General features: G+C 65.6%; 5 protein-coding genes across 17 annotated transcripts; 2 read left to right on the top strand and 3 right to left on the bottom strand.

Moving 5' to 3' along the window:
- Positions 1-774: 774 nt before the first annotated feature.
- Oaz1 (ornithine decarboxylase antizyme 1) lies at positions 775-5,005 on the top strand. Its single transcript, XM_027952441.2, is given in 6 exon segments — positions 775-1,002; positions 3,160-3,217; positions 3,219-3,305; positions 3,721-3,893; positions 4,177-4,262; positions 4,447-5,005. Coding segments are annotated over 6 exon segments (684 nt in total). The 5' UTR covers positions 775-856; the 3' UTR covers positions 4,581-5,005.
- A 962-nt stretch (positions 5,006-5,967) lies between these two features.
- Peak3 (PEAK family member 3) lies at positions 5,968-10,221 on the bottom strand. Of its 4 annotated transcripts, none has more exons than XM_027952440.2 (4): positions 10,003-10,221; positions 9,184-9,269; positions 8,153-8,658; positions 5,968-6,972 (listed from the first exon to the last, which is right to left on the bottom strand). In XM_027952440.2, the coding sequence occupies exons 2-4, from the start codon at positions 9,263-9,265 to the stop codon at positions 6,196-6,198; spliced, it is 1,365 nt and encodes a 454-aa protein (XP_027808241.2). In that variant the 5' UTR covers positions 9,266-9,269; positions 10,003-10,221; the 3' UTR covers positions 5,968-6,195. The 4 variants fall into 4 exon arrangements, with proteins under 4 accessions (XP_027808241.2, XP_027808237.2, XP_027808239.2 ...); XM_027952436.3 differs by lacking the exon at positions 10,003-10,221 and adding an exon at positions 9,465-9,601 and having other exon boundaries at positions 9,184-9,364; XM_027952438.3 differs by lacking the exon at positions 10,003-10,221 and adding an exon at positions 9,465-9,601 and having other exon boundaries at positions 9,184-9,361.
- Positions 10,222-13,117: 2,896 nt separating this feature from the next.
- Positions 13,118-16,570, bottom strand: Lingo3 (leucine rich repeat and Ig domain containing 3). Its single transcript, XM_027952435.2, has one exon. The coding sequence runs from the start codon at positions 16,568-16,570 to the stop codon at positions 14,792-14,794; it is 1,779 nt and encodes a 592-aa protein (XP_027808236.2). The 3' UTR covers positions 13,118-14,791.
- A 15,918-nt stretch (positions 16,571-32,488) lies between these two features.
- Lsm7 (LSM7 homolog, U6 small nuclear RNA and mRNA degradation associated) lies at positions 32,489-37,014 on the bottom strand. The gene is made up of 4 exons (XM_071604226.1): positions 36,922-37,014; positions 36,082-36,172; positions 33,647-33,718; positions 32,489-32,712 (listed from the first exon to the last, which is right to left on the bottom strand). Exons 1-4 carry the CDS (start codon positions 36,925-36,927, stop codon positions 32,570-32,572), a joined length of 312 nt encoding a protein of 103 aa, XP_071460327.1. The 5' UTR covers positions 36,928-37,014; the 3' UTR covers positions 32,489-32,569.
- On the top strand, positions 36,997-50,880 carry Sppl2b (signal peptide peptidase like 2B). 10 transcript variants are annotated; one of them, XM_027952426.2, is made up of 16 exons: positions 36,997-37,112; positions 41,725-41,844; positions 42,949-43,131; positions 43,606-43,695; positions 43,906-44,045; positions 44,541-44,680; positions 44,754-44,850; positions 45,058-45,132; positions 45,556-45,672; positions 46,852-46,933; positions 47,222-47,296; positions 47,369-47,431; positions 47,518-47,617; positions 47,970-48,047; positions 48,466-48,626; positions 49,385-50,880. In XM_027952426.2, the coding sequence occupies exons 1-16, from the start codon at positions 37,056-37,058 to the stop codon at positions 49,625-49,627; spliced, it is 1,821 nt and encodes a 606-aa protein (XP_027808227.2). In that variant the 5' UTR covers positions 36,997-37,055; the 3' UTR covers positions 49,628-50,880. The 10 variants fall into 10 exon arrangements, with proteins under 10 accessions (XP_027808227.2, XP_027808226.2, XP_027808232.2 ...); XM_027952425.2 differs by having other exon boundaries at positions 44,538-44,680; XM_027952431.3 differs by having other exon boundaries at positions 44,538-44,680; positions 48,466-48,636; positions 49,385-49,599.
- The last annotated feature ends 259 nt before the right edge of the window (positions 50,881-51,139 follow it).

The following is a 51,139-nucleotide window of genomic DNA, read 5'->3' as shown; positions in this document are numbered from 1 at the left end:
TTCACCAAACTTAACTGCAAAAGGATGAACAAATCCAAATTTTGGTTCATACATACTCTGAATTGTAATTTTGCTTGGGGCACATTGTGGTCCACACACCCTAAATCCTTCTGAATTTATCTGTGCCAAGTACGATTTTGCCAGCGTCCAAATTTTACACGAAAACTTCACCAGCTTAGAGTACCTTTAACAGTTCGTCTCTAAATTGTGAGCTGTTTCCAAACAAGAGGAATCAGGGGCACAATGATGGCAGATTATCACAAGGTCACTGCTGAAAGTAATTCCCTGCTATGGGGGATGGGAGTCCTGAGACCCCCCAAGACCTCGGGGCCTGTGTCACGCAGAGCCACCGAGGCGGGGGTGATCCCGATGGGTGACGGGACCCCAGAGGAGACGATGGGGGACCAGAGTGACACGCAGCCACCGAGAGTGCCCCAGAAAACGGGCGACGCGCGCCCCCGCCCCAAGGCCAGGCTGTGGTGACGGCGTGGGGGCGGGGCGTACAGCGCGCACCCGATGCCACGGTGGCTCCGCCCCTCTCACGCCCGTAGAGTGACGCTAGCCGCAGGGGGAGGGACCCGAAACGAATTGACCAATTCTTGTCGCGGACTTGCCAGCGGCCCTCGCCCTCTACCAATCAGACGCCGAGGAGGGCGGGAGTACCTGGTTCTCCCAGCGGCCCCGCGGCTCCGCCCCCTCGTGCGGCAGCGTTTGCGGCGGCGTGGGGGGCGTGGCCTAGATGCGACGCCTATAAAGGTGGGAGGCGGCAGCGGCGCCATTTTGCGAACGGCGAGCAGCGGCGGCGGCGCGGAGAGGCGCAGCGGAGGTTTTCCTGGTTTCGGACCCCAGCGGCCGGATGGTGAAATCCTCCCTGCAGCGGATCCTCAACAGCCACTGCTTCGCCAGAGAGAAGGAAGGGGATAAACCTAGCGCCACCGTCCACGCCAGCCGCACCATGCCGCTACTTAGTCTGCACAGCCGCGGCGGCCGCAGCAGCGAGAAGTGAGCGCCCCGCCCCCGCCCGAACCTTCCAGAAGCGCTGGCCGCGCAGGCCCGGGGGGCCCGGTCTCTGGGAGCCAGATAGGTCCTGGGAGCGCGAGATCCGCCCCTTTGTCCAGGCCACAATCGCGCCGGGGGCGGGTTCTCGGCGGCGGGGGCGGGGCCGGTCCCGGGCGCCCCCGGCCTGAGCGCGCTGGGGGGGCCGGGGGCGGGGCGTGGGGTCGGGCGCCCGGTTTTGCGGGTGGCAGGATGAAGAAAGATTTAGGGCGGGGTGTGGGTCGAGTGCGAGCCTGGGTCGCAGGATGGGAGTCCGATCGGGGAGAGGGGTTCTCTTCGGGGTTAGTTTAGGGGTCGCGGCTTGGGGGAGGGGAGTGGAGTAGGGGACCGAGATGAAGAGGTGGGCTCCAGGGGTGGTGGGGTTTGGAGGTCTCTACTTGCGGTTTCCGCTTTGGGGTGCGATTGGGGTCTGATTCGAGTGCATGGAACGGAGAGTCGCATTGCGGGGAGTGGCCTGAAGTTGGGAATCAGGTGTGGAGGGGGACGGGGGGAAGGGGAGTGAGCCTGGGAAGAGGTTTGGGGCGCTCAGGACAGGGAGTCCGGGTGGGGTCGAGGGCCGGACCTGTGTCGGTTGGGCTAGATGGCTTGGGGCCTCGGTGGAGGAGTCTGTTTCGGGCCCTGGTGTGGGTCGGGTCGAATCCGGGGGTGGGTGGGGGCTGGGCTGCCCGGAGGCCGACTGGGGCCGGCAGTCGCATGAATCTGCACTTTTCGGTCGCATGAATCTGCACTTTTCGGCCGCGGCCGCCCCTGACTGCCTGCAGGGACCGTGGGCGCTCCGTGGCTGGACTCACTCTCGTAAGCTGGTCCCCTGTTAAGGCCGCTCTCGTGGGCTCCGCTTCGAGCTCCGGAGGGAGTTGGTCTGGATGGCCCAGGCCCTGGACGTGCTCCGGGCGAGGCCGCCCACGTAGACGGTGCTCCGGGCTTTTTTCTGCTGTGACTGCCGCGGCGGGACAGTACCCCGGAGCGCACGGCGGCGATGGCCGCCGCCTGCTGGGAAGAGCGATCCAGGCCGCTTCCGTGCGCGCGGTGCCGGAGGCGGAGGTGGTTTGCGGCTGGCGGGGTACTGGCTCTGCCTCTGCTGGGGTGGCGTCCGAGGCAGACTTCCCAGGTGGGCGTTGATTGCTCCCGCGGCTGGGAAACTGACCTCTGTGTTGGTGGGGCTGCGGTCTGGTGCCCCCCCCCCCCCCCCCCCGCCTCGAGGCTTTGCAAAATGGAGGCGATTTGGGGGCTGTTTACACTGCGCAGCAAATGGCTGCTTGAGCTGCCGGGTGCGCAATTGTGAAAAACTCCCCCTGGGGCGTGAGGCGAGTCAGCGATATGACGCAACTCGGGGCCTGAGCCCTGGGTGCCAGAGGGGCGGAGCCAGGCCGTCTGTCAAGGGTTGGGATCAAAACAGGCTGTGAGCACTGGTGGCTTCTGCCTACGACCAAAGGTCTGCGCCCTAGAGGGAAGTTCCATTAGAGACCGGAGGCCCGGCTCTGAGAAGAGCTAGACTTTCAGATTCTTGCGGGAGTGTGGAGTTGGAAAGGGGAAGCTGAAGTGTTGAGGTTAGAAACGGGAAGGAAACTTCAGTGCGGCGGGCTTGGATTGAGCATTTCTTGCAGTCACTCCACAAAATTGTTTTGCAGTATCTGGTATAGAATCTGACAGAAATTAGCGCAAATTTGGCTTCAATAAAACAAGATTTAAAGAATCTTCTCCCCAAAGCAACTTCAATTAGAAACACCATATCCACACACACAGTCAGCAGTTACTGAGAGAAGAGAGACCTAGGAAGAAATAGTTGAGTGACCTTACGATGATGCTCACAAAAATGACAATCACGAAACGGGAAGCAAAACTTCAGTGTGGCGGGCTTCGGTTGGGCAAGACTGCCCATCCCTAGATGGTCAGAGCAGAGAATTGTGGGCATCAATATCTTCTCCCCAGGAGTCAGATTCCCGTCCACTGTTTCTCTTGTCCAGGTTGAAGGCTTTGGGCAAACCCTGGATAGCCCAGAGGCATGACTAGGGAAGGCACAGTGCAGTAGGGAGTGGGCTCTGGAAAGCAGATAAAGGCGAAGTTGATGGGGCTGCCCCCTTAACCAGCCTCTCTCTCTCCCAGTTCTAGGGTCTCCCTCAGTTGCTGTAGTAACCTGGGTCCAGGGCCTCGGTGGTGCTCCTGATGTCCCTCACCCACCCCTGAAGATCCCAGGTGGGCGAGGGAATAGTCAGAGGGATCACAATCTTTCAGCTAACTTATTTTACTCTGTAAGTATTTGGGCTCCCTGGGCTGGTCAGTGTCTGGGTGGGGATAGAGCAAGAGTGTGGTTCCCAAATGACGGTCTGGTGGGCCTGAGCAGAAGTCACCTGCTGCTCCATGCCTGTGGAATTTGAACTTCATCAAACCGGGTGCACAGAAGGCCCCAAGCAGCAAGTAATCTTGCTGGCTCCCATTGGAGCCTCAAACTGGGCCCCTGTCCTGGACTTCAGCAACCTCCCTGAGAGGCTTTGAGGCCCAGGTGTTGGCACTGCTGGGTGACCCTGCCGTGGTGTTTCCTGGGTTTTCCAGATTCGCCAGCAAGCAGCCATCAGGTGTTGCTTTTGCTTGAGGGGTGATGGGTCATGTATGGTCATATAGTGGTATATTTTCCAAAATAGCAGACTGGGCTCTCTCCTGTGACAGGATAATCGGCTGAATGTAACAGAGGAACTAACGTCTAATAACAAGACGAGAATTCTTAACGTCCAGTCCAGGCTCACAGATGCCAAACACATTAACTGGAGAGCAGTGTGGAGCAGCAACAGCCTCTACATCGAGATCCCAGCTGGCGCTCTGCCTGAGGGGAGCAAAGACAGGTGGGGCCAGCCCGGGGGGAAGTGTTTTAAATGGGGCACCAGCAGGTCTCACAGAATTTGCTCCCAGGGGACAGTGGCAGTGTCTGGAGACCTTTCTTGGTTGTCCTGATGGGGTAGGAGGGGCATGCCATGCCCAGAGAACAAATGGCGTAGTCCACAATGCCCTGTGGGGACCCAGGGACACAGCCAGGTGTCCACTTTGAATGAGGCTTGGGAGACATGGACGGGGCCAGGGCTAGAACCAGAGGGTGCACAGGGGTGCTGACGTCTGTGCTTGCTTCAGTTTTGCAGTTCTTCTTGAGTTTGCTGAAGAGCAACTTCATGCTGACCATGTCTTTATTTGCTTCCATAAGAACCGCGAGGACAGAGGTAGGTGACTCCACCTGCTACCCGGGTTCTGCAGGGTGGGGGGAGCGCAGGTGCCTCCCACATGATGCCTCCACCCGCCTGCACCTGGTGGGAGTTCTTGGTCTGCTTGCCCGCCCCCTCTCACTGCTGGGAGCCCCTCTGCTGTCCAGGGTCCTGCAGGCTGACAGTGTTTCCCCCCCCGCAGCCGCTTTGCTCCGGACCTTCAGCTTTTTGGGCTTTGAGATTGTGAGACCAGGGCATCCCCTTGTCCCCAAGAGACCCGACGCTTGCTTCATGGCCTACACGTTCGAGAAAGAGTCTTCAGGAGAGGAGGAGTAGTGGCCACGCAGCTCCTCAGGGCCCACCGGGCTGGAGACGGAGGCCCTGGAAGGCAGGCCCACCAGTGTTGTGTGTTTGGGGTGGGGGCCTGGCAGCTGTGCTGGGGTGCGAACATCCTGCTCCTCCGTCTCTCCTGGGTTTGTCCGCATGTCGTAATTGTGCAAATAAACGCTCACTCCAAATTAGTGGTATATTTCTTGAAGTTTAATATTGTGTTTGTGATACTGAAGTATTTGCTTTAATTCTAAATAAAAATTTATATTTTACTTTTTTATTGCTGGTTTAAGATGATTCAGATTATCTGTACCTGAGGAATTTCTTCTTTGGAGTCTTTGGAAACAGTCTTGGTCTCTTCACCTGGAGAGACAGGTGTTAACCTACCCCTTTATTGCTCTTAAAAATCCCAATAAAAGTGGTCACACCTCTGTTGGCTCCATGGTGTTAACTTGGGAGTGGGCCCCGGGGAGGGACGTTCTGGGCTGGGGGGTCTTGGGCCACCTGTCACACAGTAGCCAGGGGTCTGAGCCTACCCTGCTGCCCCACACTCAAAAGCTGGTATCAGGCTGGTGTTGACTGTTCTGGAACAGTCTCTGGCCCCCTCAATAGCTTGGTGGGGGGCTGTGGGACTTGAACCCAAGTCACAGCCCTTTCCCAGATTCCAAGTGAACCGCTGCAACTTACTGCATTCCCCAGGGACTGGGTGTTCTCATCTGACTTGTCCCTTAGTCTTCCTGGCAGGTCAGGTGGCTCAGGGGCTCAGGTTGCCCACCAGCCCTCAGGGGGCAGTCCTGGTGGACTAAGGGCGCGTGGGAGTGGGCCATGGGCCTCAGTCTCCAGTTCTGTGTCTGCCACAGCCTCACTCTGCAGCACCCAGGGAGTGGCATTCTTGGTTCTGGGCCTGAGCAAAAGTGGACAGGCCCAGGCGAGTGTCTACCCTGTCTGATGGGCTGGGTAAGTTGAGGGTCAAGGCCAAAGATGGGGGCAGGAGGGAGAGGAGACCCTGGATGGATACGTGGGTGACTATTGGCCTTCCATGCAGCTGTAGCGCCCCCTGCTGGTCACGCCGTGGAATACGGCTGGGAGATTTCCTATCTTTGATGGGAAACGGGCTGGAGAGCGGTGCTGAGGAATTAACCCAGAGGTCCTTTTTTTTTTTTTTTTAATGGAGTCTAAGTTGCTTAGCGCCTTGCTAGATTGCTGAGGCTGGCCTCAAAGTTGGTATCTTCCTGCCTCAGCCTCCTGAGCCACTGGGATCCCAGGTGGCTTCAGTGTCAGTCGCTCCAGTATCATGCTATTGGGCACCTGCTGTGTGCCTAGGGAGCTCAGCCTATGGGCAGGGTAGTTGGTAAGAGAGACGGTGAGCCGCAAGTAGGCAGAAAGCAGGAGAGACGCTAGCAAGGGCCCGGAGGCGCTTTATTTGCTTAGAGATGTGGGTTGGGACTTTTCTGCGGGGGCCTTTGGGGCGGTGAGTTCAGCCCAGGTGGGAGCAACACCCTGTGCTGGTTGCTGGCCTCCTGCACTCTGATGGCGATGCTGGCCCTGTCCCAGTCCTGGGAAGGGGGTGCTGCTTCTCCAGCAGGCCTGGAGACAGGTAGGTGTGCACTCTTCCTTGGGGTCAGTCCCACAGCAGCTCCAGGGCGCGGCCCAGCGAGGCCTCGGTGGCCTCGGCCAGGTATTCACAGCACAGCCAGTCCTCCAGGCCCGGCGCCTCCCCGCCTGCAGCGCGCTCCGCCAGGTGCACCACCAGCAGCGCGCGGCGAACCCGCAGCCAGGGCCCCAGCGGTGCCCCGCGGCCACGCAGCTCAAGCCCCGGCCCCCAGAGCAGTGTCTGCAGCGCACCCCGCGTCTGAGCCGCCGAGGGCCGCCTTCGGGGCAGCTGGGCTACCAGGCGCTCCAGGCCCACGGCCACCGGTGTGGCCGAGGGCGTGGCCGGGCCCAGCAGTGTGCGGAGCAGGCGACCCATCTGCAGCGCATGGGCGCCCAGGGATCCCTGGGGCCGCTGGCAGACGCAGCCAAAGTCGGCAAGCAGCAGGCGCGGGGGTCCTGGCCCACAGCCCCGCGGCGCCGCCAGCAGCAGGTTCTCTGGCCGCAGTTCCAGCAGGGTCGCGCCCTGCGCCTCCAGGCGCTCCAGGGCGGCGCTCAGCTGCAGGAACAAGAGGGCCACCTCCCACGCAGACTCAGCCGGCCGCTGTGCGCCGACTTCTGCCAGCCACTGCGCCACTGTACGCTCTGGCACCTCCGCGGCCAGCACCGCGGGACCTCTCCAGGGCGCCAGCGGCAGTGCGCCCTCGGGCACCAAGCCACACAGCCCCTGCAGGTTGAAGTGTGGAGGCAGCGAGGCCTGCAGCTCCACGCCCCATGGGTGGGGCACGGTCGCTCCCGGCTTGGGCACCTGTGGGTCAGAGGGGGCCATCAGACCCCGACCACTGCGTCCCCCAACCAGCACAGCCCGCAGGGGGCCCTACCTTTCTAGAAGCCTTCCCTGCCTGCCTCAGCCCCGCCCCCTCCCACCAGGCTTAGAGCCACGGCGGCCCCAGCGCCTCCAGGAACAGACGATCATGATCATCCGTGTTCCTTTGGATGTTAGTGGCTAACGATGGCCTCAGGGAAATGGAGCCCGAGAGGAGGGTGGTCAGGGGTGCAAGTCCCTGTTTACCAAAGAGTGGTTCTCACCGAGGGAGAAGGTGTCCGCCAGGACCCAGGCCAGGAAGTCCCATAGAAATACTGGCCCGCCTGTGTATTTAAGCTGGCCACTAGCCACACTGGAGGCCGTGACAGGCAGCCGGTGAAGGTGATTTTCATAATGTATCTATGGACCCCAGTATTTAAAATAAGAGGCCATCGAGTAAAGAGTCTCTTTGGGTGTTCACGTGGTGAGGGATGTCATCTAGACTAGTGTCACTGAGGTTTGGTGTGCCCTTGACCCAGCACACCCCCAGGGGACCAGCCACACCCGGGGTGCTCAGGAGTCTGGGTGACTGACAGACTCAGCCGTGAGCATTCTGGGAGATGAGAGCCCGGGCCTGGAGGAGGCTCCAGAGTCAGCTGGGCTGGGGCTCCGGGCGGGTTTTCAGAAAGACGCTCTCCTGCGGGCTAGACCCGGGTTGGGGCCATCTCATGCCTTAGTATTATTATTTGGTGCCAGGAATTGACACGGGGAGTTTGCTCCTGAGCCACCTGGCCCTTTTAGTGTTCTGTTTTGAGAACAGAGATACTCTTGCTAAGTAGCTGAGGCTGGCCTCCAACTGGTGATCCTGCCTCAGCCTCCAGAGCCGCTGGGATTGTGGCATGAGCCGCAGTGCCCAGCTTGGACCCAGGGGCCTTTGAACTCAGGTGTGTAGCCGGGTTGGCCCGGGCAGGAGGTAAAGCGGACCCCTGGCCTCTGAGAGGTGTGGGAGGGATTTCTACAACCCCAGGTGCCGGCCCCACATTCAGACAGGCGGTTCCAGGCGTCTCTTCATGACTTGGCTGCAAAGTGGACACGTGGACTGGGCTGGGCGACACCAGCACACCCTGGGTCCTGCCCAGGAGGGAGGGCACCCGGGTGTGCTGGGTGCCAGGGGCAGGCTCACCTTGGCAGCCAGGACGTGCCAGGCCACCCCGTCCACGCGCACCACGCGGTAGTAGAGGGCCTCCCCGCTCTCCACGCAGGGCAAGCTGTCCAGCAGGCGGAAGCTGTGGCCCGGGAGGCAGGGGCCCGGGCCGCCACCCATGAGCCGGGCTCGGAGCCTCGCATGGATGTCACGGAGGGCGTCCAGCTGCCGGGCGGCCAGTGCGGCCTGCACGGCCTCGGGGCTGTTCAGGGGGTGGGCGGAGAGGCCCAGCGCGGCACGGGGTCCGTCCAAGGTCAGCGCCGTGGCCCGGCTCACGTCCTCACTGGGGGACCTCTGGAGGGGCCGCCAAGGCTGCCCTGCTCGGGCCGAGCTGGGGCCGGGGGCCCTGCGGGTGGGCAGGGACTGGGTTCGGGCGAGGGTCTTCTTGGGCAGGGGCGGGGGTGGGGGCTGGGGGTCAGAGGAGAGGGACCTGGGAGTCCGGGGGCGGCAGGCCTTGGAGGGCAGCAGGTGGGCACGCACCTCTCCTGTCGGGAGAGAGGGGCCGGTTGAGGACAGGCGGGATGTGGGCCCTGGCACCCCCCGCGTCTCCCTGTCTCTGAAGTGAAACGTGGGTTGGTTGGTTTGCCTTTTGAGGGTCAGGAGCAGAGCGCCCTCCAAGAGCCGCACCCCAGCCCTTTTATTTTATCTTGAGACAAGATCTTGCTAAGTAGCTGAGGCTGGCCTCGAACTCTGGCCCTCCTGCCTCAGCCTCCAGAGCTGCTGGGATGACAGCTGTGGCGGCCGCCTGGTTAAAATGGAAACACCAGCCACCTCTTGTCCTGTAGGACGGGCTGCCACCCCCAGTCTGCAGGAGAGAAGCCCGGGCTCAGAGGAGGGGGGTCAGTCTTAGAGACTCCAACACCGGGGACCCCCATTTTCCCACATGGCTCTGAGCTGGTGGCCATCTTTACAGTCTGCTGCCCTGTTGTCCCCTGTCTCCGTCACACCCCTGAGTCTAGCACTTGCCCCTGCTCTCCCCCAGGACAGGGCCCCTGAGCTGGGCTGCTCACCGAGGTTGCTGTAGATGGGCTGAGCTGACCAGGGCAGGTGGTCGGACTCCGGGCTCTCGGCACCTGGCTCAGGGCCGCTCATGGTGCTGCGGGAAGGTGGGTGGGCACTTGCAGGGGACCACACACGTGGGGGAGGGCTCTGAGCAGAGCTGCTCTCTCCGGCTCCCTCCAGCCTTGACTGCTGTGTGACACTCAGTGAGTTCCTTGCCCTTTCTGGCCACCCCTACCTACCCCCAACCTTGAAAAGTTGCTGCTTCCTCCCGCCCCTCGAGGACCCCTACCTTCAGGACTGGCGTGACCTCGGGGACCACCCTGGGGCCAGGATCCCAGCGGCTGGGGCCCTCGGCCTCCCGGGAGGGTTCAGGAAGCACTGGGCAGCGGTTAGACCGCAGGCTGGCCGGGGGTGGGGCCGGGACTCGGGGCATCACTTCCCCAGCCGCGGCCTCCTCCCCTGGCCTGCGGGGGCGGTGCGGGGGAAGCAGCCTGGGCAAGATGGGAGGTGGGCCCGGTACCAGGCCCGGGCTGCCCGCGGAGCGGGGGAGGAGGAAGGACGGGCTGGGTGGCAGTGGGGACCCCTGTGAGACGGGGACCCGGGCACATCCAGCTGCCCCACCTTGGGCGAGAGGAGGCCCAGCAACTTCCATCCTGGGAGAAGGGGGGGTCCCCTCGGCAGGCCCCGGAGACGCCCCGGGGCACCCCCACCGGGTCCCGGACCGCGGCCTCCAGCAAGGACCCTGCGGGCTCTGTTCTGCCGGCTGTGTGACCATGTCACACCGCCGTCCCTCTCTGTGCTGCAGCAACCAAAGAGCTGGCTCCCACCTTCTGCTCCAGATGTGGATTCTTAGCAGATTTCCTCGTCCCACTTCCTGTCCCTGCGTCCATCTCTGGAAGACGTGGACATGCAGGAGCCACCAACGGGAAGCTGTGGTCAGAACGAGGGGCCAGCAGCCAGGGATCCGCTCCAGCACACGCCAAGCCTCACCCCTGGCCAGACCCCGGGTCCTGCCCGGCGGCGTCCCCACAGGGCAGGGACGTGCTTGCTGTGCAGCCTGAGGGCGGTGCCCGTCCCCTGGGGAAGGTCGGGGCTGGCCCCCGTCACCTGAGCCCCACCCCCCCCCCCCCCCCCCCCCGCCTGTGGAGGCACTTCTAGCTGGAGGCCACCTCCCCAGACTCGGCCTGCCTCATCCTCCCGGCTCAGGGTCCAGCTCCACTGTCCCCGGCACCCGGGAGGCGTGGACCAGAGCTGCCGGCGCACCGCGGCCTGCAGGCTGCGCGAGGCTGGGGTCCTACGGTCCCGCTGTCCCAGGTGGAGAGGGCAGGGGACAAGACCGCCCGCTGTGCCCCCTCCAGAGCCTGGGGCAGGTGTCCCGGCCAGTGTCCCCGCCTGGCTGGGATCTGGGCGAGGGCCAGGCCCAGAGGTGCTCCCCTGGGGCTGGGGGCCAAGGCCAGGGCATCGTCCCCTGAGGGCCAGGCCTGGCCAGCGGGCCCAGGGTCGCTCAGAGGCCGAAGGCGCTTTCCACTTTCTATTTTGAGGTAGGACCTTGCTGAGTTGCCCAGGCTGGCCGTGAACTTGCCATCCTCCTGCCTCAGCCTCCCGAGCGGCGGGGACAGCAGCGTGGCCTCTGCCTGACGCGTGACATCGTGATGAGATGTTCCATGGGGCCTGACTGCTGGGGTCCGAGGGGCACGCGGTGGCTGGTCGGCAGCTTGTGACTAAAGCTTTGCTGGGAGCAGGGCAGAGGCTGAGGGTGGCCAGAGCAGGGTCGCAGTGTCTAGTCAGGGATGTCCACCCCAGTGGCCCCGGTCCCAGGGCTGTCCTTGGGTTCCAGGCTTCCACCGAGCTCCGGGCGCCGGGGCCACCCACCTCGCCTGCGCGGGGCAGGGGGCATGGATGTCCATGTGGTGGGCAGAAGAGTGGCCCCAAAGATGTCTGTGACCGTCCCCAGGGCCGGCGATTGTGGCACGGGCTCAGCCAGGGGAGCCAAGTTGGTGAAATGAGGCTGCTAACAGCTGGCTTTGAGGTGAGGTCACCCTGGTCATCGGGGCCCAGTGTCACCACAGGGTCCACATGAGGGGGGCAGGAGGGCCAGAGAGAGGCTGAGGACGCTGTGCCGCTGGCTCCGGAGCTGTGGAGGCAGGTGAGGACTCTCCGGGCCTCGGGGGGACAGCCCTGGCCTCCCGTTTTAGACTCTGAGCTCCTGAAACCCGGGGAAGGCTTCTGTGCTTTTTTGTTTGTTGACACCACGGATTGAACTCGGGACGGACACTGAGCTGTCCCCAGCCCTGTTTTGCATTTTACTTAGAGACAGGGTCTCACTGAGCTGCTCAGGGCCTCGCTGTTGCTGAGGCTCGCTTTGGACTCATGATCCTCCTGCCTCAACCTCCCAAGAGGCTCGCAATCCTCCTGCCTCGGCCTCCTGAGCTGCTGGGATGACAGGTGTGCGCCACCCACTGGCATCATCCCCTTCTGTCTTTTTTCAGTATTTATTTTTCAGTTTTAGGTGGACACAATGTCTTTATCTTTATGTGGAGCTGAGAATCGAACCCAGGGCCTCACACGTGCCAGGCGAGCGCTCTGCCTCTGAGCCCCAGCCCAGCCCCCATTTGCTGGGTCTTAAGGCGCGGACCCTAAGGTGGTGACAGGGGAGGGAGCCCGATGGCTTCATCCTGCATATCCAGGAAAACAGGGATACTAGGCCTGAGCACCAAGGCACAGAGAGGGCAGCAGCTCGCCCTGGGGTACACAGCAGCAGCCTCCCCTGGAACCTCAAGCAAACCCCTCAGGGGACCAACACGAACAACGGGAGGAAGAACCTGAAGAGACCGAGGGACCGTCCTGCGCACGGGGAGGGGAGGAGGGGCAGAGTGGGGGCCGAGGGAGGGAGGGCAGCCCCGGGTGTCCATGTGTGATGGGGTCGGAGGTGCGTGGCCTTGGGCTGCCTGGGGCTCCCCGTGGTTGGCCCACAGACTCCGAGGGCTGCCTCTGGCTTTCCAGCTCCCATGGAGGCGGCCTCCCCTTCGGCCGGGCCTCATCCTGTGGAGGAGGCCTCTGTAGCGGGGCCTCTCCTTCTGTCCCCTCCACGGGTGACATAGGGAAGCTTGGGCATCGTTCCTGGTTTGAATCGGGGACTCAGAGGCCTTGGACAGGACTGGGCGGCCCTCCAGGGGCCCTGAGGCACATTTCCCTGCTTCTGCCAAAGGACAGAGGGGAAAGCAAGCCACCATGTCCAGCCAGCCGCCCGCCTTCGGGCTGTCCCTTGACCTCCACCCCCCAGAGGGCAGGGAGAGACAGGAGCCTCCTTCCCCTGTCAGTCGGGGAAGCTGAGGCCAGGCAACCAACACTGGACAGCCAGGGAGGCTGTTCTGGGCCGTGGCCCCTGGGGTCCACCCTGACCCCATCCTCCTCCTCCCAGAGCGAGGACAGGTGTCTCCTGCCGCCTCGGGGACAGGTGGGGTCTGAGCCCTGACACCAGGTGTGTCATTCTCTGTGCCCCGGTGTCCCCTCGGCCAGGGGTCAGGTGTGAGCACTCACCAGTGCTGCTGCAGGGCTCGGCCTTGCCAAGGCGGGGGACAGGCCCCCAGGGGAGGTGACTCCCCCAGGGCCCTGTGGAGACCTGCTTTCTCATTGCCCCTGCCTGAGCTCGGGTCCCCAGTTACCCCGATGGCCTGCCGGCCCATCAGCCCTCCCTCCCTCCCTCCCTCCCTCCGTCGTGTGGCCTCCGGTCCCACCCCTTCTACCCTCCAGCCTCCCTCGGTCCATCTGGAAATCAGGATCAGAGGGCACCAGCTCACAGGCCGTCCTCAGGGTGGCCCCCCAGTGCCTGGAACAGAACAGTGGGTGCCCTGAGGGGCCTCTGGTGACAGCCTCTCTGGGTCCCCGGGAGCCTCCTCACCGCAGCCTCCCGCCCTGCCCCTCCCAGGGAACAACGTGAACTTGTGATTAAACCCGTCTCCGTTTTATTGGGTCCAGTCACATACAGCAGGGGGGACGGTGGCACCTGCTGGAACGGGGAGAGGGGCGGAGACCGTGCCCTGCCGCCCTGTGGCCCGGGCTGGCGCCCTCCTGTCTCGAGGAGGCTGAAGGCACTTGGATGTCGTCGTCTTGAGGGCCTCCGTGTTGTCATGGCGACCCAGGTCAGGAGGAGGCTGGGGGACAGAGCGGACCTGGCCACCGTCCAGGGCAGCGCTCACCTTCTGGTCCACCACGGGCAGGGCCAGGCTCCCACATGCCCAGTCCCAGCCCCGGGAGATTGGGCCGCGTCCCCCAGGCTCGCCTGACCCCTGTGCGCGCGGCCAGCTTGCTTTCTCCCTGCGAGATTCCTGACCCCAGATCCCGGATCCAAGTGGAGCCACCAAGCCCTTCCGCAGGCCCGGACGGGGGTGCCCAGACCCACTCACGGAGGACACCGGGGGCCTGGGCGGTCCTCAGTCCAGCTGAGAGCTCCCACTGACGCGGCCTCTGGAACCTCCGAGGACACTGTCCCAGCCCGGCTCAGGCCAGCCTGCGGGCTCCCGTGCCCTTCCTCAGTGTCCCAACTGTCCGCTGGTGGAGGCGGAGGGCGGTCGGAGCTGGGTGGGTCAGGTCATGGGCAGGTCCTGTCTGGGGTCTGGACCCTTCCGAGGAGTCTCCCACGGCTGACCCCGGGACGGGAGCCCACCCCTCGCAGAACAGGGGACGCTGGTCTGGGCTTTCTTTACCAGACCACCGTCTGCCTGGGACCCCCCACCTGGCCCTCGGCCCCCTGCACCTCTGTCCCCTGCTCCCCCTGGTGAGCGGGGCCGGCCTCCTCGCTGCCCTGGGGTGCAGCCCTGACCCTGCTCCAGCCCCCAGAGCAGGGGTCAGCAGGGGCCAGGTGCTGGGGGACATTTGGGGCTGGTCTGAGCTGGCTCAGGGGTCCCAGGCTCTCAGGGTGGATGACCCGTGCAGCTTGCCTGTCTAGAGGGCCCCTGGGCCAGGCCAGGGAGGCCGGGCCAGCGTGAGGGCCGTGGAGGAAGCTGGGGACATGGCTTCTCCTGGGGGCAGCCCGCGGGTCCTGGTGGGGGCTGGGAGCGGGCTGCTGCACAGCTGTGTGGGGCGTGAGGTGTCCCACTTCCAAGCAGCGTGACGGCCCCAGGTGTGAGTGTGTGTCTCTGGGTGTGCGCAGCACTGACTTTCTGGGGACGGGTTCCTGGGGCTGTCCCTTCTGTGGGGCGTCTGTGTAGACTGTCTCCCCAGATGTGGGAGCTGTGTGGGCAGGGACGGGGAGGGCAGAATCATGGGCCTCCTGGTTGTGAACTGCAGGCCACAGGGACCCTGGGGGCCTCTGAGCCGCCCAGCCATCCGTCCCTCCACCCACTCCTACCCCCAACCCAGGGACCATAGCTGGGGCAGGAAGATAGGTTGCAACCTTTAGAAAACACTTGAGAAACTACAAAAGATGCTTTCTGATGAAAAACAGTCTGTGGTTGGGTGTCTACAAAAAAGGGGAAGTTCTGCCAGTTAGCCGACTTGCAGTTTCCCCTTCCCCCTTGGAAAATGCATAGGTGGAAATCAGTCTGGTCATCTGACCAGGATCAGGCTTCCCCAACTGGGCCCAGGGCTTCCAGCCCCGCGAGGCCCCAGCGCCCCTCAAATCATCTTCATGTTGAACTTGCGGGCTCCGCCCTGGCCCGCGGCCGCGGCTGGCCCGTCCGCCTTTCGGAAGGAGTACTCCACCGAGAAGTGGTTCTTGTGCTGCCCGCGGCCGCGGCTCCACACGAAGAGCAACAGGAAGCAGAAGAGCACCACGCCCAGGAAGGTGATGCACCCCATGGCGGTGGACACCAGGATGGCCGTGAGGTCCAGCGGGAAGCGCGCGGCCAGCTGCGTCTCGTTGCGGCCCTCGCCCAGGGTCCGGTTGGCGGCCGGCGCGGGCTGCACCGTCAGCGTGGCGAAGTAGGTGTCGTTGCCGCCGGCGTTGCTGGCCACGCACGTGTAGGTGCCGCTGTCCTGCGGCCGCGTGTCCAGGATCTCCAGCGTGCCCCCGGGCAGCACGCGCGCCCGGCCGGCGCTGGTGGCCGTCACGGCGCGGTGCTGCGGCGTCACCCAGGCCACGGTGGGCGCCGGCTCGCCCTCTGCGCGGCAGAGGAAGCGGACGTCGTCGCCCGCGGTGGCGGAGACGTGCTGCAGCCGGCGCTCGCGAATCTTGGGCTGGCGGCAGACGAAGTACTCGAAGAGCACCGAGTCGGGCAGGTTGCGCAGCGCGTCGCCGCGCACCTCGGCGGGGGTGGCGCAGGCCGGCAGGCGCCCGTCGAAGTTGAGGGTCTTGCGGCGCTGCACGATCCAGAGCAGGCGACAGTCACAGGCCAGCGGGTTCCCGTCCACGCGCAGCGTCTCCAGCGTGTTGACCGAGTGGAAGGTGCTCTCCTCCAGCGTGGACAGCAGGTTGTTGGAGAGGTTCAGCAGGCGGATCTGCCGCAGGCCCAGGAAGGCCTGCGGCTCCACCACGGCCAGCAGCGCCCCGGCCAGGTGCAGCTCCCGCAGGCGGACCAGGTCCCGAAAGGACCCGCGCGGCACGGTGCTGATGGGGTTGTGGGACAGGTTGAGGCAGGTCAGGTGCGCCTGGTGTCGCAGCGCGGCGGCCGGCACCGCGGTGATGTTGGTGTGGGTGACGGACAGCGAGGTCAGGTTGAGGCCCTGCAGGCTGCCCGCGGCCACCTCCTCCAGCAGCGGCCAGTTGTCGATCTCCAGGTGCAGCAGCCCCGGAAGCTTCCGGAAGTTCTGGTCCTCCAGGGCGGCGATGGCCAGGTGTCGCAGCCGCAGGGCGCCCAGGCCCCGCAGATGGCCCAGCGACTCTCCGGACAGGGCCGTGAGGTTGCAGCGCTCCAGGGTCAGCTCCTCCAGGGCCAGCAGCCCCGCGAAGGCCCGGCGCGAGATGAACACCAGGTCGTTGTCGCCCACCTCCAGCCTTCGGAGGCTGTGCAGGTCCTGGAAGGTGTAGTCCAGCAGGATGACCAGCCTGTTCTCGCTCAGGTCCAGCAGCGTGAGGTGGTCCAGGCGCGTGAAGACCCCGGGCGGGATGAGCTTCAGCTGGTTGCCGCGCAGGCGCAGGACGCGCAGGCGCGGCAGGTGGGCGAAGGCGCCGGGCTCCACGTGCGCGATGACGTTCTGGCTCAGGTCCAGCTCCTCCAGCTCGGGCAGCGCGGCCAGGTCCCCGGGGTTCAGGCAGCGGATGCGGTTGCGGCTGAGCTCCAGCAGGCGCGTCTCGGCCGGGATGCCGTCGGGCACGGCGGTCAGGCGGCGGCGCGCGCAGGCCACGGCGCGCGTCTGGGCGGCGCACTCGCAGCGGGCCGGGCAGCCCCGGGCGGGGGGCGGCGCCGCGGGCAGCAGCAGCAGGTGCAGGCTCAGCACGCGCAGCCAGCCGGTCATGGTGCGGAGCCTGGGCCTAGGGCCGCGCCAGCATCCTCAAGCGCACCTGCGGGCGGGCGGGGGCAGCGTCAGCACCTTGCGGGCGCCCACCCCTGGTGGCCCCCGGAAGCGGCTGCCCACCCCAGGTGGCCCCGGGAGCGGCTGCCCCACCGTGTGGGCGGCACTCCACTCCTGGGGATCTGCACCCAGGAGGAGGGCACGTGTCCCGAGACCCGAGCACAAATTTCACTGACACAGCATTGCTAATAGGTGGGGACAGTCAGGTGTCCACGGGTGCAGGAATGGGCACACAGCGAGCGTGGCCCTGCACAGGCTGGAGCACGATTCTGCCTGGAGCAGCAGCGAGGCCCGACACACCCCGCAGCGTGGATGGCCCTCAAGGACCTCGTGCTCAGCGACAAGGACCCACACAACAGAGGACCCCCTCCCAAAGGAGTGTGTGACCCTATTGGCTGGAAACGTCCCAAACAGGCTGGGCCAGAGACAGGGTGTGGATTCCTGGGGGCTGGGGCTGGGGAGGGACTGGCGGCTCCTGGCGGGCCCGAGCTTCCTTCTGGGGTGGTGCAGTGTCCAGAACCGCACTGGGGAACTTTCGTGCTATGTGACGGTCACCGCAGTAGGAACACTGCAGGAAAGGCCCTCTGACCTGGAGGGGAGTCGTACACAGGCCAGTACTTTTGTTTAAAAAGACATTCATCGGGGCTGGGGTGTCGCTCAGTGGTAGGGCGCTTGCCTGGGTTGGATTCCCAGCACTGCAAATACACAGAACGAGGCAGACATTTACGGAGTGCCTGTGGTATACAGGCTCGAGTACAGTGGTGCATAAGCCAGACGTGGCTCCTGCATCCTGGGGTGCACATCCACGGGAGAGGGGCACGGGACCCTTCCACTTGTGTTAATGCCGGCCCACTGTGTCCTCCAGGCCCCCCTCCGCCCTCCCCAAGCCTGGGCCTGAGCTGGACACACCCTGCAGGACAAGCAGCCGTGCTTCATGGGAAGCAAGGGCCGGGCCTCCACGAGTCGGGAGTCAGCCGACGGATGACCAGGATTGTAAGGGGGGGTGACTCCAGGCCAGGAAAGGGGACACTTGAGCTGGACTCTGTCGGGGGCTGCTGTGATCCCCAAGGAGACTCAAAGTTGGAGTCTTGCTCTGGGTGTCTTGGGGGGCCTTGCTCAGAGGTGGGGACTCTGGGTATGAAGGGTTGGGGAGGCCACACGGGGCAGGCAGGCCTCTGTCCAGTGACTGTGTCCTTCAACGAGAGGGGAACATGGACACAGATAACACAGAGGGGAGAACGCCACGAGAAGATGGGGACAGGCGACACCTGGAACCCCCGGAAGCTGGGAGAGGCAGGGATCTTCCTGGGGCTTGGAGGGGCCAGCCCCACCCTGGCTGGCCTGGCTCAGGCCTCAGGCAGTGGGCGCACAGGGCAGGTGCCTTCAGCAGACAGCCCCAGGACCCTCAAGGTCGAGGCAGCCGGGAGGGTGCTGCAGCTGGAGGACGTCTGGGCAGAGGCCGGGTGGAGCGGAGGCCGGCAGAGCGCAGGTGCAGGCCGGGCGTGAAGGTGGAAATGAGTGGGGGTCTCGGGGCCGGATGGCGCGGAATGTGGTGGCCAGGAGGCCCAGGCCCCGGCAGGCCCCGGAGGGGGCGCCTTCCTGGTCGTCTGGGCAGCCTGCTGGCCCCTGCTGCTCGCTGACCGCCGGCTGCCCACCCTTCCCAGGGGTTGAGATGGGGTCGGGTGGCAGGAACAGCCAAGTGGCAGCCGCCCGCACCACCCGCCTCTTCTGCCCGGCTGCTTGCCCAGCTGCCAGGTGGCCGTGTTTGGCCTCTGAGCCGCTGAAGCCCCAGGCATCCCCCACTTCCCCTCGTCCTGTCCCTTCAGACCTGGCTCTGGGACAGGCCAGAGCCTGACCTGCTGGACATGACGGCAGTGGCTTCCTGGCTTCTTTGATGCTGAGCTGGGAACCACACGTGGTGGGGAGGGCCGCATTGGCAGGGGCCGCCGGGAGGCAGGCAGGCTGGACCAGGGCCCCGAGCTGGCGGCTGGCAGGTGCAAGAGTCCCTGCCACCTGTTCTCCTGGCGAGTGGGGAGCCGAGGCAGGCGGGGTGCACCTGAGCAAGACCCCTTGACACAGAGATCCCAGGGCCAGGGCGCAGCTCCGGCAGGGCCAGTGCCGCTGGCTTCAAGGTCTGCTACTAAAAAAAAAAAAATGCGAATACGGAGACAGCCATGTGACAGTGACAAGGACACAGACTGAGTGATGCATCTACAAGCCAAGGGACACCAAGGGCCTCTTGAGAGGGGATAAGTCTCTGTTGTCTTAAAGGCACCCAGTTCCTGGTAATCGGTTATGGTCACCCTAGAAGACCACCACAGGGCTTCAACCACACCCGTGCACCCTGCAGAAAGGTCAGCCCAGCACAGCGGCGCAGACAGGAGGGCTTTCTGCCGTGTTCTTAAAACAGTGAAGGAGTGGAACCAACCTAAGTGTCCCTCAATAGGGGATTGTGAAAATAAATCCTAGTCTGTGTCAGGATATGCAGGAAGGTTGGCAGGTACTGACAGACAAAAATGGATGAGCTGATCTAGGTGTCCATCAACACTGGATCAGTCCAGGACGTGGAGTGGAGAGATTTATCTGTACCAACAGCGGAAGTCAGCTGAGACCTCGTTAACGGGGTGGTGGGGAGGGAAGGATCTACCTTAAAAGCCCATCATTTGGGGATCAATCAAGCAATCAGTGGTTAGATCTAGTTGTCAGTGTGGAACCCTGGGGGCTGCGTGCCTGGGGAGGGCACGGCAGAGCTCTGGGAGGAAGACAACCCGGTTGCCATCAGTTACGACAGGGCACTGCTCCTGGGGACAAAGTGCAACGAAATGTCCAACTGAAGCTGTATTTGGGCAGCTGGATGAGCACCTGAGCAGACACCCCTGGGGAATGAGCAAGGCCGGGCGCAGGCAGGCACGGCCGTGGGGAGGGCCCGGGCTCCAGGAGCGGGGCTCAAGGCAGTGGGCGCGGGAGGGAGGAGGGGGCGCCGCCCGCCACCCGCTGAAGGGCCCTGGCCCGGGGGTGGGGGGAGTGAGGTCCTTCCCCTCCCACCCCCTCTGGGGCGGTTTTCCTGGGTCACTCTCCTTCGTTGGTGCTGTGGCGGTGTGTGCAGGGGCCTCTCCCTATCTCGTGCCTCGGGCGGTTTCTATCCAGGCCTGTGCTGGGCTCCGCGGCCGCAGCCACGCGCTGTCTCCTGCCTGGCTGCAGAGACAGAGCCTGCGCAGGCTGCTCTGCAGGAGCTGGGCTCCCTGGCTCTGCCCCAAGGGGAAGCATCTGGTCCTGTAGGTACGGTCGCTGTTTGTCCTCTGCTGGAGAGAGCGTCACGCCTTAGAATAAAATCTAAAGCCTCCTGAACCACCTGCCCCTTCCCTCCCTGCCTCCCCTTCCCTCTGCTCCAGCCACATGGCCCCTCACTGAGCCTCCAACTCACCAGGCTCAGTCCTGCCACAGGGCCTCTGCACCTTCCCTGCATGTCTCTCTTTGACTTCATTTTGGTCTCACCTGAAATGTCACTGCCCTGGTTACTTTCTGCCCAAGTCCCCACCCCAGTCTCCCTGGAATGCCAATTAAAGCCTTCCTTAATGCTGGTGTCTGATCGCACCATGAAGATGAGGGAAGAGGACAATGAAGAGGGAGGAGGAGGAAATGGTGGTGGTGATGGTGGTGATGATGCTGGTGGTAGTGATGATGATGATGGTGGTGGTGATGGTGATGGTGGTGATGATGATGATGGTGGTGGTGGTGATGATGATGATGATGGTGGTGATGGTGGTGGTGGTGATGATGGTGATGGTGATGGTGATGGTGGTGGTAGTGATGATGATGATGGTGGTGGTGATGGTGATGGTAGTGATGATGATGATGGTGGTGGTGGTGATGGTGGTGATGGTGATGGTGGTGGTGGTGATGATGGTGGTAGTGAAGGTTGTGGTGGTGGTGATGATGGTGGTGGTGGTAGTGATGGTGGTGATGGTGGTGGTAGTGAAGGTGGTAGTGGTGGTGGTGGTGATGATGGTGCTGATGGTGGTGATGATGGTGATAGCGGTGGTGGTGGTGATGGTGGTGGTCATGGTGGTGATGATGGTGATGATGGTGGTAGTGAAGGTTGTGGTGGTGGTGGTGGCGGTGGCGATGGTAATGGTGGTGATGATGGTGGTGGTAGTGATGGTGGTGATGGTGGTGGTAGTGATGGTGGTGATGGTGGTGGTAGTGATGGTGGTGGTAGTGAAGGTGGTAGTGGTGGTGATGGTGATGGTGGTGATGGTGGTGGTGAAGGTTGTGGTGGTGGTGGTCATGGTGGTGGTGGTCATGGTGGTGATGGTGGTGATGATGGTTATGGTAGTGATGGTGGTAGTGAAGGTGGTGGTGATGATGGTGATTGTGGTGGTGGTGATGGTGGTGGTGGTGGTCATGGTGGCGGTGGCAATGGTGGTGGTGATGGTGGTGGTGGTAGTGATGGTGGTGATGGTGGTGGCAGTGATGATGGTGGTGGTGGTAGCAGTGATGATGATGGTGGTGGTGGTGGTGGCAGTGATGATGGTGGTGGTGGTGATGGTGGTGGTGGTGGTAGTGATGGTGGTGGTGGTGGTAGTGATGGTGGTGGTAGTGAAGGTGGTAGAGGTGGTGGTGGTGATGATGGTGCTGATGGTGGTGATGATGATGGTGGTGGTGATGGTGGTGATGGTGGTGGTGGTGGTGGTGATGTCAGTGACAGTGGTAACGGTGTTGCCTGTACAGACGGCTCTGTGCCAGCCCTGGCCGCATCTTGGTTGTCTGTTATTCCCACAGACTCCACAGGGGGGGTCCCACGGCCACCCCACTTTACAGATGGGAAGGCTGAGACCCGAGGAGGCCTCCGTCACCCAGGTCCACAAAGCACAGGGATCCATCAGCTGGTTCACCTAAGAGATGCTCGGGCGGGCGAGCCCGGGCACACGCCCACCCCCAGCACTCGGAGGGGGAGGCAGGAGGACGGCCATCGCGGGCCAGCCTGGGCGGCCTCCTGAGACAGTCAAATAAAAACTACGAAGGGCTGGGCACAGCTCAGTGGCATGCCCCTGGGTGCCCTTCCCAGTACAGAAAAGGAGAAGAGAGAAAAAGAGGAAAGAGAAAGACAGGGAGAAGGAAGGGTTCCGGGGTAGCGGGCAGCACAGGAGCAGGGCAGACCACTTTTCCTTCCGGGTTTGGCAGGAAAGACAGAGAAGGCGGTTTGGCTCCTGCCCAGGCAGGGGTGGAAGGCTCTGGGGTGCGGGGCAGGCGTCGCGGGGCGCAGCGCTGGAGGGTCGGTGGCAGGGAGAGCACAGGCCAGGTCCCCCCAGAGCAGATGCTGCCCCGAGTCCCTGCAAGGCCCAGGCCGCCCTGCCTGCTGCTAGGGGCTGCTCAGGTGGAACCGAGCTGCGGGGGGACAGGGCTCCTGGGACCGTGCTCTCTGGCCCTGGGAAGGCCACCCTCGCTGTCCCCATGGCAGAGAAGCTGTCCCCTCCTGTCCCGCCAGCAAGGAGCGGCGTCCTGGGCCTGGGGCCCCTGCAGAGGCCGCCCCCCAGCCCGGCCCCGCCCTCGCCGCCTGTTCCCTGCTGCCCAGGACCTTACTTGCCCTCCCCCTTCCTTGGCAAAGGCCAGCAAAACTTCACGCCGTCCCAGAATGCCGACCCCCTCCGGGAGATGGCCACTCACTGTCCTCCGTGAGCGGGCAGGGCTGGGCGGAGCTGGGCAGCGCCTATACCCTACCTTTTGCTAACCTCTCTGTGCCCTTCTTTGCTGCAGGGGTGGTGCCCGGGGCCTTTCAGGCCGGGCAGTGCCCGGCCACTGACTGCGCCCAGCCTCCTGAGCAGCTGGGGTGGCGGGGTGGCCGCCGTGCCCGGCTCCAGTTCTCTGAGTAGCTCCTACAGACCGTGAATAAGGACAAAGCCACCACCATCACCAGACTGAGGGCCAGAGCCACCAAGCTGCCAGCAGGTGGCCTCAGCTGCACGGCGCTGTGTGACCTCCCAGGGAAGCTGCACCCTCTCTGGACCTGGCCTGTCCAGTGCAGGCCCAGGGCCTTCTGGGCGTCCTCTGAGCTCACTGTATAATTACTCCTGGCCGATGCCACTGCCCTGCCCAGCAGGGGCCACTCAAGCTGTGACCTGGTTTGTCCACTCAAACCTGTCCCCACAGGACTGCCTGTCATTTCCCCTGTGGGGTGCTGGGGACGTACTGCTGGACTGAGGCTTCAGGGTCAGCTCTGGCCCCAGCTGGGCAGCAGAGGCCGGGGCTGTCCACCCACAGCCTCTCAGGACAGTGCGGTGCTGGTGTCTGGGGGCAGCGGCAGTGTCCTGGGTGGGGGCCAGTACCCCCAGGTCCCACCCCTCTCAGAGGAGGAAGGGCCGGGCCCTGGAGTGGGCAGCAGCTTCTCCGGGCCAGTCCCTCCCCGGAGTCTGGGCCTCACACTGGGCAGAAGGCCAGGCGGACACGTCCAGTGTGTGGTGGGGACTTGCGCGGAGGCCCTAGAGCCCCCGGGAGAGGCCAGGAGGTGGACGGGGCTGTGGGGCATCTGCTTCACTATCTGTCCCTTCCTGCGTCCCCAGCCCTGGCCTTGAGCAGGGTCAGCCTCGTCCCCGCCAGGCACTTCTTCCTGCCCTCGCAGGATGCAAATGCCATCTGCTCACTGTCTCAGCTGTCCTGGACGTGCCCCGGTCCCAGCCGTCCCAGCCTCTCTTTGGAGGCACCGAGCTGCCCAGCTGCCCTCTGAACCCTGAGGCGCTGTCCTCGTGCCCCCCGCCCCCTGCGCTGTCAGTTTGGCCTCCAAATACACCCAGACCCGCCCTCTTGGCTCCCCTGCCACCGCCAGGCCACCGTCACCACCCGATCCCCGCTCCTCCCCAGGCCACAGACCCTGCTGCAGCCAGTGCAGGGACCTGCCTGGGGACTCCTGAGCTGTCCCCACGGTGGGCTCCTCCCTAGCCCCCACTGTCCGGGGACTCACTTGTAGCTGACCCTTAACCCAAGGAGAGGTGGGCACCCCAGGGTCCAGGGTCAGCCCCCTGCCCTCGGCAACCCCAGCCCCTCCGGCCCACCTCCTCTTCTGAGCAGAGCTCCGTCCCCTGAACCCCGAGATTACTGGGGACACGTCCTACCGCCTGTCCTTCCCAGGCCAGGGAACACTGAAGCCGTCCTGGGAAAGGCTGTACTGGGTGGGGACAGCTCGGGGGCCAGCAGCTGCCCTCTGTCCCCAGGCTCCTGGCAGCCTGTGGCCTGGAAACACCCACAGACGTGGGAGCTGGGCCCCGCCCAATGCTCTGCCCTCCCAGGTCCTCTTTTGGGGACACACTACTGGCCCCCAGGACTGGTGCAGCCTCTGTCCTAGATCTGGGCCCTCCCGGGGTTCTCAGGCGTGACAACTCATTAAGCCCTAATTAGTCTCCATCTGCTAGGACTTGCTGTCAACCCTCGGGGGCTGGGGGCCTCCCGACCCACTTTCCTGGCCAGCCTGTGGGAGGCTGTGCACCGCCCTCTGCAGAGGAGGCCCCTAGACCTGGGTGCACTCACAGTGACTGATCCATGCTGTGGCCCTCCTGCTCTAGCTGAGGCTGAGGGATTAGGAGCTTATTGTGGAGAAAAGGAGACAGAGGTTCAGAGTGGGCCCAGCTCCCTCAGTGTCCCTTGGCTGGAGAGAGTGAGCCTTGGAACCCAGTCTGATGTCAGCGACTTTCTACAGAACCCCAGTTCCTTACCCTCCTGAGGCCCAGATTGACACGTGGGTGGTGGGCGGCTTGCTGGGCTCAGAGTTCTCCAGAGGCCCTCTACCTGGTGACTAGGTGGTGAGTCAGGGGTGCTGGAGTGACGGCTCGTGGGAAGCGGCATCAAACCTCGGAGTGGGATCGGCTTTACCTCCTGCTCAGCAGGGCACCTTCAGGTGCCGAGCAGGCCTGGGTGGACGGCAGGACCCCATTCCACAGCAGTGAACAGAAGGCCCGGCGGGTGTGGGGCAGGGCTGGCCTCCGTCCACCATGGGCATCCGGACCACCCTCCAGCAGGACCCAGCTGGGTGTGAGACCCAGGGGGTCACGCTTAATCCTGTGGGAGGTGAATCCTCAGACAGGGGAAGCTGCCACTCAGAGATGTCACTTGCTGGAAGCCACAGGCTGGGCGAGGGACAGGAGAGCAGGTGGGAGGCCGCCCGAGGCCGCAGGCTGGCCGCGCCCCCAGGCAGGCTGAGCAGCTGGCTGCACAGGGGCTCACAGGGTCTCCTGGCTGGGCTGCTCGGGGGGATGAGGTGGGGGTTTGCACGAGCCCATCCTGGCCTATCTGTCCCCTACTCCTGGACCTGTTTCCAGCCCTGTCTCCTGTCCCTCACACACCGCACCCTTCCCATTCCCAGCACCTCTTCCAGGGAGCCCTCTTGGGTTGCTCCAGGTCTTCAAGCTCTGCTGTCCTGAAGTGTGACCCCATCCCAATCCCCAGATTGTCCTCCTGCTGCCCCCTACTCCACCCGAGGCCCCGTCCCAACGCCGGCGAGGCAGGGGGTTCTCAGGCCTGGCTGTGCACACGTGGGTCGGGATGGTGTTCCACTGCGGGTCCAGGGCCATGCCCAGAAGTCGCACTGCTCCCACAGCCCGGGCCGGCGCATCTTCAGGGCCCGCAGGCGCCGAGAGCCCAGTGAAAAGGCGGTCTGCAGGGGCCACCAGGTCTGCCCCGCGCCCAGAGGAAGCACGAGGTGCCCCCCCACCCCCAACTTGTTGCATGGCGCTCAGGGGCCTCGGCGGCCGCGACCCGAGGCCCAGGGAGCCCAGGCCCGGCTTCCGGGCGCAGAGCCCCCGCCGCCGCGCTGCCCCCGCAGGCCAGGCCGGGCAGGGGCTGGGCCGCGCCCCCTCCCGCCCCCGCGGAGCCTGCCCAGGCCGGGCGCGGGCTCGGCGGACCCCAGCGCCGCGTGCCTGCTGCCGGGCGCGGGTGCGGGACAGCGAGGCCCCCGGTGCCCGCGCCCCCGGCCCGCGGCTGCTCCCGCGCCCACGCCGGGCGCGTCCCCCGGTGTCCCCGCCGCCAGCTGCCCCCGCCCGCGCCGCCCGGCGCCGCAGACTGGGCGGGGGTCCGCGGCGAGGGGCGCCGGCCCCCAAAGTTTCGGGGCAGCGGGGGCCTGAGAGCGCGGCGGGCGGCGGAGGGCAGTGCTGCCCGCGGGACCCGCGCGGCGCAGGGCGGGGCGGGCGCCGACCCCGGGCTGCGGGCCCCGGCCCCGCGCGCGGCCACTCACCTGGGCGGCTCCGCCGCGGACACGGCGCGGGCTGCGGCGCGAGGGCCGCCCGGAGCCGACACGAGCCGCCGCCGCCGCCGCCGCCGCCGCCTCGGCTCGCCGTGCGCGCCCCCGCCGCGCGCGCCCGCCTCGGCCTCCCCTGCTCCTGGCGGGCGCGCGGGCGCGGGGCGCGCGGCCGGCGCAGGTGTGCGGCGCAGGTGGGGGCGCAGCCCGCGGTGTCCAGGCCCCTCGCCCTGAGGCTGGGGGGGCCGCCGCCCCGCGGGAAATTCAGGGGCTCCCCAAGTGCAGCAGGTTGTCCGTCCAGAACCTTCTGCCACCTGCCACCTCCCGTAGCCCGCAGTCCAGGCCTCCAGCTGCACCTGGACGTTGTCCCCAGCCCTCCTGGTCCATTCCGCAGGTGGTCCCCGGAGGAAACCTAACACTGGCCGCTGGGGCAGAACCTGCGGCGGCTCCCTGGGGCCCTCGGGCTCTGCCCACTGGGCGCCCGCCCTGGTCCTCGCCTCATTCCCAGGGCGCCCCCCCAGCCCCCCCCAACGGGCTGCTCCTCCAGCCTCAGGGCCTTGGAAGGCGCTGCCCTCTGTCGACTGGCTGGGCTGTCACCAAGGCACCCTCAGCCTGGCAGCGGCTGCAGCACAGAGCGCTCAGCTCCTGTGGAAAGCAGAGTCCCACAAGCAGCCAGGGCCTGGGGGCTGCCGCGCCCTCCCCTGGAGCCTCGCGGGAGGGGCCCCAGCGGGCCCAGGCCATCACAGCCGGGTTGGGCTCTGTCCCCTCCCTGAGGGGAGGCTCCCTGGTGGGAACAAGCCCTGGGATCAGAGCGTGGAGTCCGGGCCCCAGGACAGCTGCGCCGAGGAAGAGGGTGGTGGTGGTGCCCTGGAGGACCAGCGCTGGACGGCACCTCTGAGGCTCCTTCAAGCAGGCCTTGCTCCTGCCTCGTCCTCCCTGCCTCGACCCGGCCTGTTATGTCCCCATGTCACAGATGGGCTGACAGACTCTGAGGTGCCATCTGTCCCGGGGAGGGGAGGGGAGCTGGCCTGGCCCCTGGGAACCGGCGTCCACTGCCGACCCCTGACCCATCCTCCACCCTCTGTGTCCTGAGCAGCCTCAGGAGTGGCTCCGCACCAGCAGAGCCACCTGTGACTCGACCGCTGTGTTCCCAGACTGTCGCGTTGGCCAGAGGCCCAGAACTGCATCCCGGGAGGCCGCAGGCCAGGCCCCCGCGGGACCGGCAGGAGGTGGGTGGCCTCAGGGAGGTCTGGAAGAAGGACATGACCTCTCTCCCTGCCCCCCCCCCAAAGGCTGGGTGCCGCCGGGTGGCCTCAGGCTGGCCACGCCCCCCTGAGCCTCTGAGGCTGATACCTGCATCTCGGGGCTCCCGGGGGCAGGGAGTCCTGAGGCCTTGGTCCACCATGCCAGGCAACAGGGAGGGAGCTGCAGCAGGGCCCAGGACCCGGGACAGGTGGTGGGAGGCCACATTGATGGCTGGTGCCTGACCCGGGCTGAGGTCAGGGCAGCGTCCTCAGGGAGGGCCAGGGACATTAGCTGGCCACCTGATGCGAGTCCGGTCCTGCCATGTCCTGGTTGGGAGGCGGCAGGGCTCCACCCAACCTCAACGTGCCACCCGTGACCGGGGAGCGGCCTCGGGCCCGGAGGGGCTCCCTGCCCGTTGCTTGGCCACAGTCGGCCCTCAGTGAAGACCTTCTCCCAAGAGCCCCGAGATGCAGGCGTCAGAGAGGGGAAGTGACCAGCCTGAGGTCACATAGCACCTAGATGCTGGCTTGGTGGCTCTGTCCTGCTGGGGGTCGTGGCTCTGGACACGTGGCAGGGCGAGCCCTGGGGGCCGGGCCCGCCTAGGCCTGGTGTGCGGCGCAGGTGGGGGCGCAGCTGTCCTTGTCCCCCGACGCGGCCCCCACTTCCCCTTGACTCACCGCCGCCCTGGCTGCCTCTGTCCCTCCTCCCCAGCTCCTTGGCAACTTACTCTGTCGGTGCCCTGCCCCCTGCTGGGCTGCAGCCGGCACCCGGTTCACCCGACAGGTACGGGCACAGCGAGGAGGGCTTAGTAGGTCTCCGCGGAGGAACAGCTCATGTTTGTGGCTTGTAGCTGGATGAGGGCGGGTGAAGTCCCAGGGCCAGCCACTCATTGCTGGTGACCTTGGGGTGTCCCTTGTCCTCTCTGGGCCCAGCATCCCAGTGGGTCCTCCATGGGTGCTGCCTTGGCGGGGGCAAGGGCTGCGTGGGAGGGGCTGCCAGGTCACAACCTCCCAGACAGTGGGGGTGGTACCTGGTTGCCAAGGTTACGGCCACCTGTGCCGGGGACGTTGCCCTGGAGACGGACCACCGGGGAGGAAAGGGCAGCTCTGGATGGGGAAGCCGCGGGAGGGGCTGGGGACAGGAAGGGCACTGCCCACTCTCAGCCCCGCATGCTATTGTGGGGAGGGTGTGAGGTTGGCTGGGGGCTGGTGGGGGGCTCCCTGGCAGGATTCTTCCTGTGCCTCCTGATAAAATGACAGCCCCTCCCTCTCCTGTCTCCCCAGAGCAATGGTGGTAACAGGTCAGCAGTAGAGGTCAGTGTGGCCCCAAGTGGCTTCCCCTCTGTAATGAAGGCAGGAGTCCTCAGTTGCTAAGAGGAAAAACGTGAGGAGTAACTGGGACCTTGGGTCTGAGGCCAGGCTCCAGCTTGCCTGGATACTTGCTGTGTGACCTCAGGCTAGGCGTGAGCCTCTCTGAGCCCCAATAGCCTCATCTGTAAAGTGGGCATCATGAGTCCTGTGGCTTTGGGGAGGGGTGAACGGGCATATAATATTTACCACCTGCCTGAGCCGGGCCAACAATCAGGTATGTTCAGAGTTGCCTGGAGTGAGCAAGAGGCACTCAGGTCGTCTTAAGGGAAGTTAAGAGCCATAGAGGGTTCTAGACAAGGGTTGGCTTGGGTGGCCATGTGGGACGATTCTAGGTACAGAGGCGGGAACTCCAAGAACCGTCTCCTAAGTAAGTAACCGCCCCCACCCGAGCTCAGAAGGAAGCTCACTCATCCACCATCGAAAGATCCCTCCTCTGAGGCACACAGAAGTGGAGAGTGCACTCGCCTCGTGCGCAGGGTCCTGGGTCCAACTCCCAGCAGCAGAGGGGAGCGAGGAGCGGGAAGCCGGCCCGACTCTGGGGCCTGTGGTAGGGAAGTCGGGCCCACGCTGAGCGTGAGCGTGAGTTGCCCAGGTGGGCCTTGGATCTGCCATCCTCCTGCCTCAGCCTCCCGAGCGGCTGGGACGACAGGCGGGCACACTCCTGTACACGCCACCCTCTTCACAGACAGCTGGACTTGCTGATTTCTGGCCAAGGCTGTTGCCTCTCTGGTCACAAGGGACACTGGCCTGTGGATTTTCTCCTTTGGGTGGGGTTATGCTGGTCTCAAAAATGACCTGGGAATGTCCCCTTCTCCCTGGCTTCGGGTGGGTGCCCCAGCATGACCCCACCTCATTGCACTTTGTGGTGCTGGGATTGGAGCCAGGGCCTCGCGAGTTGAGGAGTGCTCACCACTGAGCTGCCCGGCCCTCGGCGTCCACTCTGAAGGTCAGGTGTCAGCCCCTCCCATTCGGCCAAAGGCGATGAGAGGCCAAGGTGAACCCACGGTCATGGGTGCCTGGCAGGGCTGGCTCCTGAGATGGGGAGACGGGCAGGGGCTGGGAGGCCACAGGCAGGGGAGGAACTCAGAGGCCTGTTCAGCAGCAGGGGTGCGACCCAGGCCACCCGTCAGGAGACCCCGGGCCTTTCCTGGCCTCTGCAGGCTCTGCTGGCCTCCCCCTCCCCTCCCCCCTCCCTACCTCCTCTTCTTTTGGGGACCCGGGATTGGACCCAGGACACTGAGCCACATCTGTGGTCCCTTTTATATTTTAGAGACAGGGTCTCACGGAGTTGCTTGGGGCCTCACTGAGGTGCCGGGGCTGGCTTTGAGCGCGCCATCCTCCTGCCTCAGCCTCCCGGGCCGCCGGGTGACAGCTGGCCACCGCAGACCTGGTGCTGTGGCATCTTCGTTCCTGGGGAATCCTGACCCCTGGGGGCAGGGGGCCGGAAGTGCAGGCCTGGTCCGACCAGGCCCTGAGTGGAGGCAGGACGTTGAAGAGAAACTCAGGGCAGGCACTGTCCCTCGGGGCGTCCCTGCCTGGGGCGGGAGCCAGCCGGACTCACTCCTGCAGGTGCCAGGTGGAGGGGGACACGGGTGGTGATGACGTCAGGCCTGTGGTCCCCGTGGGAACCAGGACCCCTGGGCCCTGCGAGCCTCCCCCGTCCCCTCCCTGCCCTGGTCTGTGTCCAGTCTCCCTCTGCAGTCTCACTGCAGGACAGCAGTGGCCCAGCCCAGGTGTGCAGGGCGTCTGTGGCCGAGTCCCGCGGACACAGCTCGTCTGGGTCCTCCAAGGGTGGCGTGGGGCTGGGACCACCGGCTGGCTGAGTGGGGGCGGGCCCGGGGAGCGAGCCGCCCGGCTCTCCAGCGTCCCCCTCGGCCCCTCCCAGTTACCCTGGGCCTCACTTTCTGCACCGAGACGGCCGGTCGCCGAGTCCCGGGTGGGTCTGGAGCCGGGAGAGTCCGCTGTGGCTGGCCCCCTGAGCCAGCCTCTCTGAGCCACCTCCTCGCCTCTGGGACCCGCTGCAGGGTGTGGGGGGGCTACTCGGAGACGCAGCAGCTGGGGTGGGGAGAGGCAGAGCTGACCGCCAGAGCCTCAGGGTCTTTTCCACCATCAGAAGCTTCTGGAACCTGCTGTGAGGCCAAGTCCCAGGGGCCGAGGCGGAACCTGCTCCTCTGCCTGCAGGGACCTCCATCTGTCCCCAAGAGCGGAGCCTCTCGGCAGGACCTGGAAGCCGAGGGCTGTGGTCACCCAGGGCCCGTGCAGCAGGCCTGGCCCCTGGTCGATGGGCGCAGCCCCCCACTGAGCCTGAGGCCTGTGCTGACCAGGAGCAGGGAGTGGAAGGGTGGCCCTGCTGGGGTCGGGGGACGGCCCGGCGCCACGGTGGCTGCGGTGCTGGGACTGACGGGTCCGGGGATCAGTGTCACAGGACCAGTGTCCTCGTCCCTCCCTGGCCCCTCTCCGGGTCTCCAAGTCCCTCTGTCTCGGCCCTTCCCTGACGCCTTGTAGAACGTGAACTTCTCAATGTAATGTTAAAGGGACGACATTAAGTATTGGATTTCTCCTCTGAAAATATTTAAGTGCTCAGAGCTGGGTGACACTCCTCGGCAGCTGTCCTTAGGACCAGGTGGGCACGTGCCCTTCAGGAGCTTCTTAGCCACTGACTGACTGATTTCCCACTGAGGGCCGAGCCCTTCTACTTTTCATTTAGAGACAGTGCTGGCTAAGGTGCTGAGGCTGGCCTTGAACTTGTGGTCCTCCTGCCCCAGCCTCCTGAGCTTCTAGGATCAGATGCGGGCGAGTGCCCCCGGGCCCCCATCTCTGACAAGCTTGAATGCGCAGAGCAGAAGGTCTTAACCACCCCGTCCTGCGTGGTCTGCCACCGCGCGCGGACTCTGCATGTTGCCACAGGCTGCCGTCAGCAGGTCTCTATGAACTTTCGCTGTGACAAGCGTCTGTGAAGCCCAGTGGCACAGAACAGCTTCTTCACCTCCTGGTTGGTTCGTTTTTGCAGGGCTGCGGGGGGGCCCCGGCCACTCTTCCACGGAGCTGCATCTGCAGCCCTTTTTGAGACGGGCCTGGCCAAGTTGCCGAGGCTGGAACTTGTGGTCCTCCTGCCTCGGCTTCCCGAGGAGCTGGGAGGGCAGGTGTGGCCACCACGCCCGGCCACGCTGACCTCTGAACAAGGCAGGAGGCCAGTGCGGGGTGCGGAGGCAGAACCCCGTCTTCCTGAGCGCAGCAGATCTGTGCTGTGCTTGACCCACTGCAGACCACCTGCTGCCCACAGGGCTCCCAGAGGCCTGCCACCCAGCGAGGGCCCTGGCCCAGGGGCTCGAGTGCTCAGCTTGTCCTGGCCCCATTGTCACCTGGGGGGGCCTACCCCCTGGCAGGGGTGTGGCGCAGCACTTGGGGAGCAGGGCACGCCCTCTTCCCTGGGGCGATCGATGCCCGAGGCTGAGCCGGCAGAACCCCTCCTGGCCCAGGGAGGAGACCTCTGATGGGGAGCTGCGGGGCGGGACTGGCCAGGTGGCTGGGTGCGGCAGGCCCTCAGGGCCCAGACCCTGTGGTAGCCTGTGCCAGCTGGGCGGTCATCAGAGGCCAGCCTGCAGCTTCCCCTCCCACCCAGGCTCCTGTCTGTCCAGCTGCGGGGCCCCTGGTTCTAGCCCCCGCCACGCTGTTGGCCTCCAGGTGATCACACTCAGTGGGGTCAGTGTCCAGGGTGGTCCCAACAAGGACGCTGGGGAGATGGGCCAGGAAGGCCCACAGGCTGGGCTGCGCCTGCTGAGAGGCTGGAGAGGCCCTGCCTGGCCTGCAGCCCCACTTCTGAGTGGGGTGGTGAGCTGCAGGGAGCTGTCCAGGGTGCTGTCCACTGCGACTCGGGAGCGGGGCGGAGTGGGGGTGGGTGGCCGCAGGCAGCTCTGCAGGGTCCTCACAGAACCAGGCCCCAGCTCGCTGGCCCGTGCCCGCAGGGCTGTGCATGCCCAGTCACAGCGGGACCCCGCCTGGCAGACCCGAGTGCTCGCGTCCTGAGCTTGACATTTTATTAAGAAAACACACGTCTGCCCCCACTGGGGCGGCTGAGTCCACGAGGCGGCCACGAGGCGGCCACTAGGCGTCCTGCTGCTGGATGAAGGGGTTGGGGATGGCCTCCATGCCGTCCTGCGGGCAGATGAGCACCACGGAGGTGCCGCGGCAGACCACCAGGCCCAGCTGCCGCGTGTCCTCCGTCAGCTTGTACTGGTCATCGGGATCTGCGGGAGGACAGACAGCACCCCGCGTGTCAGCAAGACCCCGTCTAAGGGCCGGGCGGCGGCTCCACCCTCACCCCATGGGCGGACGCTGCGAGTGACCAGGACCTCACGGGCAGCCTCTCTTGGTGTGTGACCACGGGGCCACAGCTGCGGGCAACCGTGTGCAGCTTCCAGGTCCGAGGCCCAGGGAACTCAGGTGCCCTGACCCTGGGGCTACGTGGGGTCCCAGGCGCCCAAGGTGACATGCGGGTGGCATGCGGGTGGCGCGGGGCCTTCTCTACTGCTGAAGGCACGTGCAGAGAGTTTACTTTGGGTCGGTGCCAGGGTCAGACCCAGGCCTTGCCCACGTGAGGCGGGGCTTCAGCCCAGCCCCCATGGTTTTCAGGTACGGGTCGGGACCAGGGGTGCGCACCCACCGAGCCACCCCAGAGCCCCTTCAGACCTTGTTTTGACAGAGGACCTGGCGCAGCTGCTGAGGCTGGGAGCCCTTGACCCTCCTGCCTCTTCCTCCCACGACGGGGGATGACCATAAGGGGACAAGAGCAGATCCTGTCTAACCTCGGGGACAGGCCCAAGGGCCAGACCTCCTCCTTCCCGAGGTCCTTGCGTCCCCTGGTGCCTTGCTGAGCTGGGGACCTGGGCTGACGGGCAGGGCAGGGCTGGCACTCTGGGCCGCCGGGGCAGGTGCTCCCCCAGGAGGAGACACAGGGGATGCGGTCCCTCTGGGTGGGGGACGGGCCAGGAGGGGAGGACGGCTAGGAGCAGCTCTCCGCGAGCTCCCCTCCCTGTGGCCCCGCCCGCTCCAGCACCGCAGGCTGCCGGACCCCAGGGACAACCCCAGGGACAACCGGACCCCAGGGACAACCGGCAGGGCATGCATCTCCCACGCCCCCAAGGCGACGGACAGCCTTCCGGCCCCTCCCGCTGGACTCACCCCGCATGTACTCGATGGTGCCATCCAGCACGAGGTTGAGCAGCGGGTCGAAGCCTTTCAGGATTCCACTGGCTGACAGAGGTCACCGGGAGAAGGCAAAGCCAAGGTCAGCGGCAGATGTCGGAAAGGGGCCTGGGGTGGCCAGCGGATGTCCCCTCCTGCCAGGGGATGCCCAGTGCAGGTATGGGGACCCAGGGGGGCTCCAGGAGGGCGAGGTGACAGCTACCACCACCTCTGGTCAGAACCCCTGGGCCAGCAGGCGGCAGCGGGCAGTGCCTGGAGAGCGCCACCTGGTGTCGGTCACCACTGTGGGAAGGCAGGGCAGCGCTGGGAGTGCACAGCACCCAGGAAGGAGGCTGTCCAGGGTGCTGAGGGGCCAATGCGCGTGGGTTTCCAACGTCATGAAACCCCTTTCTCTTGGCCCGTCCTCCCAGAAAAGATGAAAAGAAAAGGTGACTTGTCTCGCCTCCTCACACGTCCTCAAGGGACAGGGCTCCTAGGGCGCATCCTGCCAGGTCACTCCTGAGGTCACTGCCTTGCTCTGCCCCCTGCTTCCAGCCTCTGGCCTCTTCCTCCAGGACCCCCATGCACCTGGTGCCGCCTGTCCAGGTTCCCTCGCCCCCGTGACCCTGTACCCCTCCGCCCCCCGCCCCCCTCTGCACTCTGTTTGCAGCTGCAAAGGCGGAGCTGTCCGCACCCTGCTGGGCCTTCATGCCTGGCCCTGATGCCCGAGAGGCCCCTGGCTCTGGGGGGGCCGTCTCTGAGCAAGAGCGCCTGCCTGGTGGGCTGCAGGGAGGGGGTGCAGTTGCAGACCCAGGGGCACCTGTGATTCCGTCTTGATCACGGGCTGAGAGCTGCGGCTGCCAGGCAGGTCTACAAATGGACCCCCCCTGACCTGGGTGAATGCTCGACTGTGGGTTTGGCCCTGGGCTCTCACAGGGTGTCTCTCTTAAGATTAGGTCATGTGACAATGAGGAAAGGCCTTTGAGTTGACCTAAGGAAGATGACTGTGGTGGGCCTGGTCTAATCAGGTGGGAACTTCAAGACCCAGGCACTTTCTCAAAGACCTTCTCCAGCCGGCGCTCAATGTGAACACGTCTGCCCAACCCACGCCACGGGAGCAAGCTGCCATGTGCAGAGAGGCCCGGGCAGGAATGGGGTCCACAGACACCAACATCACAAGCCCAGGGCCCAGCCCACAACTACAAGGAACTGACTTCTGCCCACATCCAGCACGCTGGGAAGGGGGTGGGGTCTGTGTGGACAGGCCCAAAGAGACCCGTCTCGTGACGTCTGAGACCCTGTGCCCTAGGCGCTGGGCTCTCGGCCTGTGAACCTGGGAGGTACTGAACCCGCTGGCCATCTGCTACCCACATTAGGAAACAAAGACAGCCCCTGGAAAGCAAGAGCCGCGTCCACTCCGACACCCTGCATGCCCGGGCCCAGCTCGGAGCTGACCTGGGGGCTGCACCTGGACTTTCAGGTGTGTGCTTTCCAGGCTCTGATACCAACTGTCCACCTCATGGTGGCGCCTGAGTCCCCATCTGAGGAGGGAGGAGCCGCCTCGGCCTCCGCCAAGAGCCTTGGAGTCACACAGCCCCCTGGGGAGCAGGTGGAGGCAGCCCCCGTATGCCACGAGGACACTGAGACTCAGAGAGGGCAGCTGCCTGGGACCAGAGTCCAGGGCCCACTGCTGCTCTCACCCGTGGACCACAGGGCCGCGGCACCCGGCTGGCTCCTGCGCTGTGAGAGCCTTGCTCTTGCTAGGTCCTGCACAGGCCAGACGCAGGGCTCGCCCCGAGACGGCGAGCACAGAGCGAGCGGCAGTGAGTGCTGGGCCCTCACCTGCTGGAGGAGGGCAGGCTTGACCCGGAGCGGGGAGCCCTGTAGGGTCCGAGCAGGCGCGAGGGAACCCACCCTGACAGGTTCCTTTGGCCACCATGTGCAGGTTGGTCACAGAGTTGTGGTTCCCCACCAGTGGAAACTGCTACAGGGGACACTGGCCCTATCTAGGGCCACTCTGGTGGTCACCACCCGCCGTGCTCCTGGCCTGGAAAGGGGGTGGGGGGAGGCCGGGCCTGCTGCTTCATCTGCTGCAGTGCTGGGGATGGCCAGCCAGAGACCCCCCGGCCCCACAGGTGCAGAGGCCGAGGGAAGGCCCTGGTGTCTGGGGAGCAGGAACAGAAGCCAAGACACCAGGAAGCTGGGGCGGGGGGGGGGGGGGGGGCGGGCTGCAGACACGGGACCACGTGGGAGGCCAGGTCCTGAGTCCGACCCAGCTGTGCCACTGGGTTGTGTTGTGCCCCCACCCGAGCCTCAGCGTCCCCACTCCCTTCCAGCTGGGTCAGTCTGACTGTGCAAAGTGGCTCGGTCAAGCGCGCAGACCCCTCTTCACGGCCGTTTGCACCGCCAAGCCAGCGTGCCCTGGGCCTCACCTTCACGGCCCCCCTGGAACTTCACCCGGATGGTCTTGTCGATGTACTTGGACAGGTCCAAGATGCTCTCCTTCTTCTTCTTCTCTTTGTCCTGAGGGGGGCACAGCACGTGTGGCTGCCATCCGCAGCCCTCAACCCCCATGGCCTCCCCACCCGCAGCTCCCGTCCCTAACCCAGGGGGAGCACCCGCTATAGGAGCGGACCTGGAGCCCCTCTCCCCCTCTGTACCCCATCCCATCCCCGTTCCCCGCAGCCCGTCCCCCTCTGCACCCTGTCCCCATTCCTCGTGGCCCTGTCCCCCTCTGCACCCCTTCCCGTTCCCCATGGCACTATCCACTCTGCATCCCGTCCCCCTCTGCACCCCATCCCCATTCCTCGTGGTCCTGTCCCCCTCTGCACCCGTCTCCCTCTGCACCCCGTCCTCCTGTGCACCCCGTCCCCGTCCCCCTCTGCGCTCCGTCCCCATTCCTCGTGGCTGTCCCCCTCTGCACACGGACCCCATTCCTCGTGGACCCGTCCTGTCCCCCTCTGCACCCGTCCCCCTCTGCACCCCGCCCCCATTCCTCGTGGCCCTGTCCCCCTCTGCACCGTCTCCCTCTGCACCCCGACCTCCTCTGCACCCCGACCTCCCGTGCACCCCATCCCCGTCCCCCTCTGCGTTCCGTCCCCATTCCTCGTGAACCTGTCCCCCTTTACACTCTGTCCTCGTCCCCTTCTCCACCCCGTCCCCCTCTCCACCGCGTCCCCGTCCTCTTCTGCACCCCGACCCCCTCTGCACCCCGGCCCCGGCCCCCGCGGCCCCGCGCCCACGGCCTCCACCCCCTCCGCCGGCCCGCGCACCGCCATCTTGCCTCCGGCCGATCTGCGCAGGCGCCGCGCCCTTTGACCCGGCGCGCAAAACAGCGCATGCGCGGTGCGGAGCCCGGGGCGTCGCTGGGAAACTGGTGCCTTCGGCTGCGGCGGGACCCGCGGACATGGCGGCTGCGGTGCTGGCGCGGCTTGTCACCGCTTTTCTGTTCCTCGCAGCCGAGGTGAGGGCTCCGCGGCCCCGCGGCCCCGCGGCTGCCGCCCTCGGCCCGACCCCCGCGCGCCCCGAGCCGGCTGTGACCTTGCGGCCGCGGCCCCTCTCCCCCGGGCCGCGTCGCGGGGTCTCCGGCCGCTCCCGGGCCCTGGGGCCTCGGCGGTGCCTGCCGCCCTCCCAGCCGCGGCGTCCCGCCCGCGCGGTGGGCACGACGCTGCGCGCCCCGCCAGGTGCCGGGAGGCCCGGCGTCCGGCGGCCAGCGCGGCCTCCCCAGCCCGGCAGCTCGAGGCCGAGTGGAGAGCCCGCCCTGGAGGGGGCGAGCCCCTGCCCCGTCTTTTACCCTTGACCTTGGAGGAGATCCCCGCCTTGAGCCGAGGCTGCGGGTCCGCCAAGGGGGCGTCTGGGGTGCGGGCCAGGAGCGGCCGCGCCGCTGACGGTCGGGTCCCAGCGGGGACAGTCCCCGAGCTAGCCGGCGCACGCCGTCAGAGTGATGTCCCGTCTCCGGGCCTGCCCCCCTCCTGGCTGCCGCCGGGACCTTCCGCCCGGGTTCTGGCCCTCGGCCTCTGCCGCCGCTCGCCGCGGCCCAGCGCTGTCCCTGAGGAGCCCCAGCAGCTGGCCCTTTCTCCCCGTGGCTGCTTTTGCCCCCCGCCCACCTCCCGGGCGTTCTCCCCCAGGCAGGACTGCGGCTCACCCCGTCAGGTCTAGTCGTGTCCAGGTGCCAGCCGTCCAGCGGCCCCCATCCCTTACCACGCCCTGTGGCCCTGTCAGCTAGCTGTTCTGAACGGAGGTGGCTCACCGACGGCCGGCGGCCCTGTGCTTCTGTCTTTCCTGTCGCCCTGCAATGCCCCCCATCCTTTCAGCCTTTGTCCCACCTCCCGGCTGCTTCCCCAGCCCCTGGCTGTGCCCCGCGGCGTCCCATCTTAGGAAGGGGCTTTGCACTCTCCAGTTATTTTGAATGAGGAGAAGGCAAGAGAGGTGGCTGCAGGATTGTGGGGACACCACAGAGGGCAGGAGTGTTTGCTTGGAATTGTCCAGGTGAGGGTGCCAGAGCAGGAGTGTGAGCTGTGATCTGCATGGAGATGGGAGCTGCAGGCCTGGCATGTAGGCTGCTTCAGTGCTCCAGGGAGAAGTGTCCCCTCACACACCAGAAAGATGTCTCTACAAAGGAGGTGTTTCAGATGGACCTTGGAGGGAGGCCAGGGCATCTCCCTCAGAACCGGAGGAGGGGAGGCTGGGAGTGGCCCCAGGCAGAGGGTAAGGGCAGGACAGAGCCTGTGGCCCTCAGGCCAGGTGATGGGAGGCTTGGTGCTGGGCTGAGGGCTGAGCACTTCATGCTGTGCATGGCTAAGGACAGCAGCTGCCACCCCTGGTGTGTCCAGGTCCTGCTCCCAGACAGGTCACTTCTAGGACATTGGAATCCAGGTGCACAAAAATGAGACCAGCTCTCCCCAGGTGGAGAAGCTGGGTGACAATCCTGAACTTTTTGGTGTTTTCTGACCCTGGGCAGGTGGAACATTCATAGTACGTCCCTCTTTCCAGTTAGGACAAGTGGGTGCAGGGTAAGGTCACAAGTGGGGTCTGCTGCTTAGTGGCCTGTGGCCCACCTTCCCTGCGGTGTCAGGTACTTCTGGTGCCTCTGCAGCGGCTCCGCGGGATTTCCAGGCCTTCTCGTGACTGTGAGGCGTGCAGGTGGCTGTGACGTGGGGTCTGCCCTGGGGAGGCCGTGGTCTGCTGAGGTCTGCCCTGGGGAGGCCGTGCTCAGGCTTACCTGGAACACAGGGTGCCTTTGCAGCTGGGTCCTCTGGGGGTCTCCTCCCAGGCCCTTTAGTGCAGCAGGTGGGAAACTTCCCAGGGGGCCCCTGTTTCCTGGTGGCTGAGGGGAGCACAGGCTTTTCGACGGAAACTCAGTCTCACAGGCTGTGAGGAGGGAAACTCATGAATGCACGTGTGTGTGTGTGTGTGTAAGTTGTTGGTGGAGGACCGTATTCTATTCATTTATGTATATGCACTGCTGAGAATCGAACTCAGTGAGGCAAGAGCTTTACCACTGAGCCACGGCCCCAGCCCCATTTTTGTGTTCTTTTTTTTTTTTTTTTTAATATTTATTTATTTTATTTTTAGTTCTTGGCGGACACAACATCTTTGTTTGTATGTGGTGCTGAGGATCGAGCCCGGGCCGCACACATTCCAGGCGAGCGCGCTACCGCTTGAGCCACATCCCCAGCCCCACTTTTGTGTTCTTAAATGACCTTTTTGAAGCGAAGCAGTTTTAGTTGTCAATTCTGTTTTGCACAAAAGACACTTTTCACTAAAAGCCACGGTCCCCCAGAGTGGTATGGCGCTGTCTCCTGGGAAGGGCCCCTGGGTTTGGCTCTGTGGGGCACGTGGTCCCGTGGCAGCTGCTCGGCTTTGCGCGTGTGGTGGGGGAGCCTTGGACCTGTGCTCAGGGACGTGCTTGTTCCAGGCAGACTACAGACAGAAGGCAGACTGGCTGGGCTGTACACTCTGGGCCCCTCCGCGGCCCACAGACCCTTCCTGGGACAGATGCCAGGGGCTGTGGGAGCTTGTTGGGAGGGCCCAGGGCTTCCAGGACACCAGGGGCCATACTGACAGTGTCCTCAGTGGGAACCTTGGCAGGGGGAGCTGACCAGAGGTTGTGGTTGGGTGGGTGTGGGACCAGGCGCGGGGAATGAAACTGCTGTCCTCAGGCCACCCCTCCCCTTCTCCTGAGAGTGCTGGTGATCAGCCACACTGTCCAGCTTCAGCTCGGTGCCCCGGGACACACCCAGCAGCCTGTGCGGCAGACAGGGTCCTTATCTCACTGATGGTTGGCGCCAGGGGCCCAGCACCCACCTGAGACAACAAAACCAGCAAAGCTCCAGAGCTGGCCTTGTGGCCCCGTGGCCAGCAGTTTGGGATGTGGGGCTTGGGGCCTCATGTTGGCCCAGGCCATGGGGTGGGCCCTGTGGGCTTTTACCACCCTGCCCCTGGAGGGGCCCAGGTCCTCACAAGAAGCCATCAGGGCCCTGGCCAGGCCAGAGCTTCCCTTCCCCCCACCCTTGTCTCTGCAGAGCCCTGGGGGCCTGTGGGGCCTGGTGGTGTGGTGGACCTTGCCGTGCCAGTCTCCATGGCTGGGGCAGGTTGGCACCCGTCCATGCATCGCCAGTGCCTGCTGCCTGCTTGTTTCTGTGGCTCGTCCCCAGGAGACACTAAGTGTGTCTGCCGCGGCAGGAGGGAGCTGCAGGAGCGTGGCGCAGGAGCCCCAAGTGTGTGGGTGTCCAGCTCTGAGAAGGCCGGGGCCTCTTCTGGGACCCCTGTCCCCTCTGCAGCCTGCGAGCTCCCCAGATCACCAGGGCCCTCTACCATGGGCCACACCCTCCCCACACCCCGACTTTTCAGACCCGAGGTGACAGGTCACCGTGAGAGGGAGTGTCCTTGTCAGACGCTGGCAGGGCTCCAGTGAGCCAGGAAGGAGCCTAGGCAACAGGAGGCCGCGTAGCCACCCGGAGGACTGAGGCCCAGACAGGCCCCGGAGCCCGGGCCCGGGGGAGGGGGCGAGGGCATGGCAGGGCTTTGGGTGCAAAGGTGTCTCCCCACAGCTGGACCCTCTTCTGTCCCAGGCCACTGGGCCACCCTCAGGGGTCTCTTCATGTCCTGCCCTCTGCCTGAGTTCCAGCACTGTTCACAGCTGCTGTCAGCAGGTGCCAGGCGGTCACCTGGGGCTTGGCAGAGAGCGGGGCCGGGGCCGCGGGTTATCAGCTGTGGCAGCACTGCAGCCTGGAGCAGGGTGCCGCACCCAGCCTGCCCGCTGGGGGCCCTGGGTTGTGTCCGCTTCTTGCCTCATTTTCCCAGGGAGCTGATGGGACGTTGAGCAGGGGTCCTGACCGGGGCCCGCTTGTACTGGTCTCTTGACCAGCTGTAATGCAGACTGTGGGTGGGGGACCAGCCCCCCGTTTCTTGGAGTGCCGGAAGCTCAGTCAGACATCCCGCCCTGCCCCACAGTCCTGGCCATTGCCCCCCGGCCACAAGTGACTGCCAGGGCCTGGACACAGAACTGATGTGCTGCCCTCTCCCCCAAGACTTTGGCTCTCCGGCCGTCCCTGCTGGTCCTGGGAGGCCCCATGGGGTGGGGCCATCCTGGCCATGTGTTGTTGATGGACCAGGCTTTTATTACCTGTATGTGGTGCTGAGAGTCGGACCTGGTGCCTCACACAGGCCCTGAGCCCAGCCCAGCGCCACTGTTGGTGCAGAGACCTGGGACCTGCAGGTCTGACCCACAGACGGCTGTGGCCACCCGGGTCTGCCTGGGAAGCGACTCCTTCATGCCCTTGCTCTCCCCCAACCCCCACCTACAGTGTGACGTCAGGAGCGGGTGTCGCTCAGTGGTCAGTGCTTGCCTGACCTGCTCCTCGTCCTAAGCTCCTGGCCCAGCACCACAGGAAAAGTACGTGTGTATATGCACGTGCGTGTGTCTCCTTTGTATTCTTCTCTGTCCTGCTGACAGGAGGATAGAAATGTCCCCAGCCACCTTGTGAACACAAGCACCCCATCCCCAGATGTCCTCAGGTCCTTGGGTGCTCTACCTCGTGGGGTCTCTGACTGGCACCATGTCACCTCTGCAGGTGGCCTGTGAGTACGGCATGGTGCATGTGCTTCCGGAGAGTGGGACCCCCAAAGGCAAGGACTACTGCATCCTGTACAACCCCCAGTGGGCCCACCTGCCGCAGGACCTCAGCAAGGCGGTGAGTGCCGCTGCCCGAGGCCCCTCCACCCACCCAGCTGGGGTGTCGTCGGCCTCGCCCATGCCGTGGCCACTCTTCCTGCAGCAGTCTGTGGAAAAGCCAAGTTAGCAAAGCCAGGATGCAGACCCTGGGCACGGGTCACCTGCCACTGGAGCCTCAGTGAGCCCCTCTGGGCCTCAGTCTCCATGGTCGTAAATGAGAGCTGTCCAGAGGCCTGCTGGGAGATGGGCCTTTCTGCCGCTCTGGGCATGGCCAGGACAGGGTCAGGGTCCTAGGCCTGATGGGAGATGGGGGGACCCAGACACAGGCGTGCCTCTCTGCCTGCGTTTCCTCACGGCTTTGCTCCTGGCCACCACCTGCGCCGTGCATGGATCGCACCTCAAGCACGCGTCTCCCTCTCAGCGGCCATCTCTCTCCTCGGAACAGATCTGTCCTCCAAGCGTGGCCACCTCTGTGTGTGTGAGCTGTGGGTGTGCGTATGTGTGTGCCACAAGCTTCGGGATGTGCCTGCAGGTGGGCGTGGGCGTGAACGGGTTGAGCGCCCAGCTGTGCACGTTGTGGGCTCACGTTTGTGTGTGCGCAGTGTGTACTGTGAGTGTCCTGTCTCTTCCACAAACCAGCTTGTGTGTGCTGCCCAGGCTGGGTAGTCTCTGGGTGCCAGGCGCCACCTGCACATGGCAGGACCTGAAGGTCTGGCAGCCTGAGTCGGGAGGGCAGCTGCTTTGCCAGGAATGCAGAGAAGGGGGCTGCGTGGGCCACAGGGGGCACCCGTCCCCAGCCTGGGGTCTCCCAAGGCCACCCGAGATGCAGGGAGATCCTCTGCCTGCAGTGCACAGTGGCAGCATCTGGCTCTGGGCAGACTCGGGCACGGCCTGGGCTTCGGGTGGCAGACCTAGGGCTTCAGCCTTCTGCTGGGCCCCTGGGAAGCCCCGCCAGGCCCTGTTGTCCCCAGAAAGCCCAGTGTGTCCCTCCTGCGGCCCTCTGTCACAGCGCGGCTGGGCCCTGGGAACCCTGGGTTGGGGCAGGCGAAAGCTACCCCCCTGTTGGATGCGTGGTGAGGTCTCGGGCCGCCCCTCGGCAACTCAGGGCCTCGTCCGCCCTCAGTCTCTCCTGCAGCTGCGCAACTGGACGGCCTCGCTGCTGTGCTCCCCGAGCGACCTCCCCGCCAGCGGCTTCAGCAGCCAGATCCCACTGGTGGCCCGCGGGAACTGCACCTTCTACGAGAAGGTGCGGCTGGCCCAGGGCAGCGGGGCGCGTGGGCTGCTCATCGTCAGCAAGGAGAAGCTGGTATGGCCTTCTGTGCACCCTCGGGGACAGCGGTCACCTCCAGGGAGAGTGCCGCAGCCCAGTCCTGCCCTGCCAGGCTCTGCGCCTCTCCAGGACAGCCGTGTGGCAGAGGCAGGGTGGTCTGCTGCTCAGTGAGGGCTGCTCCTTCGGCTGCAGCAGCCAGCCCTGGGCCCAGCGCCGTGGGGGGACCCCCCTGGGCAGTTGGGCAGCACCAGGTGGGTGGAGCCTGTGAGGGCAGCAGGGCCGTGGGCCTGGGCGAGGCGAAGGGGAGCAGCTTGAGTCCGCATTCCTGAGGGGCCGCTGGGCCTTTGCCAGGGTCCTTGAGGGGAGCAGGGCTGGGGCCTTGCCAGGGGGCTTAGAGCCTGGCCTCCCTGTCCCTTCCACAAACCAGGGCTCTGGCTGAGGACCTGGGCCTGCAGGCAAGGTCTGGCCCTGAGGCGGGGGTGACCGCGTGCTCCCTTCTCCGGGCTCCAGGTTCCCCCAGGAGGCAACAAGACGCAGTACGAGGAGATTGGCATCCCGGTGGCCCTCCTCAGCCACAGAGACATGCTGGACATCTTCAGGGTAGGCCTGCACCTGCCTGCTCTGTGCCCCGGGGTCGGAGAGGGCGCTGGGCAGGGGCCTGGGCTGGCTGCTGCGGGTCAGGATGGTGGGTCAGTGCCTGGGAGGGAGATCCCGGGGCAGGGTCCCCCAGCCCCACCCGCCCCAGGCTCTGCTGGTGGGCAGGGCGGGCGGCCTGCCTCCGAGGTCAGCGAGGCCTGTTCCCTGAGGCAGAGCTTCGGCCAAGCAGTGCGGGTGGCGCTGTACGCACCCAGTGAGCCAGTGCTGGACTACAACATGGTCATCATCTTCATCATGGCCGTGGGCACCGTTGCCATCGGGGGCTACTGGGCCGGGAGCCGGGATGTGAGGAAGTGAGTGAGGAGTGTTGGGCGTGGGGAGGGCGGGCTGTGGCCATGGTGGTAGGTGCCAGGGGGTCTAGAGCTCCCGCACGGGCAGTGCCCAGGGCCCCAGCACATGATGGAGGTGGGGCAGCAGCAGGGCAGGGCAGAGCGTGGCCCTGGGGGTGGTCCACCCCAGAGCCTGCTGAGTTGCGGCTCCTTGGAGCAGTTCTGTCCCCACCAGGTCAAGGAGGTCCCCAGGGACTTGGGGGTGTGTGGGGAGCCCGGAGCTTTCATGCTCCTCTGTCGCCAGGAGCTGCCCCATTCTGTGGCCCCTCACACTCAGATGGCAGTTGGACTCGGCTGGCCAGTGGCCTGCACCATCTCCACTGGCCAGCACGAGGGCTGGTGGCTGGGAGGGCTCCTGTTCTGCCCCTGCGGTCAGAGCTGGTTCAGCCCGACCTGCCCCCGCCCCGGGCCTGACCCTGTGCCTGGTGACCTCGAGTCCTTGTGGTATCTTCCAAGAAGGTACATGAAACACAAGCGGGACGACGGGCCCGAGAAGCAGGAGGAGGCGGCGGTGGACGTGACGCCTGTCATGATCGGCGTGTTCGTGGTCATGTGCTGCTCCATGCTGGTGCTGCTCTACCACTTCTACGACCACCTGGGTGCGCCCCCCGCCCCCCGAGGGTGCCTGGGCAGGTGGGCGCGGGTACCAGCCTCACCGCCCTGCCCCCGCAGTCTATGCCATCATCGGGATCTTCTGCCTGGCCTCCTCCACCGGCCTCTACAGCTGCCTGGCCCCCTGCGTGCGCCGGCTGCCCTTCTGCGAGTGCAGGTGAGCCGCATGGAGGGGAGGCGGGCACCCCACAGGCATCGTGGTCCACTTCCAGGCCCCTGAAGCGCCATGCTTTGCCTGCCGACGGCCAGGACCCCCTCCCTCCTGTGCCCACCTGTCTCTGCAATTCAGGGCAGGGCTGAGAGGTGGGTGCTGGTTCTCAGGTCCCCACGTACCCAGACAGCGTCCCTCTCGCCTACTGTCCAGCACAAGGCTGTCAGCAGAGCCCACCAGGACCAAGGCAGTGGGGGACACAGCAGGAACAGGGTTCCCTTGCTCTAGGTACACGGCCGTAGGTGTCCAGGCTGCAGGGTCACTGTGAGGGGCAGGGAGGTACCAAGTTCAGCCGGCTGCCTGGGGCCTCGGCCTGTGGGGCTCCAGTGGGTAGCAGCCAGGCCTGTCGGGGCACCCGGCAGGCTGAGGGCCAGAGCCAGGAGCTCCAGAGAGGGCCGCTGTAGACCAGGTGGGAGGCGGGTGTGGAGGGCCGGCACCCGGGGCACTGCCCAAGGAGAGGGGCTAGCCTGTGCTGTCACCCTGAGGGGGTGTCGAGCCTGTCAGGGTGGGAGGTGGGCAGGAGGACCCTGGGCGCCTCCACAGGGCCTACAGCACAGTGGGTGAGGCGGGCAGGCAGCCGAGTGGGTCTGGGTGGGGCGGCGGGGAGGGCTGAGGGGTGGGTTCCTGGTGCTGATGGGTGCTCCTCCCCAGGGTCCCCGACAACAGCCTGCCCTACTTCCACAAGCGCCCGCAGGCCCGCATGCTGCTCCTGGCTCTCCTCTGCATCGCCGTCAGTGTGGTGTGGGGCGTCTTCCGCAACGAGGACCAGTACGTCCCTCCTCCCTGCAGGCCCTGGGCGCAGGGCCCTGTCCTCAGGTGCTCCAGGCCGGGCTCCTGCAGCCACCCGGCTGGAGCCGCTTCAGCCTCGGCGTGAGAGCACGGCTCTGCTCTCCTGGCCCAGCCGCGGCCCCGCGGCGCCCCGGCCCCGCATCCAGTTTCACCTGGGTCTGGCTGGGTGCCACCGCCCTGATTGGAACCTGGATAGAGATGCCCCAGGCACCCTGTCCTCCTGCACAGCCAGGGGAAGGGGGGCGCTGCCCAGAGCCACCCTCGGTCCCCGACCCCATCTTGGCCCGGGCCCCACCTGAGGGAGCCTGTGCACACCCGCCCTCGGCCCCTCTCCCTCTCTCTGGCTTCCCAACCACCAGCCACCTCCCTGAGCAGGGAGTGCCCATGCTAGGGCCCAGGGACAGCTGGCCTGTCCCCACCCGCTCCCCCACTGTGCCTGCAGCCACCTGGCAGGGCCCTGGGCTTTTCTTGAAGCAGCCAGGCGCCTCTGGCTTCAGGGCCACTCGGAGCCTCAGCAGGGGAGAGGTGGAGACACCTCGAGGCCTTTGTGGACAAAGGGAACGGGAGCCAAGGGGTTGGATGCAGCCGGGAAGCCGTCCGCTGCCAGGAGTGGAACCCTGCTGTCCCCGCACCTGGTGCAGTAGTGGCTGTCCCAAGCTGCCACGGAGGGGAGATGATCTCATTGTGTTCGGCTTGGGGGGACCGGTCCTGCAGGCAGCTGGCGAGCCTGCAGGTGGGGTGGGGGGTGTGAGGTTGGGATGGGAGGGGGCGGAGTGGGAGGCCACCTGGTTTTGTCCCTTGGCACTTGACTACATGCCTTGTCCCCAAGGCCTGTCCCCAGGTCCATTGCTCTCCCAGGGACCAGGGGATGATATCGAGCCTGGCTGGGCACAAGATTCTCTCTGATAAATAGCACCTCATGCAGCAGCGGCAGGGTCCTCCCCCGGCCCCCTACCCCGGGGGGAGACTGTGACGTCACCCCTGCAACCAGCCTCCCAGTGGAGCTGGGCAGCCCAGCCCTGGCCAGGCGAGAGGGGGGCTGCTCCTGGAGGTGTGCAGCCTGGCTGCCTGGTGGCTGAGGACCAGGTGCAGCCCTGTGGGCACTGGGGTGGGGGTGGGGGGTGGGGGCAGATGGTCAGCTGGGCACCTTCCTTCCAGGTGGGCGTGGGTCCTGCAGGACACGCTGGGTGTGGCCTTCTGCCTCTACATGCTCAGGACCGTCCGCCTCCCCACGTTCAAGGTGAGGCGGGCGGTCCTGGGCGTCGCAAGCCCTGGTGGTGCCAGGTCCCCACTCCAGAGTGGCCCGTGGCCTTAGGGGCCCTGAGTGGGGACTCACGAAGAGCTGTCGCTGCCAGGCCCCTGCAGCCTCGGGTTTGGCTCTGCCCTCTGCCCCCTGCCCCTGGCCCCTGCCCCCGCCCCTGCCCGCGGCCCGGCCACAGCCCCTTCCTTGCCTCCCTGCGAGGGCTGCGTCCTGGGTGTGCAGAGCCCGGGGCCTGGCAGCCGTGCAGCGCAGGCGTCCCGCCCACAGGCCTGCACGCTGCTGCTGCTGGTGCTCTTCGTCTACGACGTCTTCTTCGTCTTCGTCACGCCCTTCCTGACCAAGGTAGGCACCGCTGCCCACCCCCCACCCCGGCCCGCTCCTCCTCCCCGCCCTGACGCGCCCCTTCCCCTGCAGAGCGGGAACAGCATCATGGTGGAGGTGGCCACTGGGCCCTCGGACTCGGCCACTCGTGAGAAGGTACGGTTCTGACTGCATGGGCCTTGGGGCCGCAGGTGGTGGGTGTGGGCCGTGCCGGGAAAGGCTTCCCCTCTCTTCCTGTGCAGCTGCCCATGGTCCTGAAGGTGCCCAGGCTGAATGCCTCGCCACTGGCCCTGTGTGACCGGCCCTTCTCCCTCCTGGGCTTTGGAGACATCCTGGTGCCAGGTACTGGGGCTGGCAGGTTCCCGGAGGGCGGTGCTGTGGGACATCCCCAGAGCTGGGCCTGGTGCCTCCCGTGACAGGGAGCCTGAGCCCAGCCCCAACAGTCAGGGCTGCCCTGGGAATAGTGGGTGGGGGACTGGCAGGGCAGGCATGCGGTGTGGGCGGCCTGGGGCGGCTGCCCAGGGACAGAGGCAGGTCCTTGTCCTTCCCGCTGCGCCCCTGCACCTGGGTGTGGCTCTCATGCTGGGCAGCTGCTCTGGCACACGGCAGGCCCAGGTCCTGGGGACCCTTGACGGTCCCGGGCCGGCCACAGTGGGGCCCCGGGTGAGCCGCGTCCTCACCGTCCTCTCTGCAGGGCTGCTGGTGGCCTACTGCCACAGGTTCGACATCCAGGCACAGTCCTCCCGGGTCTACTTTGTGGCCTGCACCGTGGGTAGGCACCGCACTGCCGCTGGGCAGCCGCAGCCCCTGGGCCTGAGTCTGTCCTCTGTTCTGGGGGCCTCGAGCTGGGCAGCTGGGCAGACCCATGTGGTTTTCTTCCTGGGTCCCCTTTGCCTGCTCTGTCACAGAGCCCTCACACGAGGTGCCGTGTGCCGTGAGTGTGACTGTCCCCAGGCTGGGCCGCACCTTGTCGTGCTGTCCTGCCTCTGCACACGTGTGGACTTCCCAGTCGCCGACTGTGCCCAGCCGCTCTGCACACCCACCCAGAGCAGCCACGACCCTGCTGCCCGCAGTGCCACCTCAGGGCCCTCGCGGCCTTGCTCTCTGGTTCTGCCCCTGCCCAACATGTTCCCGGGAGGGGCAGGAGGGATCCTGGCCAGGCCAAGGTGACACCCCGTCTGTCCCTGCAGCCTATGGCATTGGCCTCCTGGTGACGTTTGTGGCACTGGCACTCATGCAGCGTGGCCAGCCCGCCCTCCTCTACCTGGTGCCCTGCACTCTGGTGACGAGCTGCCTGGTGGCGCTGTGGCGCCGGGAGCTGGGCGCCTTCTGGACGGGCAGCGGCTTTGCGGTGAATACGGGTTTGCTCTGACTCTGTGGAGTCCGCCCCAAGCCCTCACTGGGCCACAGTTGAGTGACACCCCTGCTCCACCGGGCCCCTGGTGGGGTCCCGCTCCTGCAAGGGCACGCTCTGGGCGTGCCCGTGTGGCCTGGGCACAACTGAGGCTGCGCGGCTGCCCGTGCTGACGCTTCCTCTGCCAGGGTCGCCCCTTCAAGCACAGCCCTGCCTGTGCGGGGGCGCTGGGCTCCGCTTCTGCCATGGAGAACGGGCCCGGTGGGCGCCTGCCCTGGGGGTCCAGGCGGTGGGTGTCAGTGGGCCACTCACAGGGGCTGTGCCTTGTGTCAGGCTCCCCTGGCACAAGAGCAGGCCAGTCCTGACACCCACTGACCCTCGGCTGGCACCGGGGCTTGGCGCTGGTGCCCGCACCCTGCAGGGGCTGTCCCAGGGTCGGCCTTGCCCCCAGAGTGAGTCGGTTGGTCCCTGGAGGGTCGGGGTCAGGCCAGGCCTCGGGCTGAGGCTGGGCCGAGAGGTCCCCAAAGGCTTTGCAGCCATTTGCCCTGGACCTCAGGAGCTGTGGTGGCTCCTGCAGCCCCTGTGCTGGTGGGCCCAGCACCCTAGCCCCCTACTGAGGGCCTCCTGCACAGCTGGATCTGGACCTTTGGGGATGGCCACTCTGCTGACCCCCTGCACTACTCTGTGATTCGTGGGCTGTCCCTGCCAAGGGACAGGGGTGCCTGTCCCTCTCATCAAACACCTCTCTTCCGCAGAAAGACCTACCTCAGACCCAGTGGGCACCGGCTCCTGCCGACAGTCCACAGCCTCCGAAGGACTCAGACGCCCCGCTGTCCCCTCGGTCTGTCAGCCAAGAACCAGTCAGGTCCCCTATGCCCCCTGAGAAGCCCCAGGAACCGTCCACACCTGAGGAGACGGGGGCAGCAGCCCCTGCCCAGGAGCCCAAGATCCCGGACAGCAGCACCCCAGGAGCCACGCAGCCAGGGACCTTGGCCTAGGGAGAAGGTGCACGGCTCTGGACCCTCGCGGCCGCCATGTCACGCCGAGATGCTGGGGCTGCCTGTGTCTGCAGCAGACGTGGGTGCCACCGCCCCCCGGACAAGGCCTGCGCCGGGCCCCTCTCCTACATGGTGCTCAGTGCCCGGCGAGGTTCCCGCGGCCCCCCCCCCCGCCTGCCCCCGCTGCAGCCGCACCCTGGCCCTCTCCAGCGGCTCCGCCTGCTTGGCTGCCCTGCCTGCCAGCCCTGCAGTCTTCCTTTGGGTCCTCCTCCTGGTTCCACGAGGGGTGCTTGTGCTCTCTGGAGCCCAGTGGGCGCTGCCCAGGTCCCTGCGTTTGGTGCTTCCCTCCTGCTGCCCCGGGCTCTCCCTGCAGGACTGCTCTGACGGGCTGACTCCTGAGACCCCTGGACCAGGTGCCAGGAGCCGTGGCCCCCGGGGCAGGAAGCAGCCACATCCCGGGGCTCCAGCTGAGGCCCGAGGGACGGGGGCCCGAGGGACAGGGCCTGAGGGACGGGGCCCGTGGGGCTGGGGGTGGCGAGCCAGGCTTGGGTGAAGGCAGCGGTCCCCAGCAGGGCCATCAGCCGGTGGCACGCGAGTCTGCCCCGTGGAGCAGGCCGGTCACCAGCGTCCTGGAGCGGGGGAGTAGGACTGGCCGAGGGCCCAGTCTTCACGGGTCACAAGTGTCAGCGTGGCACCTGGTGCCTCCTCTGTGGAGGGGCTTCTGGAAGGTGCGAAGATGACCCAGAGCTGGCCTTCTGCCCTCTACCTCATCGACTGACAGGGGCCTGAGCTGGAGTTGGCCCAGGTGTGGCTGCTGGGCCTGCGTCTCGCTGCACGTCCCCACTGCAGGCCAGGAAGGCGACGGAGCCTGGCGTCCTGCAGCCTGCGCACATCCCCACGTGGCCCCTGCCCAGGGCAGATGTGCCAGCACTGCAGACGGCGAGCGCATCTGCCTCCAGGGAGAGGACGAGGACGGCCCTCCCCAAAAGCCACCGCCAGCGCCTCTTAGCCGCTCCTGTCCTGGAGGGGTGAGCCTGGCCAAGAGCAGCGGTTCCTCTGGACGCTGAGGTGCTGGGCGGGACCTGGGGGCAGGCGGCTGCTTCTGCACTCAGACTGCACCCTGAGCCGCCCGGGGCGGGTCAGGGCCACGTCCTCAGGCCGGGGTGGACCAGGGTGGACTTCCCAGGCAAGCGCCACTCAGGGTTGGCCTTGCTTCTGTTGACTAAGGATTAAACGTCGCTTTTGGTATCTGCCACTGGCCCTGCTGTGGGGTGGTGAGCTGTGGGCAGGAGGTGGCCGTGTCCACTGCTGTGTCCAGAGCACTGCGCAGGTGCAGGGGCCCTGGACTTTGTCAGCCATGACCACGCCCTGAGGGGAGTCAAGTCAGGGCCCCCCGCTTGGCTGCAGCTGTCCCCACGTGGCCTGCCCTGAGGGCCACATGCTGCTGCTCTGCTCTGCTGCCACTTGGAGGGACACAGGACCTGGGATGTGTCCTGGGGCATCTTCACAGGT

The sequence above is a fragment of the Marmota flaviventris genome, chromosome 1 (genome assembly GCF_047511675.1).
Source record: "Marmota flaviventris isolate mMarFla1 chromosome 1, mMarFla1.hap1, whole genome shotgun sequence".
Lineage (NCBI taxonomy): Eukaryota > Metazoa > Chordata > Mammalia > Rodentia > Sciuridae > Marmota > Marmota flaviventris.
Note: the sequence above shows the minus strand (reverse complement) of the source record. Positions and strands in the feature narration are given on the sequence as shown.

What these genes read in the sequence shown, in the direction of transcription:
- Sppl2b (XM_027952425.2), top strand. Translation starts at nt 37,056, where the DNA reads ATGGCGGCTGCGGTGCTGGCGCGGCTTGTCACCGCTTTTCTGTTCCTC. An exon ending in TTCTGTTCCTCGCAGCCGAG is followed by an intron (nt 37,113 to 41,724) that starts GTGAGGGCTCCG and finishes TCACCTCTGCAG; the next exon opens with GTGGCCTGTGAGTACGGCAT. An exon ending in CTGCCCTTCTGCGAGTGCAG is followed by an intron (nt 44,851 to 45,057) that starts GTGAGCCGCATG and finishes CCTACTGTCCAG; the next exon opens with CACAAGGCTGTCAGCAGAGC.
- Lsm7 (XM_071604226.1), bottom strand. An exon ending in GTTCCAGGGGGGCCGTGAAG is followed by an intron (nt 33,719 to 36,081) that starts GTGAGGCCCAGG and finishes GACCTCTGTCAG; the next exon opens with CCAGTGGAATCCTGAAAGGC. An exon ending in CACCATCGAGTACATGCGGG is followed by an intron (nt 32,713 to 33,646) that starts GTGAGTCCAGCG and finishes GTCCTCCCGCAG; the next exon opens with ATCCCGATGACCAGTACAAG.
- Lingo3 (XM_027952435.2), bottom strand. Translation starts at nt 16,570, where the DNA reads ATGACCGGCTGGCTGCGCGTGCTGAGCCTGCACCTGCTGCTGCTGCCC.
- Peak3 (XM_027952440.2), bottom strand. Translation starts at nt 9,265, where the DNA reads ATGAGCGGCCCTGAGCCAGGTGCCGAGAGCCCGGAGTCCGACCACCTG. An exon ending in GCCCATCTACAGCAACCTCG is followed by an intron (nt 8,659 to 9,183) that starts GTGAGCAGCCCA and finishes CTCTCCCGACAG; the next exon opens with GAGAGGTGCGTGCCCACCTG. An exon ending in GGCACGTCCTGGCTGCCAAG is followed by an intron (nt 6,973 to 8,152) that starts GTGAGCCTGCCC and finishes TCTGACCCACAG; the next exon opens with GTGCCCAAGCCGGGAGCGAC.